Consider the following 72,089-nt stretch of genomic DNA (forward strand, 5'->3'; position numbering starts at 1 on the left):
AGAAGGTGAAGAACTACCTCAAACACCCCAAAATGCAAGGTTTAGAGCATCTCCAAGTATGTCTCCAAGTACTAGTGCATCAACATTACCACCATCGGCACCAAGGAAAGATGAATAGGTTGAGTGAAGTGTATGAAATATGTAGCTATTGTACGATTGAACCGGAAAATTTTGAAGAAGCATCAAAAGAACCGGTATGGATAAAAGCCATGGAAGAAGAAGTTGTTGTCATTAATGATAACGACACATGGGAGAAAGTAGCAAGGCCAAGTGACAAAGAAGTTATTGGTGTGAAGTGGATCTACAAGGTGAAGTACAATGCGGATGGAACAGTTCAAAGATACAAAGCAAGGTTGGTGGCAAAGGGCTACTCACATCAACCCGGTATCGACTACAATGAAACGTTTGCACCGGTTTCTCGTCTTGACACCATTAGAGCCGTGATTGCTATGGATTCCCAAAAAGGTTGGTTACTTTATAAACTTGATGTCAAATCGGCATTTTTGAATGGAGAACTCCATGAAGAGGTCTATGTAGAACAACCACAAGGTTTTTTGGTAGAAGGAGAAGAAGATAAGGTGTACAAGTTGAAGAAAGCTTTGTATGGCCTAAATCAAGCACCAAGAGCTTGGTATAGTGAGATAGATGGATACTTCAAAAGGCAAAACTTCAACAAAAGCAAGAGTGAGCCTACACTATATGTGAAGACAAAAGGTACGTCTATTCTCATTGTTGACTTTTATGTTGATGATCTTATCTTTACGGGTAATGATGCTCATATGATTGAGAAATTCAAGAGAGAAATGTTGATGAAATATGAGATGAGTGACATGGGTTTGCTCAAGTACTTCCTTGGTATTGAAGTTCACCAAAGTGAAGATGGAGTATTCAATTCTCAAAGAAAGTATGCCGAAAAGGTGTTGAAGAAATTTGGTATGCTTGGTTGTAACCCCACATATACACCACTTGTAGTGAATGAGAAACTCGAGAAAGATAATGGAGGAAGAAAAGTTGACGAGACTTACTATAGAGGTCTTATTGGAAACTTGTTGTATCTTGCACATACAAGACCCGACATCACGTTTGCTTCAAGTATGCCTTCTAGGTTCATGAGTTCACCTAGTCATTTACATCTTGGCGCGACAAAGAGGTTGTTGAGGTACATACAAGGAACAATGAATTTTGGAATCATGTATTCTAGAAATTTGGATGTCAAATTAGTTGGCTATTGTGATAGCGACTTGGGAGGGTGTATTGATGACATGAAGAGTACATCGAGGTATGCTTTTTCTCTTGGTTCAGGAATATTTACTTGGGCATCGAAGAAGCAAGAAACCGTAGCTCTATTCACAGCGGAAGCGGAGTACATTTCGCCATCAATAGCTACATCTCATGTTGTATGGCTAAGAAGAATCATGGAAGATATTCAAGAGAAGCAAGAAGGGTGCACCGAAATTTTTTGTGACAACAAATCCGCAATTGCTATGTCCAAAAATTTAGTTGAGCATTGTAGAGCAAGGCACATCAAACTCAAGTATCACTTCATTCGAGAAGCGGTTGAAGATGCTGAGATAGAACTCAAGTATTGCAAGATGGAAGACCAATTGGCGGACATATTCACCAAGGCGCTTCCCAAAGGAAAGTTCCAAAAGTTTAGGGAATTACTTGGAGTTGTAGAACATCACATTAAGGAGGAGATTGTTGAGTGCTAATGTAATGTTCAAATGTAATAGGAGTGTAAGAATATAAGTAGTAGTAGAATTGTATAGACAATAGATGTCCACATGTCATCTTATCTCTATGGTCTTATATTGACCATGTGTAGAGAGAAAAATCATGATGGAGAGAGTTTAATCAAAAAATAAAAAGAGAGTGAGTAGAAACTATTAGTTTCCCACTCCATTATCAATCAAAATCCTTCTAATCTTCATCATAAATTCAACCAAATATCTAACAGAATAAGTCATTTTTTTTCTTCCAAAATTGGTTGGATAATCACAGAGTAATCATCCTCAACTATTGTTAAGCGCCATAAAATTGATCATACTCGAATTGATTATCAGTTATTATGAAAATCATGAAAAACCGTGGTCTAATACAATTTGCAACAGTTTTTTTATTTAATTTCATTCAATTCGATCAAATTCAAAGTCGATCGAAATTGATCAGTTTTTACAACATATTGATTGGATAATCGAAAAATTGGGGTCCAATTATCTTTAAACTCCATAGAATATAATTAACTCGATCATTTCACCATCAATTGCTTGAAATGAAACCAAAATTGACACATTGTAGCAGAAAACAAAACCGCGGGATAATAGTTAGTAACAATTACGTTGCAAAAGTCTTTCAGTTGCAAAATATATAATCTTACTAACAGCTGAATTTCTTCGTTGGACGGCATAATTTTCGTCAAAAATCAAACAAATTATATGAATCCAACATGTCTCCATAGAAAAACTTAACCTGGGTAATTTTATTATGTGGTTTTATTGATTCAGGTAAAGCTAATCATGTTTCTATCTTTTGATCCAACAATTTCATTTCATTCTTTTAATTATCATATATATATATATATATATATATATATATATATATATATATATATATATATATATATATATATATTTATTATATAATACAAAACAACATAGGATTTTTAACTTTGGACGGACGGATAACATCTTGAGAGACAAACAAGTGATCTAACCATTCCAGTCAAAGACATCTAACGGCTGTGGTGTTTGTAACCTTCTTCCATTATGGAGATATTAATAACCCGTCTTAATAAACTGAAAACGTAAATGCGCCGTTAAGAAAATAAACCGAAAAAAATGTTACAACCATGTTTCAACCATTGAAATTAAAAAAAAAAAAAAACTTTGACACATATTTGTAAAAGAAAAAAAATTAATCATCTTTTAACAACCTGCAAAATATAAACAATTATTATTTTTAAAAATAATAAAAATAATTTTCATTGTATTCATTGTGTAAAGGGAAGAATCAAAAATACAACTAATGATTTTCATTATACTCATTGTACAAATGGAACAATGAGTAATGAATATATATATATATATATATATCCAAAAAATGACTCACAAAAGATTTAACCTTACGTCGTGGGCCTAATTTGATTCTAGCAATCAAATAAGATTATTTTCATCATCCTGCAAAAAAATAAAAATAATAATAATAATAAATTACGATGTAAAACCGAAGGCACAAAGAACTTAAAAATAATTTTCTAACATCCTTATAATTTATTTCGGAATGAAACATTTGGCCAATAGACAGATGAACTGTAATGATCTACACTACAATTGGTGCTCAGAAACAGGATAAATCTCTAAGGATAGAGATAATTGAAGAATTGGGAAGGAATTAGAGGGTTAGAAGAATAATTAGACGAATTAGGTAGGGGAAAGAGAGAACAGACGATATTTTGGAGAGAAGAACAATATTTCATTTCATTACTTGATTGCCTGGATTACAACATCCACTCGGCCTAAACAGCAAAAATGCTACTCATAACACAAGTACCCATCTTACCCTTACAATAATAATAAACTTCCCTAACCACCCCTTCCTCACAACCCAGGTCTATTACATGAACCCTGTATTCTTGATCATGATCACGGCTATCTTTGCATCAGATTTTAAAGCCATGAATAATTTGATCAAAATCTGCAGCACAAACAAAAAGAAACTAAACTCAAGAAAGAAAAAAAAGAAAAAAAAGCAAAAAATCCTGATCAAGCAATTGCAAAATAGAACATCAAAAACAAAAAGAAGCTAAACTCCAAAAAAAACAAAACAAAAAAAGAAGAAACAAAAAACAAAATCAATTGATCATGATTAGCCTCTTCCAAGTAATTGAAAATAGAGATAACATTATAAAAACTAAATGGTGAAATGAACTGTCACCATATCAATTGATTCCAAGAAAAAAGAAAAATGAAACTTATGAGCTTCCATGCCATTTACACACTTACTAGAGTAAAACTTACAGATGAATGAATCTCCAAACTCATGAATGTGAATTTTGATGGTGCATGCGTTTTTCTAAAACGTTTAATATCTTCTGATGGAATCAATAAATTTTTTCTTTTTTGGTGATCCACAACACAAACAAAGATGAAAGAATCTCAAAAATGAAACCTTTTTTATTAGACCGAAAACAAATCTCCTCCTCTTTTAATTCTAATTTTTTCAATTGCTTTGGATCCTCTATTTACTCCTCCCACCATTAAGAGAGTTGCTTACCCATAAATAAGATAAAACCGTCCATGCTCTAAGGTATGCATGCAACGAAAGGGCTGCTCCTTTATGACTTATCACGTAGTAACTAATAACCTATTCCCAAAGAAAAAACGTCCATAAAATTAAATGTGTCCCTAATTACAATTATCAATGAGCAGTGTATAAATAAAGGAGTGTATTTATTCAACCGCACACATTTACTCATTCACTCATTTCCAACTCATTCACTTATTCCAATTTATTTTTTTGGTGAAATTTTAGCTTAAGAGTATCAACATGTCAAACGTGATTAGCTGTAACCCCACAAAAACCGTTGCCCAAAACGTGTTTGCTTTCTTTTCGAGAATGCATGATTGCGATGAAAACAAACTTGCAATACTCAGGTTTCGTGTTGCAATAAAATGGGAAGAGATCGATTTCATGGCGACCAACGAAGTCACTACTTTGGATTTACTAATGATTGATGAAAACTTGAGTATATTGTTATTTCGATACGAATTTAACTATTTTTTTAAAAGAATAAAATATTAGTGACGTCTTCTAATCACTTTTTATATAATTGCGATGAAAATAAACCTGCAATACCCAAGTTTCGTGTTGCCAGAAAATTGGAAGATGTCGATTTCATGGCGACCAACTAAGTCACCGCTTTGAGTTTACTAATGATCGATCAAAACTTGACTATATTTTTATTTCGGTCCAAATAAAACTAATGTTTTTTTTGTCTAATAAAAATATTAGTCATGCATTCTAATTAATCTTGACGTCCAACACAGGAATATACCATGCACGTCGTCGTCCCTAAGAATTTGATATTGGAAGTTCGGAACATTGCTCCATTAGGGAGGACTCTATTCGCTCTCTAAGTTCAATACCAGGATGGAGAAATCCAGATTTCGTCCTTCAAACAATGATTAACGAGGAATTTTTATCAAAAACTATTATTTGAAGTCCAAAGAATATTCTGAGGAATTATTAAACTATTATTTAAGTGTAACCGAAGTTATAATTATTTGGATTGAGATTTAATGTTTACAAGTTCTCATGGGTCGAATTAAGCCTCATAGTGTGTGGTAATTATTTAAATCATTCTAACCAAAAATTATTTTGTCTCATGTCGTGCCGTTACGGCACGAGTTATTTCTAGTCTATAATACAAAACAGAATGGGTTTTTGAGCTTGGACGGTCCTATAACATTTTGAGAGACAAATGTCGCATCCGACCATCCCAGCGAAAGACATCCGACGGTCGTCGTTTCTGTAACCCTTCTCATTATGAATCCAAATTTATTAATCTTTAATTATTGCATCACTTCTTAACTCAATATATTCATAGAAACATTAAATGAAATCATAATATATCATATATGCATTAATTGGATTTAGTGGTGGCATGATCAATCTAATGAGAAATGAGATTTATTTATTTATTTATTTTTATTCATAACTCATAAGTGAGATATGCATACACACTATTACTTAAATGATTCTGTGTTCATTTTTGGATAATGTATATGAAAATTTTTATAATGTATTTATAGACATTATTTTCACTTAAAACAAAATAGAAAACTATCTTGCAAAGGAACGCGATTTAACGTCCGGAGAAAAAGAAAAATTACACCAATCAAATATCATATTAAAACAGCGCCGCTCGGCACGAGCTATCTCTAAATATTTATTAGAACTCTCTCTTAACCCATGCCGTGTCGTTACGCCACGGATTATTTCTAGTATATTACGAAAGAGATGGAAGGAAGACCAGACAATTGGAATAACCAACAGGCTGCTTAAGAATCTCCCAACAATGAAGTATCAAATGAGCTGGTCCTTGCCAACATTCTATGGTGGTGGCAACTGCCCAAATGTCAGGAACATAAACATATGGTAATTGCTTTGATTAATGAAACCAGTAACTTTATTTTTGGAAGAATTAAACTAATGATTAGAATTTTAATAAATTATTATAGAGAAAGGATAGAAGAACACTTTTTGTTTTTATATATCATAGATTCTGCGTATACTTGTATTACAAACATTCTCTTTGGATAAACAACACAATCTTTAGTTATAAGCAAACTATTGTCGGTGTGTTTTAGATAAAAACTTAAAGTTCAAAGTGGTCTTAGACAGCATCGCAGGATTCGAATTCTCTTGAACTTTAAAATGCAAAGTGGTCTTAGACGTACGGCAACATAAGTTATCTAATGGGATGAAACACGTTGATTAGATTGATTCTCAATCATATTTATATACTTACCGCATTTCCAGTGGAGTGTGAACTATCCAAGTCTTAATCGCCATGTCTAGGGAAGGTGGTGATGAGCCATCACAGGAAACAGTATTGCTCTGTAAGCTTATTGCTGAATCTCAGGGAGACATGCTGCGAAAACTTATTGAATCTCAAGAACGCAGCCAGCAGCAACTATTAGAGACGCTAAACACAAACTTCAATAAACTAGCGGAAATACTCGGTCGTCAAAATAAGGCCGGGGATGAAGAGAAAAACGAAGATGTGGCTGTTAAAATAAACCAAAAACTGATGCTGCTGGTACGCTAGTTTCATTCCTTACCTACCTTTGGATCACAAAAAAAAATTCAATGTCTTACCAGATACATATAAAGATCTTTGCAAAATTTAAAATTCCTTCTGATAATTCTTTTTCCTCGTATATGTTATATATATATAGAAAAAGATGATGACAATATCGTGGATGAGTATGAGGAACTATACAACGCAACATATGACGGCGACTGGAGAAAAGCTAGTCAATTTCTAAAGGATTGCCCAGAAGCGGTTGAAAAAACAATCACATATGATAATGAAACAGCATTGCATATAGCAATAATGAATAATCACTGGAGGTTTGTGCAAGAGCTTGTGAAACTCATGACCCCTGAAGCCCTGGAAATAAAAGATAAAGACGATTCTACAGCACTTTATGGGGCTGCCTTGTACGGAAATAAAGAAGTTGCTGAGGCAATAGTAAGAAAGAATTTAAAACTGACCCAGATGCGCGATAAATATGACAGGATACCACTCGAAACTGCTATTGTACATTTTACCGATGGACAAGAAGAGACTGTTAAGTATCTTTACTTTGTAACTAGGCATGAAAAACCAAGTCCATTCTCTGGTGCTCATGGTGCTGAGTTGTTGTGCAATACAATCGAATCCAGTTTCTACGGTGAGTAAGTGAATATAGAATTGGTTATGCGTCCATTTAACCTTAAGTATTGCTTGTTTAGTTACAGTTAAAAATGTTTAATTTGTAGATCTGGCATTATCTCTTGTCAAACGGTTCCCAAAACTTGTTACTGAGCATACAGAAGGACCCCGGGGACTTTGCGGACTTGAGAAGCTTATTTATAGGCCATTCGCATTTAAAAGCGGGGCAAGCCTATCTTGGTGGGAACGCTTCATCTATTCAGGTTAGTTATGGGCACTCTAGTTTTGATTTGTCATTTGATTCTCTGATTCGGTGTAATTATGTAATTGCAAATACTGGTGGTACACAGTAATTCATGTGGACATATCTTCCCCATATGATGATTATGACACTGAAGAAGTCGATGATAGCTCTTCGGAAAATTTCGAAGGCACATCTGGAGATGAAGAGAACCTTGTGGAGAGTTCAGATGCACCCGAAGGAGACATAGAGAATCCATCGCAAACATCAGAAGGCACGAAAGCGAACGAATTAGAGACTGCTTCAAAGATATCATATGCTCCCTCAATTAAAGAAAAAGGAGTGACGAGAATGGTGAAAAACTTCATTTCAGACTACATCTATGCACGAGGTTAACTTTACTAAGGCCGCCTTGAAGTTGGACTGTATATCGATTAAAAATCACGTGTTCTACTTCTATCTTATTAATTGTTCTGACTTCTTTTCTTATTCCAGCGCCGCTTATCAGACGCCTGTATAGCCAGAAGGTGATGCACCAACGAGCCTTTAAGTTGGTTTGTCATATGCTTGAGCAAATTGACGAAAGAACTGCTACTGCACAAGAAGTAACAGATTTTGTAGATAAAACTGCCATTGTGAAGACGGCAATACAATATGGTATCACTGAGTTCGTAACGGAGTGTCTGAAAATATTCCCTTTCTTATTTGGGATGATTTGAAGGGTGAAACAATGATACAAATGGCAATTGGAGAACGAAATGAAGAAATTTTGAATCTCATATTGGAAACTAGTGGAAATGATAAAGATGATCTAGTTTCTAGAGAAGATGACAATGGTAACAGCATCTTACATTATGCTGCAAAATTAGCTCCTGCTGCTAAATTAAATTTGGTATCCGGCACAGCTTTACAAATGCAACGGGAGGTACAGTGGTTTAAGGTATGTAATATCCACTCTACCACCTAAGAAGTAGAATTCTGGTTTATCACTGCCAAGCGTTATTTGATTTATAATTGGCCTCGTTATTATCAAGTAGTTTTTCTAAGTAATCTTGTAACTTCTTCAGGGAGAGTCGAAACTGTTGTACACTCACAGTATAAGTACACGAGAAATGAAGATGGAAATACAGCGAAGTTTGTATTCACAGAGCAACATAAGGACTTAGTGGAGAAAGGAGACAAGTGGATGAAAGACACATCCGGCTCTTGCATGGTAGTTGCCACCCTTATTGCTACAGTAGCGTTTGCAGCTGCATTCACTGTCCCAGGAGGGAACATTAGTGATACTAATAGCCCTCTAAACGGTGTCCCAATTTTCTTGAACGGGAAAGAATTTACAATATTTGCAGTAGCAGATTCTGTAGCATTATTCTCGTCCATTACATCGGTTCTCATGTTTTTAGCAATCATGACCTCTCGTTATGCTGAAGAGGATTTTTATAAATCTTTGCCACAAAAACTCATAATAGGGCTCGCAACTCTATTCATTTCTATGGCCAGCATATTTATATCCTTTGGTGCGGCATTTACCATTGTTCTCAAGAGTAAACATAAATGGGCTCCGATTCCGGTGGCATCGTTTGGTATAATTTCGATACTCTTGTTTGCTTTCTTAGAATTTCCTTTGTTTGCCAAAATGGTAATGTCTACTTATTATCCCAGTGTCTTCCGAAACAAGCAGCAGTATGTTATTAATAATAAGAAAAAAACTACAAAGGGGAAGGAAATTGAAGCCAAGAAAAAACTCTGATCAGGTTGTTTTGATTTATAACTTCGAAGATTTGTCATCTCTCATCGATGAATATCACCCATTGGTTGGTATCTGTTGCTGGTCCTTGTTTGGTGTCTTTGGTTATATCATGCATTTTTTCGGATCCTTTTGTTTGTTTATTCTTTCAGTTGTAAATTTTATTTCAAGTGGTTTTGGTTCTTTTTCTATTAATGAATGAATTTGCCTTTAAATATCATAATAATTATCGTTTTTGATCGGTAAAGAATCTGGTGTTGGTAAGTTTTGAACTCAGGTCGCTGTATCATCGTCCAATTAGTTACCAATTTATCAATAAATATCAAAATTATGGACAAACTGCTTTGCTCTTAACTCAACACTGTCTAGTTTAAGCTTGTAATTTGTCAGCTAAAAATTGTGCTGAAGTCGTTGGATACTCTGTCATGTTTTAGGAAAGAATACATGTTTGTGAGGGGTTGTTTTAAACTTGTTTCAGAGGGCGGTATGCCCAGAATTTTTGAAAAGAATACATGTTTGGCGTGTTAATTTAACATTTAAAAAGAAAAGTTATAGGTTCCAAGTAAAGCATAGTGTTTGCATAAAGCAAAAGAAAAAAGAATATTGTTTTTGTGTATATAAACTACTCTTTGTTTTCATCATTTTTAATTCACTCATTCTTCCCTGCTTTCATAATAATTAGTTTCTTCCATCAATCTTTGAGTACCATGTCTTCTTCTAGTGTTGATTTGGTGGATACCGTTGGGATTGAATGGAAGAAATTGAAGTTCTGTGTGTGTGATTCAATGTCAGGTCAATCGAAGAAGGAGAAGATACTGTTAATGTGGATTAAGAGGAATCTGATGCTGCTACTCATTGCAGTGTGACATGAACTGAAGTGTAGAGATTTGCAGGTGGTGATTTCAGTTGAGGTTAATGGTTTGGTTGCAGCTGCAGTTGAGTGCCAGATGGTTTGTTGGTGGTATATGAATTGCGAGAAAGGTGTCACTGTTGTTGGAAATGAGCAGAGCTGCTGGTGATGGATGCTGTTGTGGTCATGTGTTGAGTTGCAATGAAGCTGAGAAAAGAGCATTTGGGTTGTTGTGCTCCAAGGATTGGTGGTGCTGATGTTGCCAAGGGTGAACTCAGAGAAGGTTTAGGTGATACCTGAGGTTGCAGTTGAGCTAGGAGATGCAGGGATTTGAGTTTGGCAGCAAGGGGATAGTGTTGGTTGGCCTGGAGAGGAGCAGAAAAGCAGAATCGGAGCAGTAAGGTTTTTGTGTTTGGTACACAAGAAGGTGGTTGATATTTTTGGTGCTGTGATTTGCTCAAAAGAAGATGGGTTTGCAGTGCTCTTGAGGTGTTGATGCTTCTGGCAGTCGATTGAGCTGGTGGATTTGAAGATATGGTGGTGGCAGTCCTGGTGGTTATCAAGTTACTCAAGGGAGGTGAATTTGTGACAGTCCGTTAAGATGTCTGGAGTTGCAGTGAAGGTGTATGCTGAGCTTAATTAGAACCTGATAACAAGATGGAAGAAGTGAAGTGCAGGCAGTTGGAGTTGCTGCTACAGAAGGTTGTGTATGAACTGTTGCAAGTGGATGGAGCTAAGTAGATGCATTACAGAGAAGGATGGAGTTGTTATAAAGTATTGGTTGTGGCAGTGATGGTGGAAACTGTTACAAGAGGAGTTGTGATTGCAATCTGGTGGTGCTCAAGTGGATTGATAGTGGCTCGAGGTGAAGCTGAGTGCTTGGTGTGGTGTTGGCTGCCCTGGTGGTACAAGAAGAAGCTGTCTGAGCTACGACTGAAGTTACGGGTGCATATACAGTTGGAGTTAACTGGCACTGATGAATGGATTTGTGAATGCTTGTACTGCCTGGGAAGGTGATGAAATTGAAGTGCAGCTGAGAATTACAAGATCAGCAGGTGGAATAAGAGATGAAGCTACAAAATGGCAGTGGTAGCTGCAAGATAGAAGAAATGTTGAGCAGTATGGGTTCAAGAAGCTACTGCAATGAAAAGAAGGGATTAGTGGTGTTGTTGTGAATGAGGTGGCTTGAGCTAATAATAAAAAAGTCTTTCTCTATCCGAGCCCACGTAAGCAATCCACATGGCATATCCGAACCCACGTGTACAGTTTTCATGTTGATTTAACTGAGTTAAATCAATGATATATCATTAAATCAGTGATACAAAGCACTTTTAGGTCTTTTTAGTTACACCTAACGGTACTAACTTTCCATCCATCACTTTTGGTCAAAGCTTGCCTAGTCTAGCAATAAATAAAAAAAGTGACCTAGATTTGAAAAGCACCAAAAAAACAGGCCTATTTTTGTAAAAAGCCCTTAATTATTTCATATTGCATCTCTATAGTTTTATATTAATGAAACTGCTTATGTATGAGGGTGGTAAAGTAATTCCAGTGCATGCGGATGCCATAGAAGGGAATACGGAAAATAATCTGGCAAGCTCAAAAGGCACAACAAAAGACGAAGAGGACCCTCCAGAAACCTCAGCCTCTTCAAAACGTGAAGGCTCCTCGACTAGGACTGAAAAAAACATCATGACCAAGTATTTCATGCCGTATCTGTTGCGAGGTTATTCTCTTTGGAAACTTTTGCATTTTGGAATCTGTTGCTTGTGCATCAACTTTTGGTACTATGCTTGTTGCGCAAGGTATACAACCAAAGTCTTTGAGAACATTTCGTGACTAGAAGCATAAAGTCCTGATAGTTCTCATGGATTTCTGATTTCGCCATTTTGGAAATTAATTGTTCATATTTGTTCTGTTTCAGTGCCAAAAATCGCACAACTATACAACCAAAAACTGATGCACAAACAAGCGGTCGCTTTGGTTAAATATGTGCTACAGGTCTATGCTCAAAAAAAGGATGATGCACAAATCAGTCCCAGTATCTTGGAAACGGCTATAAAATACGGAACTACCGAATTTGTATTGGAGTGTCTTCATGTATTTCCTATGCTATGCGCCGGTGACTATGGAGAAAAACTGATAAGAATGGTTATTACGGAGAGAAATGAAAAGGTATTCAGTTACATATGCCACATCAAGAAAACACATTACCCACTTGACAGACTTCCGACGCTTGATGAAAGAGATAACAGTATCCTACACCACACTGCCAAGTTAGCACCTACTCGTCGAATCAATTCCGTTTCAGGTGCAGCGCTTCAGATGCAAAGAGAAATGCAATGGTTCAAGGTAAATGTTAGTATAAAAGTTCACTAGTGGCTAGAAAACCATATCAATGTAATCTTAGTCGATTATTATTTCGTTCAGGGGGTGGCAGATACTATGATACAGAAAGGTCGGTATATGCGGAACAAGGATGGGGATACAGCTCAGTTTCTAATTTTCTATTAACAGATCAACACAAAGACTTAATGGAGAAAGGAGAAAAGTGGATGAAAGATACGTCAGGGTCGTGCATGGTTGTCGCAACTCTGATAGCTACTGTAGCATTTGCAGCAGCATTTACCGTACCCGGTGGTAACATAAGTGACACAAGTAAAAGCAATAACGGTGTCCCGATTTTCTTGCAGAAGACATCATTTATGGTCTTTGTGGTGGCAGATGCGTTGGCTCTCTTATCTTCCATCACATCCGTACTTATGTTTCTAGCTATCTTGACTTCACGTTATTCAGAAGAGGAATTTCTGAAATCCTTACCCTAAAACTCATAATAGGTCTTGCAACTCTCTTTATATCAATGGCCACCATATTGATTTCTTTTGGAGCAGCGGTTTCTATTGTTCTTAGTGATCGATACTCTCGGGCTGCAATTCCAATAACGCTGTGCGGCTATATTCCTGTACTGTTATTTGCTTTTCTGCAGCTTCCACTGTTTGTCGAAATGGCACATTCTACTTATTGGCCTATCACCTTTGTAGAACAAAGCCAGCATGCTATTAAGAAGAAAACTAAGAAACCGAAACTGAATTAGATATGTGAAGCAGAAAAATGGGTGGTCTGGATGTTTTGGTTTACCTAATGACCTAACTCCGTATGTGGCAGCATTATCCGGTATGCACATGTGCAATAGTGGAAACAATTGCGTTAATTGACGCTCAAATGTATGTAAAGGATTAATGTATCTATCTGATTGTATATCCTAATTATAGCTTCAAATACAATGATTGGGTTTTTGTATATCGATGACTAATAAAACAAAAAAAAAATAAACAAACCAAATAAAATAGAAAATGTGTCATTTGATCAACGGTTAAAATTTGACCTGTTTTCTTTTCTTTTAATTCGGGTCCGCGAGTTATAACCTCGATGGTGTCACTATCCATCCACAAAAAACCCATCAAAACAAAAATAACACAAAAATCCCAAACCAATTTTGGTTTCATCATAAAATTTGATGAAACATTATAAAATTTGATGAAACCAATTTTAAAATTTGGAGTTTTTGTATCAATTTTGCTTAAGATGGAGTTTTAATAGATCCCAACATTTGAATGGAGTTTTTGTACCACAAGTTTAGTCACCTTGGGTTTTATAACTAGTCTTGTTTCTTTTAAGTCAAAACTTCTCTGGGTATTTGGGCCCGTTAGAGAAATCAGTTACAATTACGTTGAGAATCGGAGGACAAGGACCAAACATAAGTAGTTGCACATTGCCTCCTAGTTAAAGTTGCTTTTCGACTGCATAATTCGCCAAACCATCCGTAGCTTGATTTTGCTTCTTTATATACATGAGATATTTCTATTTGCTCCGGTTGTTCCAAGTTCCTATGGATTTCTTCTATTCTGTTGTGAATGATGTATGGTGCTTTGTTTGTGTTGTTGTTAATGAAATGAACCAAGATGTGTGAGTCTGTTTCAAACCACATCTTCTTTCATCCTTGAGCCGCTGCAATTCTTGTAGAGATTAGGAAAGCCCATGTGTCGCGATTAGTGTTGTTGTTATATCTTAACGGTGATTGTTTTTGTTTCTTCTAATCTGAAACGGTATAGTTTTAACAGTCGTTTCCTTTTACTTTCACTTTTTTCTCTCTCCAAATTTTTACTCCAACAAAGACCTCCTATAACTGAATATTTCTCTGCTCAGATCGGCTTTATAGGAGTTGATCTGAGCAGGTCAAGCACCATTATGCGCTCTCTTTCATCCTAAATCTACCGTCTGCTGTTAGAAACGTAATTTTTAGTTACAGTCTGGTTTTTCATCGGAATTGTTATATTATGCAATTTTTATAGTTTTTCTTCATCGATCTTTGGATGAATATGCAGGTATGGGATGTGATGTTTCACAGGGAAGAAAGCAATCCATGCAATCATTTTTCGTTTCTATCCCATGAAGAAGACAAAGCTAATCCAACACATCTTGATTCGGCTTCATCCCCACCCTTTTTTTCCACTGTGTATGGTGGTGGTTGGGTTTTATTTTGGCTTATGTTAGTTTTATGTGATCTTGATGCTATGGGTTTTTCTAGCAATCTGGTAGTTTATATATCTGTTTTTTTTTATTAGGATTAGTTTTAAGACTTACTGGTTTGCCCGTGTACTTTATATTTTTGGGGATGTGTTAGTTTCAGTGATGGTGTTCTTATGTTCGGATCGCTGTTATTTCGACATTTGCTCTAAGCTTGATCTTCTCCAACAAGTTCTGATGCTCCGAAGACTTCTCCGGCGATCTCTTTACTCAACAAAAACATCAACAACTAAGAAAACAAAGGCAAAAGCAGAAAAAATCAAGATCACCAACAAGTTCATCGATTATATCAATTGTTAGAAAATTTCCAATGACGAGTCGGTCTGATTCATCCCGATGCAGACTTCAAAAGACCGATTCAATAATTCCCTGTTACTTTAGCTCCTTCTACCGAAGACTCGGTTACTGTTTCTGTTACTCAAGAATTCCCTTGTTAGAAAATCTCCTATATGATTAAAGAATTCCGTTGTTAGAAAATCTCCAATACCGATTCAATAATTACCTGTTACTTTAGCTCCTGCTACCGAAGACTCAGTTACTATTTCTGTTACTCAAGACACTTCTCTTGTTACTCAAGACACTGCCAATGCTCCTGTTACTTTGAATTAGTGGTAAAACACTTTTACTGTAAAAACCTTAGTTCATGTAAGCCTAGCTTACATGTTTTTGAAATCACAGGGTTGGATATTATCCAACCACTGCTTTATGCAGTCAAACAAATTAGTTTTGATTCAAAACTAATTAGTCCCTATGATACAATTTGGTCCTTATAGATTTCTGAAAAGGTTTTTAAGTCTGCAAACTTAGGATGGTTAGTCAAGAATTGGTAGAGATACTATGAATATGATGATTCTGTAATGATCTTAAAAATTCATGTAATTGTTCCCGATTTTCAAAATCGGCTTTTGTATTATGTAATGTTCTGACGGTTCCCTCGTTTATGGAAAAAAAAAAAACTCCTGCAAGCCCTTTGGTAGCCCCATCTGAATTGATTTTTATCCAATCCAACTATGGTGGTATCCAACTTACGCGGATGATGTGTGAGGGTGAATTTTGTTTGGTAGGGGATTTGTTGTTGCTGATTTTGTGAATGGATGATTGTATGATTCGGGATTTTATATTGTGCCCATTGAAACTCTTGACTCAGTAAGAGAGCAATTTGCTATATTTGTTGTGGTGTTTCAATTTCTTTTATCTATGCCTTTGGGTTTCTTGCAAGGAAAATATTCCAAATGGTGAAACAACACAAGATGAAAATATTTTTGGGCGTAGGAATGTGGATGAATTCTTCCAAAGTTGAGGGGATTGGTAAAGGGTTGATGTTGTTGTTTTTGAGTTGGATTTCTTGGAAGCTGATTATTTGGACAAATAATGAGAGGTGGTGGATGTGAAAGCATATGAAGGTGTTGATATGGGTTGGTGTTGGTGTTTGAATCTCTTGCCAGGTGCAGAAAAACCAATTGTCATGTTTGTTGTGTTTGATTGCATTCAAACAACAGATATTGGGTTGATTTAGGGTATGAATTGCATATGGGGCATATGTTGTGGTTAATAATGTTTTTGTGATGAAGTAGTTTGAAGGTTGGGAGTCCTTGCTAACTGACTTTCCATATGAAAAGCCCGATTTTTGGGAGGAAGTTTGCTTGCTAAATTTTGTGGTGGTTGTTGCTGGTGGTGATTGTTTTGGATTTATTGATTGAGACGGGATTAAGGGTAGGCTTTACGAGAATAACATATCCTGTTTTGGCTGAGTAATGACCGAGTTTGGAATGAGTTCAAACCGGTTTATCTAGTGTTGGAGGTTTTGGGAGGTGGGCGCATTTTATTGCTTGGGCTATTGATGTAATGAAATGTTTCAACAACAGATTAACGTTCCAAGTAAATGAGTTTTTTTCAATCAAGAAACTTACCATGTTGTCTCCGATATTTCCATGTGGGTGATGTTGTGATGCATAGGAATCTAGTTTGAAGCAATTTTTGTGCAATATCCCGATATTTGACAGTGGTTGGCCGAATGGAATATAAGTAATGGTTTGTTTTTTCATAACACCGAGGCCTGATGAGTACACTTGACTGAGTTGTGGAAAAATAAATTATCAGTTAACAGTGCTTAGTGGGGAGTAGTCACAACATGGGTGACCTCTCGGGAAACTGTTGTCGGATAACCGTAGTAGAGCAGTTAAAAATACCATATTGATGGATAACCGCATTGGGTAAGTGTGGGAACAATATCGTTTTTAGTTGGGATACAACTAGGGACAGTTCGCTTGTGCTCGTTTGGAAGAGTATGCTAGGTCATTGAGCTAGATACTAGTCTCACAAGAGGCAATTAACGTCTACATTATACCGAGGCCTTTTCAGCACAATTGTTTACAGAGTTGAAAAAAAATTATATATTTAATCGTTCTCGGGCGGGAGTAATCTGAGGATGGGTGGCCTCCCGGGAAGTTTCTGCTAGATTACCGCAGCGATGCCCGTTGGAAACCCCACATTTTCGGATGACGGAGTGGCTAAGTGGGGACATTATTGACGGAGGAACAGGTTATTACAAATGGTTTCAGATTCGACGGCATGTCACCTTCCGAGGGTGAGAGAGTACACTAGAAGAGTTACTCCAAGTAGAATGATATTGCTAAAAGTTTGCTACAGATCCCATCTAGCAGCATACTGTGGAGGGCCTTAAATTGACACCCGTAAAAGACCAAGGTTTTTGAGGAGGTGGTGAGGAGATATACACATGAATTAAAATTTGATTAGCTACTAAAACAATGACATTGTGTCCAGATCAAGCAGAGGCCTCATCTATGCCCATTACAACGAAGGGAAAAACAACTTTGATGTCATAAAGAAACATGTAAGAAAAGTCATATAAGTAACAATACAAAAAAAATTCCGATAAAAACAATAATGATGGATAAAAATTCCGCGTGAACTCACGCTGCTTTGAAACTTTCAAGAGATTATGAGCCCCTTAACAGTTCTATGCTAAATAAGTAATTCTTCATGCGAAAGTTGGATGCTCCCAACATATCTCTCTTAGTATTTGATGTTGCTTTTGCTTCAGTATTGTCATCCAAAGAAAGTTTCCAAGAAAGTTTGGTTGTTTGGGGTTGCTACAAATTGCTGAAGCCGAAGGAGGATGCAAGAGATGCAATATGCCTGGGTGGGTGTGGTGGTTGTGTATTGATGAGTGATGCAGGTTTTTGAATTCTGGTACTCTTGGTTTTCTTTGCTCTATGTGTAGGAATCTCTAAAGTAGGGTGTTTTGTTTTGGGGGGTTTGCAGACAAGAAGACGAATATTATGGACTTTGAGGGAGGTGGTTGAGCAGCAAAATCAGGTATGCCGAAGTAGAAAGATGTGCTAATAGTTTTTTGGCAGCTAGTTTGTTCCTCTTGAAAACGCATGGGATACCAAATACACCACACTTTTTCTTTTGGCAACTTGTATAGACAAAACTTAACACAATTGCAAGAAGACCAATTTAATGATCCTTGAAATATGTATAGAGTTAATATCTCAACCTCTACTCAATCAGTATGTATATAGACACAAGGTCCATGAACCTAATTGTTAAGTAGAGTACTTGGACGATCTCAAAAATCAATACCGAAGATAGAACTAGTCGTATCTAAAGAATTCAATCGGAATTCTGCCAAGTTGTTAAACTTGTTATCTATCTTTAAAGATACGAATTCTACAAGAGACTAGTCTCATAATCGATTACAATGAAGCGGACTTATCTACTTAATTGAATACGTATAAACATGTGTAAATACAAATATAAAGATAAACAATATAATGTGGAAAAGGAAAAATACAAGACAGCGGAAATTTTGTTAATTAGGAAACCATAATAGAAGAAAAACTCCGGGACCACGTCCAAATTGAATTGCACATTGTATTAAGCCGCTACAAACATTAACCTATTATTAAACTTCGTACTGGAATGTAGTTGAGACCGAATCCACCTTCCAATCGATTTAGTTACAGTCGCGCTCCTTACATATCTTGAACCTCGCAAGGTTCTACGCAATTGATTCTCTTAGCTGACATCCTTTACAGCCTAAGAGTTGCTTCAACCGAAGTGAAGACTTTTGGTAACAATCCGCCTCTAACAGATAAGATTATTTTATATCTGTTTAGATCAAAGATCAAGGTGTGAAAATCTATTTTCAATAGAAATATAGCAAACCTCACTTATCCGGAACTTACGACTCATGAAGAGTATCTTAGATTCTTAACCACGTCTCAAGAACAATCGTCGAAAGATCAACTAAGAATCTTTAAGAATCACAAAGTCTGAGACGAAGAGATCCTTGTGATTGCTATCTATATTGCCTGAAAGAGAATACGAAAACCTCAATAACAGAAAGCAAGATAAAGATTCACGAACTATCAAGGTAAAGATAGTCAGATCTAGTTTCAAGAATCCCTAAGCGAAGTCTTTTTAGTCGTACACCTACAATGTCAATAGAGGCGACCCTAGAATCAACTAGGACACAAAGTTTTACGGATTAATTTTTCCAGTTGACAGAGATGCTCTATTTATAGTTTTCAAAGACTAGGGTTAGCTTAGAATTCAATCTAAGATAACTTGAGAATCAAGTAAACAAAATAGGTCTTCAAACTACAATAGAATAATATACACATAGGTTCGGTTACTGAACCGTGTACAATGACTGTTCGGTTTGGCAACTTAGCCAAAAAACTAGAAGCTACTTGATGTTCATTTAAACACCTAAGAAATTAATCATGATTCAAACACCTAAGTGTTTTAATAAATCAATGAAGTCTTGTAAGTGTTTAAGAGAGTTCTTGCAATGCTAAACATATTAAAATTTAAGTCTTTGAACATCTGCTAAACATTATCAGAACAGTTGGTACAACGGTTTTCCAACCGTAGTGCTTGTTAGCAAGTCAGGGTGCAACGGTTCATGAACCGATTTATCCAACACTACTAGACTCCAAAATTCAGTTGACCACTGGTAGCCAATTAATCCAACCTAAAAAATTTAGTTACCACGGTTCGCCAAGCAGGTTCGTGAACTGTTCGCAACTAAACTTGTGGTTTGCGAATTGGTTCACCAACCTTCCTGTATTTCTGAATCTCAGATATCTATGGGTTGTTGCTTGCAAACTGAGTTCGCCAACCTACCCTGAGCAAAAATTCAGTAAGTTCATATATATGTCTCTTTTGATGATTGAAACATTCCCAAGTGATATAATCATTTGCATGGGAAATTTTCAATTGATCCACAAATTAATTCATAGAACTAATATTATTAAGGACCTTTGAACATCCAATCGCTAAATCATATTTCGATATTTTTCACACAAGACAAGCTTGACTCGAAACATCTTCTTTGTTAATCTACTATAGGTCACATGACATAGTCTCAATAGATAAAATGATGGTATATTGAGTAAAATAGAATGGTCTAGTCTTCACATACCTGATACAGAAGTTCCCAAAATGTCTTCGTCGATTTTCAGTCTTCAAGGGTGATCTCTGATACTCTAACTAAAATTCTAACCTATCCGAGACTTGACTTAATAAACTAAAAATCAAGATATAGTTTTGATCACTTAACATTGACAACAAGATGGAGATAGCAAAACTTGTAGGTTCAACTGAGCAATGCTCTAACACTTCTTTTATAAGTGTGCAACAGCTTGACTAATTGAGCGTCTTTCCCAAGTTGAGCATTTGTAAGTAACAGTAATTTCTGGTTTGCCGTTCACATCGTGCACAATCAAGTTAACCTTACCTTCTTTGTTATGGAGGAAAACTGCTAGCACTCGAGTATATTGGGGAGTAAATAACTTTAATAACTTGTTGTTAACCATTTCCTTTCTTAATAAGCCCACATTCAGCTAGATAAATTTTTCGTTCAAATATAACCAATATATCCGCCCACCCATCTAAAATAATTGGGTAGGCCAGTCAAGTCTATAAAGAGTTATCAAGCGCCCACAAGTTTTGTTAGACCTAGGAGGAACATAGCAAGCCACACACCACATATCACCGAGCAATTATACAAAAATCTAATGATAATCTCCCAGCCAAGAGCATCTCTAATACAAAGGATCAAGATCATCCTAGGTAGAGGTCTTTTTACTTATGGGTCATTGCTAAATGACAAAAAATGATGAAGGTAAAATTTTTTAGCTAAAATTCATCTCCAATCGTCAAGGTCTCTTATTCAACACTTTTTATTTGAATTTAGAGACAAAATGATGATGTGGATCTATGACCCAAGGTCATAAACAAAGTCTAATCTAGACTTTCTCCTTCACCCCCACTTAGCCATGTCATCACTTTTTATGACCTTGACAGTTACACCGGAGATGAAATTTTGGTGTAAAAGATCTCAAATCATATGTGGCATGCTTTTTTTAAGACCTCCACCCCTTGCATATAAGGAAAATGCTAGGTGATGCCGCCTGCACGGTGAGTGGGACACATTCCTAAACTTGCTGGACCACGGGTTGGGAAGGTCTCATGCGCTGTGTGGGGGCAGACCCGCAACTATACGTAAATACATCACATTTGCAGGGGTAAAAACGTAACAGAAACTGACCTAGGAGAAGAGAGTTGAGCAGAACGGCGGCTTTCGAGAAAAAACTGAACTAAAACCCCTAAAATCTTCTCTTTGCTTCACTCTCTCTCCTCCTACCACCGCCTAGCGCCACCGTCTCTCTAATCCTCCTCCACCGCTTCTTCTAACAAAAGTACAATTTCTCGCTTCTTTTTTTCGTTTCTCTTTGTTATTTTGTTCGATAAAACTGATTGAAAGTTCCGTTTTTCAATCTTTTATCTCTCTTTCAGTATCATTCAAACCCTAGGAGCTTCGTCGAGCCGGTAATTTGGGATATTGGTTCCCTGTATTCCTAATTGAGACTCAAATGTAAGTGTTTGGATGTCGATGTTGAATAGTTAAATTTTTATCAGTATAATCTTAATTACAAGAATTTTAATTGAGTTGAATTAGTATTAATTTTAGTCAAATTATATACAAGTTTTTATTTTTAATTGAATAATTCATTTCCTTTTTTATAAGAGAGATGAATACATAGAGAGAATATTAGGAATTTAATCTCTAGGTTTGTTTATATATTTTAAGGGGTTTAGGCTTTGGAATGAAAATACGTGGGAGCAAAGAAAATCGAAAATTAGGGTTCGTTTCTGTTAGTATTACTAATTGCTTATACATGGATAGTGATTGAAAGATTTTGATGTAGTAATTGTTTGATTGTTTTCTTTTTCCTGTATTGTTGAGCTGAAGTAAAATGAATTTCGACTAAATTTTGTACAAGTTTTAATTTGATTGATCAACTACTTACCTTGTGAATAAATGACAAATTACATTTTCCTTTTACTCTACGTAACGTATTTGGTCGAAGATGTGTCTCTTTTTACGGCTGATGGTGGAAATTCTTGTTATTATTTGCTTGTTCATTTGATATTCTTAACGATTCATCTCAAATTCTCTTGTATCTAAAGTCCAACTGCCAAGGTTAAATCAGTTAGAATTCTAAGCATGCAGTGGTATTCTATTTTTGGTTTGAGATTTGTTAGAATTAAATTTACTGTAAGAATCCATGAATATCCAAATTTTATTTCTAACAAATATTCCACCAAAAATAGGATAATGTTGAACTCTTAGATCTCTAATTAATTTAATTTTGGCTGTTGGATTTTAGATATAAGAGAATTTGAGATAAGTCGTTAATAATATGAAAGACGAACGCGTAGAATAGAGTATCAGGAATCTAACCTCCAGGTTTTTTCTATGTCTTTTCATGGGTTTAGTTTTTGCAATGAAAATGCTAGGAAGCAAAGAAATCTCTGAAATTAGGCGCTGCTCGACAAGAAGCATCAATTAATTTGTGGTCTGCTTGTGGTAGTAGTATTAATAGTTATTTATAATCGATGGATCATTAAAAGCTTTGATGTTATATTGTTTACACCGCTGAATTCAAACATGCACTCTAAACGTTTGTTAGATAACTTAGATTGTTCCATTCTGTTTTGGTAACCTTGGTGTACACATAAACATGACTAATTATAGGGTTCTTCTATTGTGATACAGTTACAATCCTCTTTCCTGTCTCACTCGGTTTTTCCCCCGCTATGTTTAAACAGAAAATCGAACACTGGAGCAATCCACAATCTTTCTTTAAAGTCCAATGTAAGTGTGTTCTTATGACAATTGTTAACTCATTTGGTCTCTTTTGGATTTCTGTGTGGTTCTAATTTTATCATGGTTGATATTTAGGTCACGTGTATGTGTCAAGAATTTACCAAAATATGTTGCTGAAGATAATCTCAGAGATTTCTTCTCTCAGAAAGGGGAAGTAACTGATGCTAAACTCATGAGAACTAGGTAAAACATTAATATTGATTCTTCTTCTATCTTTCAAACGACTGAATGAACCATTTTGATTCTGTCAGTAACTTATTTTAATCTTTGTATTATTCTGTTTTTATCAGAGATGGTAAGAGTAGACAATTCGCATTTATTGGGTTTCGAACGGAGCAACAAGCTGAAGAAGCTCTCAAGTACTTCAACAATTCTTACATGGATACGTCTAGAATTACATGTGAGGTGTGTTAAGTACTGTTGCTATAAACATATAGTAGAGATTAAGTTTAATATGTTAGTTGTTGTCTTATAGAAATTGTCATGATTTTTTTAAGTAATTCGAGGATATTGTATCCAGATTGCTCATAAAGTTGGGGATGCAAATATTCCACGTCCATGGAGTCGGCATTCCGTTACAAAAAAAGATACAGTAGATGAGAGTAAGAAAACTGGTGGTGTTAAAAGCTCGAGCAATAAAGGGGAACTCAAGAAAAATAAAAAAGACTTGGAGGTTGATGACCCTCAACTTCGAGAGTTTCTTGAAGTTATGCAACCACGGAGTAAGACAAAGTTGTGGGGGAATGATACGTTAGGAAGCACTCTAGTTGACCAAAATGCCAAAGGTGTTGTTGAAAAAACTAGTTCTGACAAGGTAAATAAGAAACGGTCAGATCCATCTAAGGTGAAATTGGATAAGCATGATAAAAAAGAAATAGGGCCATCTAATGATTCTGCAAATAAAGAGATACTTGATCTACCTAAAACTGAAGATCTCTCTGACATGGATTATTTTAAGAGTAAAGTGAAAAAGCATTGGTCGGATTCTGATTCTGATTCAGGTTCAGAGAGTGAAGATGGTCCAAATAGTGAAGATGAAACTGGTAGGGTAGTGTACGCAGAAGAACCGTCTGATAACCATACTGGAGACGGCTCTCAAGAAAATATGGAAGAGGAGGAAGGTCCTCCTGGAGGATCTGATGGTGAAATGGATGAGCCTGATAACTCCTCTTCAATCTTAAATGATGCTAAAAAACAGATTCTTGAGACAGGGCGTCTCTTTGTTCGCAATCTTCCATACACTGCAAGGTATGTTCACCTTTAGTTCGGCATTCTTTAATTTTTTGCTTACCTATTTGGGTGTCCAATAAACTGATGCATCTGTTTCTTGCTTTTGAATTGTAATCTGTATCGGTGACGGAATAGTGAGGATGATCTGACGGAGACTTTTGGCAAATTTGGTGATATCTCGGAGGTCCATCTTGTTATTGATAAAGATACCAAGCGATCGAAAGGATTTGCTTATGTTCTCTATACACTTCCTGAATTTGCAGTTAGGTACTGTATTTTGGACTCAATTAAACAACTTTCACCTGTTCTTTTTAAATGCAAAATGTATAATCTGAGAACCTAGATACCAAATTTTCATATTGTGCCAATGTTCAAGTTTACGGAAAATTTTTAGTTCGACTGAGTTAGCTCTATCATAAAGGTCTAACCATACCATGTTTGGTAACCAAACCTGTGTACTTGGTGAATCATTTCTAATGATTTTTGCATGAAGATGCAGCCGCTTTGATCTTCCCTCATACTTGCGAGTCATACTACTACAGTGCCCATTAGTTTTTATAAATCTGACTTGTCATTTCAGGGCATTTGAAGAGTTAGACAATTCAATTTTCCAAGGCAGGTTATTGCATATTTTGCCAGCAAAACAGCAAAATGCTTCTATGAAACAAGAGTAAGCATCTGAACTACATTTGGTGTGTTATTTGTTTATTTGTTTTTTTTTTTTTTGGTCAGTCTGTCTATTTGTTTTTTGGTTTCTTTTTTCCTTTCTCCTTTTCCATTATCAAGTGAGTTTGTTATTCTTGGTTTTCAGCTCTAACGCTGGCGGCCAAGCTTCAAAAACTTTTAAGCAGCAAAAGGACGACCAAAGAAAAGCAACTGAAGCTGGTGGAGATACACGAGCATGGAACAGTTTATTCATGCGCCCTGATACAGTATGTAACCTAGCTGAACCATCCTTATCCTCTGTCAGATTCATTTACGTGATTGGAGGTGTTTTTCTGCACCAATCAGTTTGAAATAATAACATAATCACATGGCTGAACTGCTGTTGTTATTTTATTTCTGGTTGTAACTACCTTGCTTTAAAAAACTCGTCAGAAAAATCTGCTTGGTTCGATATGTATGAGACCCACCTCTTGCATTCAGTTGTTATTTTTCTCATTGTATTCCTACTTCGGCTTCTAGGCTACAGCTACTTATTGTGTATTGCTACTTCGGCTTCAGTTACTTATTGTGTATTGCTCTCTCCTACATCAAACAGGTTGTGGAGAACATTGCTAGGAAGTATGGAGTGAGTAAAAGTGATTTTCTTGACCGGGAAGCAGATGATTTAGCTGTTCGCATTGCTTTGGGAGAGACACACGTCATTGCTGATACCAAAAAAGGTTTGGCAAATGCTGGTATTAACGTTGCTGCTTTAGAGGAGTTTGCCTCGGGAAAGACTGATGGTAGTAAAAGAAGCAATCATGTTTTACTCGTGAAGAATTTGCCATATGGATCTTCTGAGGGAGATCTAACAAAGATGTTTGGAAAATTTGGAAGCTTGGATAAAATTATTCTTCCTCAAACCAAAACATTGGCCTTGGTATGCCCTCATCATGTATGCGTATTATTTATATTTTTTTGGTATTTGATCTACTGATGATGTTCTTGGCTTAAAGAGGATAGTAGTTGATACGTGCTAAAATATGTATGTTCTTATGAGGGGTTTCAATATCTGCATCATGGTCTGTAACTTTGACCCCCAAGCAAAATTGCTAAGTTAGATGTGAAATCAAATAGTATAAGATGCGTATCCTATCGTGATTTTAATCCTGAGTTCAAGTAACTTAATATCAACAGATGCAGTGCAATACTTTATTAATGTTCTTCGCATGATTTTGTAGGTTGTTTTCCTCGAAGCAAACGAAGCACGTGCAGCTTTCAAAGGCCTGGCGTACAAGCGTTACAAGTAAGCTAACTTCTGACGCTTTTGACGCTAATAATCATGTATCTACTATCTAGAAATTATATAATTCTCCATTTTTTTCAATAATGATTTAGTTAGAATTTGACTTTTCACATTCTTGTAGTTACTTTTTGCATCTTGTAAATGTAATTACTGTTCACTACCGAACTTTATTATGACCATTTATTAAGAAAATATTCTCTAGTTACAGTTTTTGCTGATGTATGGACTTTTCTGTCAATATATACAATGTTAGAGATGCTCCATTGTATTTGGAATGGGCTCCTGGCAATATCCTCTCTCCAAGTTCAACATCGGATGCTGATGCACAGAAGTATGGCGTTGTCGGTGAAAAGGATGTGAAGAGAGCAATTATTGAACAAGGGGTGGAAGCAGTATCTGAAGTTGATGTTGATCCTGATAGAGTGGAGGTTTGTTATTTCTTATCATTTTTGAATTTCTACACTTTCGAGTTGTAGTGTTGCACTGTTGTGAGGACTGCTTTCCTAGAGCTCATGTTATATTTCGTAGATTGTACCATTCTAGCAGTGAAAAGGACAGACTCTCACGATAGATTTCAAAAAAATTTATGCAATCTTTAGGAGGCAATTTCTCATAAAATCCTATCTAGCAATCTAATGACCCCCCAAAATTGACATTTTAGTACTAATGTTAAAATGCATTTTATGTGGTTCTAGTGGCTCATACGGTAACTGCCACAAAATCTCTACAGAACAAAAATGGATTCAAACAACAACTTCTGGATTGTCAGTTTTCCAATTTCTGCTTTACATTGGACTTCTGCTTACATTTCATTAGTTCCTATTAGTCGCCTAGTATTTCTATTTTTTTGACGATGAATGGTTTTTGAATTAACTAATGAACTTACTTGACCTGTTTCACTCCCTGATATATTCAATTGGTGAGTGGTAACATATTTTTGTTTGTTTTGTGCAGTCACGGTCTCTATTTGTTAAAAATTTGAACTTCAGAACATCTGATGAGAATTTGAAAAAGCATTTTACTGATAAGATAAAGGAGGGAAGAATCCAAAGTGCCAAGGTAAAGTTTACTTCTCTAAGCAACTAATTATCTATTTATGTGCTTTTGTTGTCTATTTTCTCACTTGCTTGCTATGTCCCATGTGCAGGTCAAGAAGCACTTGAAAAATGGGAAGAATGTCTCGATGGGTTTTGGTTTCATCGAATTGGACTCTGTGGAAATGGCAACAAAAGTGTGCAAGGATTTACAGGTAAGAAAACTGTCACAAACAGATAGTAATCCAGATTCAGACTTCTAAGAAAATATATGTAGCTTGTTATTACAGTTCGTCTGTAAGTAATATACAAATGTTTCTGTCTGCATTCCAGGGAACAATTTTGGATGGCCATGCACTTATTTTGCAACATTGCCATGCCAAATCTGATGAGCAAGTTCCAAGAAGAGTTGATAAAGACAAGAGTTCTACCAAGCTAATTGTACGAAATGTTGCATTTGAGGCAACAGAGAAAGATCTAAGACAACTTTTCAGTCCATTTGGCCAGGTGATTAAATTTTTATCAGCATACATAATGTTACGAATGATTTACTGAACGGATTAATACATAATTAAGTTGATCTAAATATCATGTATTTGTTGCTTATAAGATTATTTTCTTTATTTATGTTAAGATGAAAAAGTAGAGACTGGGCTGAGATATTACATATAGCAACATCTCCCTTGGGTCTCTACTTTCTGTTGGACACAAACATCATTTTGGCAGACCTCCAAATCGCTCTGAATTGCAAAGACAAGGCCTAGTTGGTCAAATACATGCTTCCGTCTAAATTTGTTTGTACAGGAAACTTCACTTTGATGGCACTCCTTCATGTTTCAGATTATAGGTCATCTAGTGGGAGCTTTTACTGCTCATTTTTCTGGTTGTCTACAAGCTGCATCATGAGAGTTCTGCTAAACGTTAAGTTACCGATTGCTTCCTCAAATGTATGACTATTTTGCAGGTAAAAAGTTTAAGGTTACCGATGAAGTTAGGCAACCACAGAGGTTTTGCATTTGTCGAGTTTGTAACGAAGCAGGAAGCTCAGAATGCTCTCCAACAGCTTTCAAGTGTCCATTTGTATGGCCGGCATCTGGTAAGAATATTTCTCCAGAACCTAAAAATATTTCTATCTGGTTTTCTGTATAAGACTTTATCTTATAACAATTTTCTGTCAACTCGTCTTTGTTTGTCAAGTTTTTGGAACTCCCAAGGGTGTGGTTCTTTTGTTGATTCACTAGGATTGGGTCATGCTCTGTTTTCTTAAGTTGTCCGGATAAAAGCAAATGTGGAAAGTAGTATGATATCCATAGCATACCTCAATATTCTTAAGGATGATCCTGTTTACCGATGCTGAGTGCACAGCTGAAACTGGTTATAATGTTGGTTTTGTGTTTACATATCAACACTCTATTGACTTTCAGGTATTGGAACGAGCAAAGGAAGGAGAAACCTTGGAAGACTTGCGAGCTAGAACTGCTGCTCAGTTCACTGACGAGCAAAATGGATGCCAAAACTCTACAAAGCTAGCAAAGAAGAGAAAACATATGGACATTCTCGACAAATCTGATGTTATGTTTGAAAAGATCGCCCGCTAATGCTAAGTTAAAAACCAATGTATCTCAATGTCCAAGAGTAAAAGGTAAGATGTATTTCCCCTTGTTATCTAATTTTTATAGTTAGTTCTAACATCTTAGCGGCCCTAAATTTTCTTGGCTGGGGTATTGTAAGTATTAAGTTCATTTATATTGATGAAAGTTTGTTTTTTTTTGTCCGACTTTTCAATGTCTTATCTATCAGAATAAAAACAAAAGAAAAACGATTTGTTTTGGGTACTTCGCCTCATTTCTGGCCTGAGATGTATCATATGACATTCCCCAGTCTCGCAACAAATTTGTGAACTCTTTTCAGTCTGAGCGCAGAGAATTGCGTGGAAGATCACTCTTTTCTTGGATAATGACTCTTTGTTATGCAGTACCATTGAAATGATTTAAGTGTGGTGCTTAAATTGCGTGGAAGATGTTTTCGCCTAAGATAATTTATATGGCAGCTGAAAAACGGGCATGAAAAGATCAACTAAAAATGAGAACTTAACCCTGGTTTAGCTCCCTGTTTGCTGACTTCATAAGCAACAAAATAATTGGCCAGGGTGCTGCGCTAGAGCAAATTTTTCCCGAGATTCAACACTAAAACAGAAATGGGCTAGTCATATAATTCTTGCATTACACCTCCAAATTCAACTAACAACCAACGGAGTATACATATAATCCATAATAGTTATAATTCCTTGTTTAGTATACTCTTTCTTTTAATTATAAAAGGGTTGTAAAACCAATAATCACTTTTTCTTTCGATTATTCCACGAATTCTTAGATAATGTCTTATTTAGATCTTGGGAATGACCTTCATGTCATCTTTTTAACTATTTTTTTAATTATTATAATTAAGTAAATTTTTGTAAACCAATAAGATAAATAAAAGGAATCATTTTTATCTTTATCCAAAAAAAACAAATCCTAAAACTTACACCCCACACTATTAGAGATGGTTCATGAGAAAACTGTTACTCTGTTTGCTACATATATATAACCCCATAAATAAGGACCTAAATAAAAACTCCACATAAGATTAATAGCACCCACTGTTCGAGATGCTATTATTATTGACAATGCGGATATAACGCAAATATATTCGATAATAGTTACTGATGCATGCAAAAGACCATCCTAGCATGATATACCAACACCCGTTACAGAAAATTTACTTCACAGAACCGCAAACAAGTTATAAATACTACTCACTCCGTTTCAAAATAATAGGCTGGTTTCATGTGCAATTATTTTGAAACGGAGTGAGTAGTTCAGTTTGTTTACCTATACCATAGAAGCCAGCATCAATTGCGTAGCATAGTAACTTAGCACCATCGCTACCCAAGAACGGACTAGGTTCCACATCTTTTATCTCTGAATAAAGGTACTTGACCATTGCCTTCTGTCCAGGTGAATCGTAAAGAAGAGCAATTTCGAGTGGTGTATGTCCATCATCATTACGTATCAGAGCCAACTTACAATTCTTACTTACCATAGTTACAACAGCTTCAGTGTATCCACGAAAGGCGGCAATATGAACTGCATTGTCACCACCATAATCAGAAGTTGTTTTATATTCAAGTATGTCGGGCGTTATGGATTTCACAATTTCCTCTATGAACGTCATCTTGATGTTCCAATCTACGGCCTTATGCAATATCGTACATAAGTCTTCCGAGATCGCTTCTTTGATAGCCTCAGGATTGTTCATAAGATACTCAGTAGCCGTCTCCAAGTCATCTTCCCTTCGTGCTTCCAACAGGAGGTTGTGTTTTCCAAATACAAATTTTGCCTGGTAACCATCTTTCAGTTCTTAACATGACATGTAGCAGAAGCATGAGATGATTAATAAATATCAAAATTTTAAGGAACTGATCGACAATATTATACAGTGTATAACTTACTAGGTTCACATGGCTGCTCATCATCATCGTTACCATCAAGATCATGTGTGGTCTCTACTTCAGTATTGTTGGAAGCCTAGTTAGCAATTCGGGATTCGGCAAACGTACGGAACGGCAAACGTACGAGTATTATACGGTTTTGTAAAATCCAGATTCGGTCCAAAATTCGGTCAACGGGACGTGATTCGTCAGTAATTCGGAACGGCATACGTACGTGTATAATTCGATTTATAAATGTGAGTTCGGCTCTGAAAATTCGGTATCTATATATAACAAATAATTTGTATTTATAAGGTCATAGACCAATTTTTATGCATATATGTGAGTTATTTAAAGAAAAAATAAACTTAATATGATGATATCAATAATATATACAACATTAGTTATCCAAGAGGACATCGTATGGTGGTTTAGATGCTTGGTTAGTGAGTTTGAGATCTCTCTCACCTTCACCTTCAAATCTCTTCAGTCGTTTTTGTTTCATAAAAATTACAACACGTCTAATATTCGGTCGTGTATGCTCGGAAGGCAGTAAAGCCCAAAAAGTGGAGTCGTTGAAAAGTAAAAGCTAAAGAATTTATGGCGAATTAAGCGGACGTATCATTCGGAATACGTAAAATTCGTGAACGGTTCGCGAATAATCCGGGAATGCCACATAATACGCGACTTGGGTTCGGAGTTGCAAACGTACGCGAATAAGACGATAAAATTCGTGATACGGAAAAATTCGCGAATGATTCGCGAATCATTCGCGAACTTACTAACTAGGGTTGGAAGTATGTTCTTCTGATAACGGTAGGACAAATTATTAACATGACCGGTAAAAACACTAGTGTCATGATAGATCACATTTATTCTCCTAAGTTCTCAACATTTATTCTCCTAAGTTCTCCAAAAGAAAAAAAAGAAAAGAAGCCCCAGGGACAAAGAAATAATAGCATTTCTTATCTATTATTTTTATTTCTGAAAAAGAATTACTATTATTCTTTTATTAATTCTTTTGCAAAAGGAAAAAGAATATTATATATTTTTGACGCAAACAAAGTATAATTTTTACGGATAAAAAGTAAAAACTTCTACCCGTTGGGTCGAGTGCTCGGTGCTAAAAAGTATTTGACATGAATATTTTGGGTAAATATTAAACGGAAGTGTTATTACTCTGCATGACAACAAATAATTTATGCAGTTTTTCTTTTCTTTAACAAGATCCAGCGGTGGATCCAGGATGTCTATTTACGCTCAGCTGGCTGCAAAGTCTAATAACTTTTTTTTTTATTATATATAAACCCAATTTTGTTCATTTGCCCCATGTAAAGAATTCGTAACTCAAAATAAATTTTTGCACCCCGTTTCCAAAATCTGGCTCCATGCCTTTAAGTCTCTGACAAGATCTTTTTTTAAGGCTCTGACAAGATCATTAACTCTGCTTAATAATGGATTCTATTTGCCTAGTATATATACGCCGTTCTTTTATCTATTCTTCTTTTTGATAAAATAAGAAGAGATAATTAAAAAAAATGAGAAATAAGAAGAGATAATTAAAAAAAATGAGTAATTGAAGGCTTATATTACCTTGCTGTTTATGATATAATCTTGCTATAGGGCGGCAAGTTCCATTAGAAGGACGGCAAGTGTGATAGCAATGTCCCTTTTATTGGTTAGGGGGTGTCCTATAGAGGTTGTAAATTGACTAGATTACCCTTTTTACCTTGAATGGACTAATTTACCCTTGCTTTTTTGGTTGAAATACTGAATTGTCTTCCCCTATTTTTAACCTAATAGAAACTGAAAATCAAAACCGTTTTTTTTTCAACTTCAACTTCATCTTCTCTTTTCCTCCTCTCCACCACTAAAACTGATTTTTCATCGTCCTCTTCGATTACTCGGTGATTTGAAAAATTGATAATCGTTGATTGAAAACTATATTAGAGATGCCGAAGAAGAAGGTTGACGAAGATTGTAGCCGTTCTATGAACCAAATCCTCCATTAGGACAAGAACATCAATTTGAAACTCCTCAACCATCAAAATCAAGCATAATGACTTATTTGAGGTAGGTTTCGAAAAACCCAGTTAGGGTTTAGTCTATTGTGTTTTATTTAAGTTAGTTTTGCATCAAAAATTAGGGTTTTGGATCGAAATTGAAACTGGAATTTTGTGATGCATGTGAGGTACGGTTGGTAATAACCCAGATACCAACCGTAACTGTATATTTTGATGAACTTACGGTTGGTAACAACCCAAATACGAACCGTAACTTCTAAGTTTTGAGAATTAGGTTAATGCACGGTTGGTATCGAAACCTTAGTTAGTAACCGTAATTCCTTCTGTATGTTTCAAACATGTTTTACAGTTTATATTTTCATCTCACTTACGAACCGTAATTGTGTTACGGTTTGTAACTCAATTAAAGTTACCAACCGTACATCATCCTGTATGTTAAGAATTTTTGAAGTAGTGATGTACGGTTCGAAACTATAGTTGACTTACCAACCGTAGTTCAGTTACGGTTGGTCTCGATTCATTACTTAGTAACCGTAATTGGTTACGGTTTGTAATTGATGTCATATTACAAACCGTAAATTAACCTACTCACCAATTTTTTTGTGTTTTATTTTCTATATTATTTGTTCTACACTTAGTTAATAAATCAATTGTAATGCTTGTGTAGGAATTCTGATAGGGTGAAGAAAAAGAAAGGAAATGACTTAACCCCGATTGATCATACGCCCACCCCTCGCGGTGACAAGAATTTAGGTGTAGATAATAGAGGTATCCACAAGAATGAGAAGAAGAAGAATAAGTTTGAAATTAAGTTGAGGGAACAACTTGTGGATGAATCTGGAGTTGAGTTAAAAGGAGTGGAACATAATGATCAAGAAGAGGTCGGAGTCGAAACTAACCGTGAAGGAAACGAAAATGAAATTGTAGAGGAAGAAAATAATTATGATGAAGATGAAGAAGAATCTAAAGAAACTGATGATGATGGAGAGGAGGAAGAGGAATCAAATGATGAAGAGGAGGAAGAGGAAGCAAATGATGAAGAGGAGGAAGATGAAGAAAATGATAAAGAAAAAGAAGAGGAAGAAAATAATGAAGAGGGAGAAAATACCAAGGAAAAAGAGGTAGTTGTATCTGCACCTCCAAGGAAAAAGAAAGAAAATAAGCCGAGAAAGGAGCCCGCACCGAAATGGATGCATATTCCTAAAGGCAAAGAATTGTTGTTGCCACCGAAGAAGAATATAATACCTTGGGGCGAGGCCCCAGATAAGTCTTCAATCTTATTTGGTTATACCGGTTCCTGGTCCGCAAAAGTCTGTCAGACAAGGGTATGCTTTTTGTTACTTTTCTTAAAACATTCATTATTTTGATACATTTTGTTTGTTTATTTCAGTTCACCATAATATGCTTATATTTTTGTATATTTGTTTTCTTAGGACCTCGCAAGATGCATAAAGTTGTTGAAGCGTCAAAGGGGTAAACATTGGCCATTAAGTAAAGAATGTGCTTCGGTTCGCAATCTAGTGGTTAGTACAGGACTAGGGCCTGGAATTCTTCATTTGCAATCGGAGTATGATAGTGTTGTGGTCTCTTCCTTCAGGGAACGATATTGGCTTGAAACCGATACGTTTCATCTTCTATTTGGAGAGATGACAATAACACCGGACGATGTGAAGAAAATTACTGACCTTGAAGTTGAAGGACAATCTGTGTTTGAAGGTTTCGACAAAAACATGTCTTGGACTGACCTTTACATCCTTGTTCAAGAAACACTTGGGTGGGAGAAAGATGAAACTGAGATGGAGTTTCAGTTGGCTGGTGGTTATGACCCTGCTGAACCACATAAACCAAAAATCATCAAAAAGCTATTATTGAAGAATTTGAGGACCAAGTTTGAAGGAACAATAGCAAAGGAAAGGGCATGTGAGGTGATTGATGAAACAAGAGTTAGGCGTACATCCACAACGTATTTGTTGTATTCTCTTGGGACCGTATTCTTTCTCGATAACTCAGGAAATAGGGTGAAGGTTCATTACCTACAACTGTTGAAGAATTTGGACAACATCAAAAACTATTCGTGGGCCACTGCAACCCTTGCATTTTTACTTGACAACCTAAGAAAGGCCTCTTGCTAGGGTTGGAGCTACTGAGATTGCCGGGAATGTTGCACTTCTAATGGTATGTTTGGTTACATTTTTCTTAGTTTGTTATATTTTTTAGTCATGTGCCAATTGTTTATACTTAATTTATTTTTTAGGCATGGGTTTATGACCACTTTCCGATCCTGAGACCTCCTACTGAATGGAAAGAATATGATTATGGACCTACCTGAAAGAGGTTCAAGTTCACTGACAGACAACTAAGGAAAAAAGAGGAGAAGCTCATTATAATAAGGGAGAAAATAGATGCTTTCACTGATGAAGATGTTATCTTTGACCCTTATTTGAGGATTGAAAATGGAGTTGATGTTCATAGGTTCACAGAGACCGCATGCTACAACGAACCATTGTATCATCCCACAGGTTATGTTATGACCAATCCTCGTCGAACTCTACGCCAAATTGGTCAGATTCAAGAAAGTGTTATCAAGGAAAACTTCAAATTATCCAAGAAAGGATCGTAGACAAAAGGCCCCACCATTGTACTCAACTATAGCCCAACTCCAACGGTTGATTTTTGGAACGACCTCCATCAAGAAATATATCAACTCGCAGCGGGAGAGGCAATTCCTTGTAACAACACGAAAGAAGCCGCTGATGATTACATGTCTTGATATTCTCATTTTGGTCATCCATATGTGATCAATAATGATCCGGAGACCCGGCCATATATTCAAAAGTCTATAGCTCAAAGGACGGCGGTCGACGAGACTAAAGAGAAAAAAGGTCTATTTGGTTTGACTTGGAAGAAGCTATATTTCATGTCGGTACGTAATTTTGTTATCCTCATTACTTTGGATTTGAAGATTAATGTATATTATCAAATAATCTCTTAACACTCTTTTTGATATGTGAATAGAAAGAGCGAGGACAAGCTTTGGCAAATAGCATGACTTCATGCATCCGTAGTAATGGTGTGATTAAAGATCCTCAACAAAAGATCTTACAAGAGAAAATAAGGAACATGCATAATCCAAACATGGCAGAATTGTATGAGTGGTTGGTCACGGAAGAAAGAGGCTTAAAGAGGAGTAGAAACTCTCTTGGAGGTGCGAGTAGTAGCCGTCGTCAACCTTCACCTGGCAGCGAAGAGACAAATGATGAAGAGGAGGTGCACGGTGTGCTTACTAGCCAAAGAGGTGGTCGTGGTCGCGGTAGTCGCGGTGGTCGTCGTGATGGTCCTGAAACTCGTGGTGGTGGTGGCACCAACAAAAGGGGTCGTGGTGGCCTCCATGCTTAGTTATGGATTTATCTTAGTTGTGTGTGGTTAGTTATGAATTTCGACTTATGGATATTATGACAAACTAATAGTTGTGTGTTAGTTATAGATATTAGCTTATGGAATTTAGCTTATGAACTTATTTGTGTTAGGTATGGATTTGGACTTATGGATATTATCTATGAATTTGAAGTTACAGATATGTGTTTGTTTGTGACAGTTTTTGCTTGAAAATTTTAAGTTACAGAGCCAATTACAGTTGGTAACTAATTTTTGTTACAAACCGTAAATAACACTGAAACCAATATTTTTCACAAACTTTAGTTACGGCTCGTAACTAATTATCGAGACCAACCGTATCTTAAGTTAAGGTTCGTAACTCTTTCACCTTAACCAACCGTAAAAAAACCTTGAACTTATAGTTTTGGGATCTCACCAATTACGGTTCGTAAGTATTTATGTAACCAACCGTAACTTTGTATTTATTTTTTTTGGCAGAGTTACGGTTTGTAACCTACGCGGGTAATCAACCGTAACTCTGGAATTCAGTTTTCTTCAGAGTTACGGTTTGTAACTTCTAAACAGTTTCCAACTGTAACTCTGGAATTCAAAATTCTTCAGAGTTACGGTTCATTTGTTTATTATAGTTACCAGCCGTAACTCTACTTTTCCCACAAAAGAAATAATTGTTTGCACTGACATGTCCTTGTGCAATTTGAAAATATATCCGTTAAAACCTTCAACAACTTCATTTTCAAAAAATAGATCCGTTATTGAAGATTTTATATATATATATATGCTTATCCTCCTTGCTGGAAGTTACACCTCCACATGAATCATCTCTTACCTTAAACTAGATTGTGGCTCCAAACCCTGAATTCACTTTGGAAGAAGATTTATGTATTTGCCGCAACTTTGTTCTATGCTATCCAAAAAGAGGAGAAGAACGACGTCGATGTGGTTTTGTGAGTACAAGTTATTTGAGAACTCTTTTTGAAAACTTTTGTTCCGAAACAGGTAACCCTAATCAACGCGATAAAATTATGTTGTATGTTCGATATGGAACTATTCGGGATAATGATGTGATTTGTAGATAGTGGTAAAAAGAGTGTCTTTTCTCAGACTTGTGAAGGATTATTTTTAGACTTAAATTCAAAACTAAAATAGAAAACACAATAAAAATTATAGCAAACTCAAACAAAGATGATATCAATATTAAAAGAAACACTGAGACTAAGATTCCACTATTTTCCAAGTTCAAAGTGATTAAACCAATACTTATATTTATGCAATTTTCTCGTTTAATTTGATTCTAAAATATTGCAACAAGTAGATTTTCAAAAGTAGTAATTGTAAATACCAAGTATGAAGCATCAAAAGTCTTAAAACTAAGCATACTCCATCACAATAGATCACAATCACTCAAATAAAAATCATATTCAATAATAGTTCAAGGCAAATAATCATATAATTATTGCAAATAAAAAGATAAAATAGAATATACCACTTTTTGTTGGAAAAATAGCTTCCTCTATCGCCTCAGCAATGGGGTTTACCTCCTCATATTAATCATGATCTCAAAATATTTGTTTATGGCTCAAAAGATGATTAAAAAGATGAAAAGTGATAATACAAACGAATCGCAACAGTTTGTTGGTGTTGCAGAATCACTGTTACAGGGCGAAATAGTATCTAAAGACCTAATGCAATCGCTGTGATGAACAACACATAGGTTCTGCTGTGAAACAACGATAGTTTTCTGCGACAGTTGCTTGTGCATCAATGTTCTTCGTGTTCTTCCTCTGCAGCATCAGCAGCAGAATAAGGTATTTTCCTGCAACTCGATCTCTGGAGCTCTGTGGTGTTCTAAACTTCTCTGAAAGGATTCGTAACCCTTATATGACTTATCCCCTCTCCTTTTATAGTCCACAGCTCGATTAAATCTCCCCAAAATCTTGGTTTATCTCCACAGCAAGTTTCGGAGTTTCTTTTCTGCCAAACTCTCTTCACGCGCATTTAACCTCTCCCAATACTTCCAAACTCTTTATTAGATAACTATGAATGTTGGGGAAGCTTTTCTAGCCTTTAATCTCCCTGAATTGTCAAAAAAATATTCCAACAGCAACCCGTGACCACAACACCTATGTTTCCTTCTTCCGGTCGATCTAACCCAATTCATTCGATCCAATCACATATACCAACCTTGTTATGCTCTAGGGAGTCCATCCCAACAAAAATCAGCCATTGAATCTCGTTATTTCACGTCCAACAGCAGCAGCCAAATTCACACAGGTAATAACAAAGTTTCCCGCCAAAATTGTTTTTGAACGATGAAGAAAAAGGGGCGCCCCCTATCCAGAGTAGGGGTGCCTTTAGCAGCTGCCTTAAGGGGTGTCCTGGGAGTGCCCCTTATCCAAAACGGGGGTCCGGATAGCAAGTGTCCTCCGGGTGCTTTCCGACAACTTTTCGAGCCAATTTTTCCAAAAATGTTTATTGGCCAAAAATACCTACAAATAAATAAAACACCATAATAAGTACAAAAATGAACCCTAACAATATATAGAATCGAGACAAATCGGACACAAAAATGTGTCTATCAGATAATGTTCAAGAATTTATGGCATTAGTTCGTATTATGGGTCAAATACGATTAAGGGGTGAAACTGACGCTGAATTTTGAGAGAGCTCTATTGAAGAATGGAGACGTTGGAAAAGGTCGGATTTTCAATACTTATCTCATTTCAACATCCTTAAAGACTTCTATCGCACTTGTAGACCCGGTTATTAGTATCCTTTCAAGTCGCATGAATGAATGAGTTGTAATGTCATTTATATTTTTCATGGTTTAATGGTTGTAGTGTTGGTTTAGTGATGAACATGGTTTAATGGTTTTAAATTACTTATAATTGCTTTGTATTTGGTGTCAGGGTCAGTTACGGTTGGTAATGGTATTATCGAGACCAGCCGTAAATGACAATGACAGTTAAAATTTGTTTCTGAAGCTAGTTACGGTTGGTAATTGAATCTAGTTACCAACCGTACATAACCCTGAAACCTTGCCTCATATGGATACTAGCTCAACATACTTGGACTTTATATATATTAATTGAACAAAATACTTCATTCATAACGTGAATCAACTAGATATGATATTGTCACTTTTAATCATATCACATTTAGTCAAAATACAAAAATACAAAATATAAAATATATTTCACCAAGACTTGAAAATATTTAAGCATCCTCTTCATCGTCGGTCATAACTATGAACTGCTTCGGTATAGACAACATTATGGCCTTCCATAATTCAATCCTTTTCTCAAATCGATTGCACCAAGTCTTGGGGAGTTCACCGTCACAACCAAATTCCCTCCACAATGGAGGTAATGGGCTTCCTTCATGCAATCGGAGGCCGATGTAATGATTTCCTTCTACGTGCCCCATGACAACTGTTTTTGTTATTGACAAATCTTCGTCAAACAGTATTCTTGTTGGTGAAAATGTATGGCTCATGTCTCTGGAGATTAAATGAATGACGCAATTGAATGAGTTGGCGAGTAGTTGGCCACATAGAGGCATGCGTGTGAACACACAAATCACGAAGGCATCCGAATGCTCACAACCAATCATCGTAATCTAGAGTGATTTGTGATGATGATATCCTAGTGTTGATTCCTTGGCTCAAAACCTTCGGGTTTATCATAGCCTCATCTAACAACTCCATGCGAGGCGTTTGCGCACGGGATATAGGTAAAAACAAAGAAAGCAAAACGTATAAGTAAAGATCCATGGGGTTAGACAAATATAAAGTGCTGAAATGTAAACAAGACCGAGGTTTACGTGGTTCAGCACTAAGGCCTACGTCCACGGGGTTTGTTGTTTCACTATATTCTTCATGGTTACAAGAGTAGTCGAATGACTTTTGGGTTTACATGTTTTTCTCTTCTAAAGGATTAACTTACACTTGCAATCTCTCTCTCCTTCCTTTCCTGATTTTTCCGATCCCCTTTCCTCTTGGTGGAGAGGGGGTATTTATAGGGTTAGAGTGTGGGACCCATCTCTGAAGGCCGTTGGAACCTTATCTTCTAGTGTCTTGTGTCCATCACGCAGAGGTCTGCGTTTGCCACTTGATCACGCAGAGACATCCTCGCTCGTTCCACGGGTTGATCGACACGTATACTGCTCAGAGTGTTTAATGAAGGTGGTTGAGATGCCTGCTCGTGTCAGACAAGTGTCTTCTTCCCCAGTCACGTTCGTGTCAGCTAACTTTCTCTCCACCGTTGATCTTAGCTTCTTTTGGGATGAGATAAAGTAACTCCTTGGGGTTTATTTGGTGTTCCGTAGTGCATCGTATTTTGATGTCCTGGCCTGCATGCTTTCCACGTATTTTTCTATATACACGTGTCTGATGGTGAGATATATGTATACACAAAACCTTATAGTTGAAACAACAAGGATAATAAAATCAATCTTACTGCATCAAGCTCACCCAATGGCCTTGGAGGACCACTGACCTGTACAATAGACAAAAAAAATCATAACCAAACTACAGTTTAGGGATAATTCATATAGAGCAGAAGATATAAGATAACTAAGTTTGCTGTTTGTTTCGTTTGTTATATAGCTCTTTCCTCGCAATCCTTAAGCCTGCAAATTCAATTTATAATCCAAACCAATAATCCAAATTTCTCACAAACTCTAAACACTCCTTAATTAACCAACACCCAATGCTTAAAACTTCATGTTCAACAAAATCAAAACATACCCAATACTTCAAATCTAACAAAAAAAAAACAACAAAATCAAAAACCCCAACTCTTTCAAATACTTGTTAGGTCAAAATCAAACACCCTAACTCTTTCAGATTCCATTTAGGTCAAAATGAAAAACCCTAACTCTTTGAGATACTATTTAGGTCAAAATCAAAAACCTTATTAACTCTATCAAATGAAAAACTAGTTTTTACCTGATGATAATCCAAAAAACTGCTACTGAATCAGAAGTTGAATGATTTGAGTTCGGATTTCAGGAAACAATTCGGTTTAGGAAACTGCTGTTGTATATCGGGATTTCTTGAAAATGAGTTTTGATGGGATTAGGTTTAAGAAACTAAGAAGAAAGATAGATGGGTTTTTGTTGAGATTATTAGTCCCACATTGTATGGGAAATCTAAGATCCTGCGGTTTATAATCTCTTGGGGCCTCTCCACTCATTGCCAATTGGTTTTGAGTTGGATGCCCATATTCTAACATGGTATCAGAGCTAAATACTTATCTGTGGGATTTTGCATGAATTGGAAAAATTTATTGACTGAAAAAGCTATCTCTGGACGTGTGATTAGGAAGTATTGTAACCTGTTGGAGTCTTGCAACAATACAAGAAACGTCAGATGTATCAAACAATAAATATAAAGAACCGTATCAAACAACTCTACCACGAACAAATTGATGAGGGCAGAATCACAGGTTCAACAAGCTGTCCTTAACACATTAGTTCGCGGGTATACTCTGAAGTAATGTTAATCCCAACGTGCGAAGATGTGTCCAGGATAAGACTGCCCGATATAACTTGAGTTAGCACAACGCAAGTTACCCACTCTTGAACTCAGCAACATGGATGGAAGTAAAACGACGCACAAAAACACAAGAAGAAGAAGAAAAGTAGACCTAGAGATAGTCGCTGCTTATGTATTTTAAAAACAAAATTTCGAGTCATATTTATAGGATGAGATACTTGCAAATCAAGTTAGGTTTTGGTTTTCTTCAAAAACAAGTAAAACTCGTAAAAGGAATTTCCCACAAATAAAACTCTTAAGAAAATATTTTTGGAATTAATTTCCTAAAGCACTTGGTATACGCGCATGGGCATCGGTTGAAACATGTATTTTTCTCCCCACCCGTTCCACCCACATTGTTTTACAACATATCCATGAGCACATGGTTATATAGTGGAGCACCTCTTTAGTTTTCCACAATGTGGAACTAAAGGTTCCATTTCATTCACTAAAAAATGAGTGAGTATCCTTAGACCCTTAGGTCATGAGATCAAACCACACCAAGACCAAAAAATCATTTATTAAATAACTCAATTTCTCAAACAACTAGACTTCGATAAACAGTAGGATTTGATAAAGGAATACCACCTACTGGATTTAATTAAGTCGAAGTAGTAAATGGAGTACTTACAGGATTCGCACCATGCATATTAGCACGCTCTAACAAGTCTTCAATGTAGCGTCGTTGGGAGAGAAATAATCCATCAGCAGTCCGTGTTGCTTCAACACCAAGGAAGAAGGAAAGCTCACCAAAATCTTTTAAAGCGAATTCCTTATGAAGAGTATTAATCAAATCTTGCAAGCAACTTGGATTGGAGCCCGTTAAGATGATATCGTCAACATACACTAGCAAATACACCATTAGATGAACGACGGATGAATAAAGAAGAGTCAGCTCGAGAAGCAACAAAACCAAGTTTTTGAAGAAAAACCTTCAAACGGGTAATACCAAGCCCTCGATGCTTGTTTTAATCCATATAATTATTTATGTAATCGATAAACATGATCGGGAAATTAGGGATCAGTATAGCTTGGGGGATGTGTCATATAAACTTCTTCCATAAGAAAGCCATTGAGAAAAGTATCCTGAATATCTAGCCGACGAATTGGCCAAGAATGGGACAATGCCAATGTTAGAACAACTCGTATGGTACACGGCTTTATAACCGGACTAAAGGTTTCCCCATAGTCAATGCCTTCTCGCTGATTAAATCCCTTAGCCACGAGACGTGCTTTACGACGTTCGATAGTTCCTTCTGCACGTCGTTTGATCTGAAAAACCCACTTACAACCTACTATATTCATACTAGAATTTTTAGGAACCAAAGAACAAGTTCCATTTTTGAGAAGAGAGTAGTATAGGTCATCCATGGGCTTGCGTTGGATCATTCTTCGCCTGTGAGTAAGAAAGAGTCAGTAATCTTTGTATGTTTAGATGCTAACAATACCTTTTTCTGGATAATACCGTCCTTTTCCCTTGTAATCATAGGATGATCATTTTTGATTACAGGATTAGTAAAAGAGATATTGGAAGGATGGGGATTAGGTACAGTTGGAAAATCAGATCTGGGTGCCGTAGGGATGGTGGGGAGAAGTGAGCTTAAAGGGGCGGGTGAAGTTATACTAAAACGAACTGGAGAATTATCTAGGGAATGAGATTCAGTAGATTCAGATAAGGACAAAGGAGTAGGTGACGTGGTTTCTACTGGGATGCTAGAAAGTGGGGTGGAAGGTGTTGTTTGTGTGTCAGGAGGGGAACTGGTACGTGAGATTGCTGGGGATGAATGTAGGTTGGGTTCGTGGTCTCCAAAAGAGGGAAAAGAAGATAAAGCACCGGAATTAAGAGATGTGGATGGTATAGGCAAAGAAAATGGATAAGAAATTTACCTGTGGTGGAGTCGACGGAGAGGGTAGTACGGTGGGTGGAGCTGCAGAAGGAAAATTAGACTCATCGAAAACAACATGACGTGACTGGTAAACCCGTCCAATATCCCAAAAATACACATGGAGAGAAACAAGACTCTAATTTATTTGCTCGATAGTCACGAAGATGGGAAAAACATAAACACCCAAAGGTTTGAAGAGACAAATAATCTCGAGTTGGATGTCCATATTCTAACATTTTTGGTGAAGAAAAGTTTTAATTTCAAGAGAACAGTTTTCTCTTCTCTCTGAAAACTAAGCAGATTAGAGATATGTGAAGAAGAGAAAAGTCTTCTCTCTGAAATTTGGATGAAAAATAGAGAGATGTGGGAAACAAAATATCAGAAAATTAATGACAAAAGAAAATAAAATAAAACTACTAAAGCCCATAAAAAACCGTATAGTACAAAAAAAAACATACGGTGTACAACGGTTATACATGTTGACATACGTTGTACCACTAATTAATATTAATAAATAAAGTATTAACAATTTGTGCAACGGATATAGACGTTGTTAACTGTGCAACGTCTATATCCGTTGCGCACCTCCGAAAATGAAGGGTTGCTAAAACCAGGATATGGTGTAGTTATCCTTGTATAAATATTGTGCGGCTCCGTAAGTTCTCTTATGGGAGCATTTCCGATTAAATTAATCATGGTTCTCTTGTGGTTAATTTAATTGATTATTTTGGGTACGAATTCATATTTCATGTGACTTGTTAATGTCCAAAGAAATCCTTCTTTCTTGTGAAAGTACGGTCACTTTTGTTGTCCTTTCAGGAATGACATTTGATGGGTGAGAGTTCTTAATTGAACTTGTGCTTAAGTGTGATTACTTGATAATAGGTTCAGACTTAACCAAACTCTATATGATCACTATCAAGTAACGCAGAGTTAACGTTTGTGTAATTTACTTTCAATTATAATAATAACAATTATAATTGCGGAAAGAAAAAGTAAATGACACAGCAAGATTTTGTTAACGAGGAAACTGCAAAAACTGAAAAACCCCGGGACCTAGTCCAGAATTGAATACTCTCATAATTAAGCCGTTATACAAAAGTTATTCAATTACTTTTATGGAAGTTATATAAGTGGTGCAGAATATGGTTGATTGTTGGATTGAATCATATGGTATGGGTAGCTGCAGGATAAATAGATTGTGGGGGGTGGATTTTTTGACTAGTAGACCAGGTCAACAAAGACCTACTTTCTTTCTTTTCTTTCTATTGCAAAAAATTAGCAACAACTAGAATTTGTTGCTACATCCGTACCAGAAAATGGAAGTCAGCCTACTTTGACTTGGTCAAATATTTTCGCAACAGCTTAAATATGTTACTAAACTTTTAACGCGACTTTCGGGGTCAATTTACGTTGACTTGGTCAAGAATTCACAATTAATGGTAAAAAATCCGCAAATGCGTCTGTCGCTAATATTTTGGGTCGCAACAGCTAAAAAATGTTACGAGTCGAAATTCGTAACAGATACCTTTCCGTTGCGAAAATTCGCGTCGCCCCCTGTAGCAACAACTCATTGCAGTTGCGAACCTGATTTGCAGCAGCGGGAGCCTGTTGCAAAACTCCATTTTTGGTGTAGTGAAAACAAGTTTTCCTGTATCTAATTTTATTGTTGGTCGTCATGGTTTTATAAAAATAACATGACTACTGATGAACAGTCGTCAATGTGCTGCATTTTCGACCATGACGACTATAAATGCGAAAAACTAATGTTTGGTCGGCATACTTTGTTTCTTATCGCGGGTGCGGATTAAGTTTTGTCGACATGCAGACTGTTCATGAACTGTGTTCTGAAGATACTTAGTCGGCATGCTTTTTTACAGTCGAGCATGCCGACTTTTCATACTGTGATTTTTTTTTTAAATTTGGAGAATGAAATCATTAAACAATTGTGAAAATCCCCTTATTAGAAGTGTTTGGTTAGTGCGGTGTCATTTGAGAAAAATTTCCTTCGATTCTTTTCCACTAGATCACTGAGTCAATGCCGATTTAGTATCTTTCTACGATCCGTACCAAACCTTGGAATCCTTAAAATTCTCAAAGAAAAAAATACGAACACATACAGAAACATAAAAGAAATAAAAGTCAACTAAACATTGTCTGTCTTATTGATCCGAATGGAAAAAAGAAACCAATGCAGTGTCAGCTCCACCTCTGGATGATCATAGTTATTTCGAGGGTACTGTGGTTACTGCTTACGTTAAGGGTTGCATATCAAAGATAAGATATGTTTCAGGTTGTCAAAGACTTCCAATAATCTAAATGAGGTTACATTTCAACTAAACTCTCACAATTATGTATTTGATTAGGTGTGTACATATGGTATTATAATGATCACGATTTGGGCATGATAGCCTTAATTAATCTACTCCAGGATAGTTTGAAGATATCTTTAGCCGGATAGAAACAAACTTCTTGTATTCATGTGTTCCCACGAGTGACGCCCTCTCAAGATGGTTAATTAGCGTTTCCTTCTCAAATAGATTGAAATTAGTGTTTTCTCCCATCGTTAGCTTTTTCATCTATTATTCGGTTAGCTAAATCAGCACCTGCGCACACGTGGCAAATATAATGTTATTATTTAAAATCTACCCAAAATACCCTTTTAGATTTGTGACAAATATGTGTGTCAGTAATATTTTCATTTTTAGAATACAACTATAGAGTAACACAGTCACTTGGGCCTTCTCTCGAACAATAGATAGGCATTTCACATATGGTAATGAAGAGGACTCTACTGGATTTCGTCACTTCTATGGTAAATTTCATTCCCTGCAAAATCAAATTTATACACAACCCATTGATATCTAACAAACCAGGACTCTTAAGCATTCATCAATTTCATCCGCAATCAACAATCAATCACCAAATACCTACCCCTTAGTCCAGTCTATAAATTGAATTTGAGTCTTCATTCTAAAGCGTGTTTGATATATGGAACAACAGCAAATTAATGATTCAACTTTGGGGTTACGGTATACATGTAGAAATCAAACTAATCTCTTCTCCACTAGTTCTAGGTGGTTACTGGGTTGCCTCTTGTTGGAATATTTTCAACGCCGCTAACCAAAGGGGGGTCCTGGGGGGCATCGCCTCCCAGGCTGTGGTCGACCTGACAGGTCAGGTCGTGGGGGTCCAGGGGAGACCGCCCTAAGAGAAGAAGACCGTTCTCTAAAGAAGACTCATGAACAAGGATATAAGCACATGGACATTAACGTGCTTGGCTACAGAACACATGATTTTATGAAATCAATATGTGTGGAGAAATTTATCTATAATGTCTCTAATAAGACTTATAATGGAAAGTCTAGACATGCAAGTCTTAGACACTACATGGTTAGGCAACTACTCAACAGGGGAGTAGTTACGGTTAACTTTATTGAATCAAAGAGGAATTTGGCAGACCCATTTACGAAAAGTCTACCAAGTTCAGTGGTTTCAATAAAAAGGAAAGAAATGGGACTAAGGTCTGTGAAGGAAGTTTGATCTCCCATAGCAGAAACCCAACCTATGTTTTGAAAAGGATAAACAAGGTTCAATGTGGTACCAACAAGTTATGGATGTGGATTATGGAGCACTAATATAAAAACTTCCCATTTCTTATTAGTGCTGGTTTCTGCAAGAAAATAGGATGGATGTAAATCCTTAATGAGTCTATGATTAGTAAAAGGTGTATCGCAGAAACACCTTCGAGACTTACCTATATGAGTATGGAAATAAGGCCGTTTCCTAAGAGAAGAAGACCGTTCTCTAAAGAAGACTCATGAACAAGGATATAAGCACATGGCCATTAACGTGCTTGGCTACAAAACACATGATTTTATGAAATCAATATGTGTGGAGACTCCGGTTTTATCATAAGGGGTACTTGGTTCAAGACTGGTTTCACCATAGAACCTCGATAAGGCTTTGAGTTTCTTACACTAAGTGAAGGTTCAAATCCAAAAAATACCTATCATTTATGTGTTGATTTCAACGATGATGCTTAGTCTCAATTGTGCTTGAACTACGTTGGCTTGATCCCACTCGGGTACGTAGGCAGTCACTCTGATTTAAAAGTTTTAACTTTGTTTTATGGTTTTTGAAAATAGGGGGAGAATGTTGGAATATTTTCAACGCCGCTAACCAAAGGGGGGTCCTGGGGGGCATCGCCCCCCAGGCTGTGGTCGACAGGTGCAAATTTCGAATCCAAAAGAATTTTTTGAACTGAAGGTTTTATTTGGCCGATAAAAGCCTGTTCGAAAATTTCGAATCCAAAAGACACCATTGATGTCTGTTGATGAAGGAACCTGACGTTTCGTGAATAGAAACCTGTTGGCGAATAAAAACCTATTCCCAACAGGTGCAAAACCCTTTATAAATAGCTTCTCCCAGTTTCGTTTAAAATATAAGAAAAATCAATCTGTTTTCTCTATTTCAAAAAGCATCATCAGAAATCAGAAATCTCTTTGTGTGTTCTTGATTGAATCAAGGGGTACAAACCTTGAATTCAGTTTTCGTTGCAGGGCTTTCATTGTATCCTGAAGGCAATATTTCGCATACCTGTTGTAATCGCCAATTGTTATTGGGAGGGTAGAAATATTTGTCTAAAAGAAATTTATACAAGCCTTGAAAGTTTTTGAGTGCAACACTTTCTTCTCTGTGTCATTCATCCTTCGTGAAACCCATTTTTTTTCCAACACCTCTTTTTTCTGTTATACATATAAAACGATTGGGGCTAAATGAAATTTTCAAAAACGATTTAACATAAACAGAAGCAGATCGAAGAACATCTGAAATTGATCGCAAGTATTACCAAACTCTTTTTTATCATTTGAATTTTGGTTTCTGATATCAAAATTTTGGTTTGCCGTGGTTGAATGGGTTTGCGATTTGTTCTAATTTTTGTTGATTTAGGTTTGTTTATCTGGAATTTTAGGTAATTGGGCGTTTATGCAATTGGGTCATGCTGAAATCGAAACCAATACCCAATTTTAGGTAATTGGGCGTTCATCATTTGATTGTTTGTACTCATAGCCAATTGCATGTTGGATGAGATCTTTAAAATTCACGGTCGGCACTTCCCATAACCTAAATTAAAGGTTAGGGTGATCGTTATTTTGCGGTTGATTGTAAATCAGTTCTGCTGCCCACAGGGAAGGGAGATGATTAAGATCTGGGTTAGATAGGAAACAACGAAGATGACTAAACGTCACCGTTGATATCGATCTTTTGGTTCGTGAGCGTCCACGTGGATAACCGTTTTTTAGGTGTGAGGGTATTTTCGGTAGTCTACTGAAAATGTTCTTTTTCTTGCCACGTGTGTTGCAGGTGACTCAGGTAACCGAACAATGAATGGAAAAGCTAAGGATTGGAGGAAATAATAATCTCAATCTATTTGGGGAGGAAATGCTAATTAGCGATCTTGGGAGGGGAAAAAACAAAAAATAATCTTTTTTTTTATTATTTATTTTAAGAGATATTTTGTAAAAGGATCGTATGTTTTTGGCCATATTAGAGTCTGGATCGTAGAACATGTCGTTGATGCGATAGGGTCGTAGACCGACAGAAGCCCGTTAAAAAATCGTTAGTTGACTTTTGCATTTATCCAAATACCCTGACCATCAGCTGACTAGCGTTGACCGTTAGAATATAGTCAAACTCCTTCCATCCGGTGAAAGATCTCATTTTTCCCACCATTTATTTTGCGGTTCAGGCATTTCACGAACACCTGATGGTATTAAGAAGTCATCTCCTCAGATTCTCTAACTGTCTAATTCCTGCAAACTGAGTTCATAAATAACCCAACTACTAATAGTCCATCAGGAACTCAAAAACATTCACAATCTCCTCCATTTAGCCCCATTACCACGGACAATAACAACGTTAGAAACCATATGTTCCTTGTATCTCTCGAGTTCATATCCGGACTGGATATGATCAGAACCCATTTGTTCGTCGTCCTCCACTTTAGGACCAGATACCTCGATCTTCAATGCATAATGATTATAAAAAAACACAAGTTATCAAGCGTATCTGCGTACGAATCTTCCATGAAAGAAATGGAACCTATTTCTGTTTATAAATGATAAATTAGGATATACTATTACAGTAAAACTTCGATAAATTAATCCGCCATAAATTAATAAGTTTTCTAAAATAATATTTTTTGCTAGTCCCGATTTGGACCAGTGTAATAAATTTTTTAAGTATCCAATAGGGCCCAACTAAAATATAAATTAATAATCATTATAATAGCATTACATTACTGGTGCGTCACTAAAATAAGATTCCAAAGTTATTTGTTTCTTGTTCACATTACTTCATCTCTGATTATATTATAGTCCCTTGAGGAGTTTAGGAGTGTCTTTTTAAAATTGTATAAGGAAATCATTTGGCTTTATTATTGATAAGATTGCTTCTTTACGAGAAACTGGATTCACTTGAGATGTATTCTGATGCACGCTTAATTGTATTTAATATCGATCCTTGACACACTTCTATGTTAAATTTTCAAGAAGCCATTTTTGTATTTCTATTTGAGGCAAATTTGGATTGGAATGACTATACTCACACAATGCTTTTCGAATCTCGTTTGTCATCGTGGATTTTTTGACACCTTTAAGATGAGAAATATGAGCTATTGTTAAACTCTTCTTTTGTGTTGTTGTTTTTGGTTTCTTTTAACATCAAAAGATATATAAATTTATGCACATAATATGCAATTTACTATTATATTATATTATGCCAAAAATTGATTACACATCAATTTGAATTGAAAATAATACCTCAGGATATTTGTTATTATGGGAAACCATTAAGTTTAACTTAAATATTTTCTTTTCTTTTCTTTTATTTTTTGAAACTTAAAGTTAGAGTGCTTCGATAATTAATATCTTATTAATTTATCGATAAATTTCGCTAAATTGATAGAATTTGTCAGTCCCAACATTATTAATTTAGTGAAGTTTTACTGTAGTATTTTTATGGCTTATACATTCTTGCCATTCAAACTGGGCTACTTTAATTTCAACAGAAAAGCAAAATTAGTTGGATTACTAAGGGAAATTAATAAGAAAACGGAAAATGGGTCATTTGTCCAAATATTTTTAAAACATGGTTCTAATGGACGAGTAAAAATTATTACGGGTGGATTGGACAAAAAAAAAGATAGCAATGATGAAACTGGATTCATCCTGGCTTAAACTTAAAAAATAGCGAGGATAAAACTGGATGCATCCTGATGTAAATTAAAAATAAGAAAAAGTATTTGAAAATGGGTAGGATGAAACTGTTTACATCCTGACTATTTTAACATTTTTGTCTATTTAAACAGTATCAAAACCTAGATATTTTTTTCACCCATAAATTGTTAATTTTGGTCTTTTTAACCAATTTTGTGATAATAAAACAGGTTATTAGTGGTTAATCGATGGGATTTAGTAAACATTTGTTATGGAAACCGGGGTTGAATGTTTCAGATAAAATGACTAAGTTAATACATGAACATCCTAGCATCATCCAACTACCAAGAACCAACGGCAACATCAACTGCACCCTCAAATTAGAACTCCCGGAATCACAAAATTTAGCCGTAAGCTTAGTTTAGTTAATTGGGTTACGATAATAGGTCATTCAACTATTTCATATTGGTGTTCAAGTAAAAATATCAAACGGTCAAAATCAGTCTATAACCCTATCACATCAACGGCATGTTATATGTTATACGACCCAGATCCTAGTATGGCTAACATAGGACACTTTTGCAACAACTGAATTATCCTTTGGTTATCAACAGCTGAAATTAACCTTTGGCTAAAAACCAGTAGACGATGTAATACAACCAAAAAAAAATTGTTAGATTCCAAAAAAGAAAAATGGTTGAACAAAATAAAGAATTATCCCTCGGTTGCTTTAGGATATCCGGAGTGAGAAAGAAAAATGATAAATTGACCGATACTTTTTGTCCCGAGAAATCTCACCTCTCACAGATACACTGGCCCCACTTTACCCCTTTTATGATCTCGACGTATAGAACGCTACCATAACCTTCCATTTCCCTCGGGAGAGATTTTGCGGGAGAAGTTGTCGGTAGGTGTAGAGAAACAAAATATATATATATTTAACAATTATTAATTAATTCAGCCCTTCTAAACAGATCGAGATTTCGGACAGCACCAAAACAGCTAGACTCAGTTTTTTGTGTGGGTTCTGATGGGCCCCGCGGAGGACAGCAGAGGGCTCCGGTAGTTCTGTGAAGATTTGGGGCGGTTTTCTTTTCTCGGTTTATTTCGTGGTTCATTAAGACTTTCTGTAATTAATTATGTTGGCTTGTTTTACTAAATCTCAGAGCAATTCTAATGGACTTTTCTAAATTCCTAAATTTTAAGCCACCTTGGGTTTATACATTTTTTTGCAGAAAAAACTTCTTCAGTGGGGATGTAAGTAAATTGTTAGGATGATGTGGAGGGTTAGTTATCTAGACATCCTCTAGTTTTAGAGGTTTTTGCAGAGGATGTCAATCAAAATGTTTAACCAATCAAATTATTGTTATATTAACTGAAATTAAGATACATATAAAAAAGAAAGTAGTTCAACCAATTAGATTAATACAAATAGATTGCAATGCTAATCTAAATATCTGCCAGTTGGAAATAACCTCCCGCAAATTTCTAAAGTGTAGGAAACTATATGTCTTCCTACACCGATAACAATGTAGAAAACACACCGCAATCCATTGGAAATGCTCTTAGCACGACATGGCTATTATTAGAGGAAGGAACACGAGAAGAAAACTTTCTAAATTGTTCAGTTTGATTGTTATACGCTTCTGTTTCTAACTATTTTATCCCAAACGTAACTAATCCAGTATCTAACACACTTTTATTTGCCGAATCCAAATCCATAAAATGCCGGTTTTTTAGTTTCTTTTTCCAAAAATCTTTCCTCCGGTAAGAATTTTAGTTCTCCGTATAGCAATAGTTGCACCACATAGTAAATACGGGAACCGATATTGCTAGGATGGATATCAAAAGATCAAGTAGTGATGATTGTTTTATTTTATATAAATTGATGCACTCTCGGCCTCTAGAAGTTGTGTAACAATTGGTGTGTCAAATATCATTTTGGTTTTCATATTTGTACTTCCGATTCAATATAACTATCAAATATTGGGGGTACAGTAATTCATGTGGACAGATCATCTTCTCTAGAAGATTATAAAATCGACGATCCCTCTTCCAAAAGTTCCGAACAGAACCGAGGAGGGAGTTCAGGTGGACCGAAAGGAGATGTAGAGAATCAACTGGAAGCATCCAAAGCCAAAAAAGCTCCATCACTTGAAGATAAAAAAGCGACAGGAGTGGTGAAAAAATTCATTTTGAACTATATCATGCCTTACTATGCACGAGGTGATCACTTTACTATGGCCGTGCATTTAGGCTGCTTAGTGCTTAGGATTTTACTTCTATATATTATTGTTTTGACTTCTTATTTTGTTAATCCAGCACCTCTTGTCAGACGTCTATATGGTCAGAAGCTGATCCACCAACAAGCCTTGGAATTGGTTAATCATATGGTAAGAAATATCAAACAAGAGCACCATAGTGGGCAAGAAGTAACAATTTATCTAAATAAAAATGATGTTATGAAGACGGCAATAGAATATGGGATCACTGAGTTTGTAACGGTGTATCTGGATGAATACCCTCACCTGATTTGGGAAAAATTTAAGGATTTCACAATGATACAAATGGCAGTTCAAGAACGAGATGAAAATATTTTGAAGCTCATAATGAAAACTAGTGGAAATGATAAAGATTATCTACTTTCTAGGGAAGATGATGAAGGTAACAACCTCTTACATTACGCTGCAAGACTAGCGCCTTCTGCTAAACTAGATTTGGTATCCGGCGCAGCTTTACAATTAGAACGAGAGGTACAGTGTTATAAGGTACGTAACATGCATTCTACCACCTAAGAAGTTTCAGTCTGATTTCCCAATACTGCTAAGCGTTATTTTGATTTATACTAATTATTAGCATCTTTATTATCAAGTAGTTTTTCTAAAAGTAATCTCCTAAATTCGTCAGGGTGTTGAAAAGATTATACCTTCAGATTGTAAGAACCAGAGAAATATAAAAGACGAAACAGCTAAGTCTATATTCACAGCGCAACATACGGACTTAGTGGAGAAAGGAGAGCAGTGGATAAAAGATACATGCGGCTCGTGCATGGTTGTTGCCACCCTTATTGCTACAGTTGCGTTTGCAGCCGTGTTCACCGTCCCAGGTGGTAACATTGGTGATACTGATAACCCTAAAAATGGTCTCCCAGTTTTCTTGAACAAGTGGATGTTTCTATTCTTCGCAATAGGTGATTGTGGTTCGCTTTTCGCGTCAGTTACATCGGTTCTCATGTTTTTAGCAATCTTGACCTCTCGTTATGCTGAAGATGATTTCTTTAAATCTTTGCCACAAAAACTCATAATTGGGCTGCTAACTCTGTTCTTTTCTTTGAGCGGCATATTGTTAGCCTTTGCTGCAGCATTTACCCTTGCTTGCGGGGATAAATATTGGTGGGCTCCAATTCCATTGACAACATTTGGTCTGGTTATGATAGTCTTATTTGCGTTGTTGGAATTTCCGTTATTTGCCGAAATGGTACTGTCTACTTATTATCCTTGCGTTCTCGGAGTCAAGGAGGAACATCATAATACAATGAGATCAAACAAGCCAATTGATCCCAAGAAAGAACGGTGATCAGGTTTATAACTTGGAGGATTTGTTAGCTCTCATCAACGAAGATTGTCCAAGTTGATCAGTATTTGTTGCTGGTGATCATTAGTTGGGTGTCCTGGGTTTTATCATGTATTTTTCCAAGTCTGTGTTTGATAACTCTTTTGTTGGACGTTTTGTTTCAAGTAGTTTTTTTTTTTTTTTTTTTTATTTTTTATATCAGTGAATGAGTTTGCCCTTTGCTGCCTTTAATTATCTGATGTACATTCAAACTTCAATAAATTAATAATGTTGGGACTACCAAATTCTATCGATTTAGTGAAGTACTTTAATTTATCGATAAATTAATAAGTTATTAAATTATCGAAACATTGTAAGTTTAAGTTTCAAAAATAAAAGAAAACGAAATATTTAAGTTAATTTAAAGACTTTTCATAACAACAAATATATTGAAGGTTATGAAACGAAAAAATTAAGTCCAGAAAAAATTAATGTCCTTGTGAATTCAATTGCAAATTGTTTCCTATATTATAGATAAAGTCTAATGTTGCATAAATGTGAACAAGAAACAAACAACTTTGGAATTTTATTTTAGTAAGGTATCATAATATAATGATATTATAATGATTATTAATTTATATTTCAGTTAAGCCCTATTGAACACTTAAAACTTTTATTATCTTATAAATTTAGTGAGGTTATTGATTTAATACAGTGGCCCAATTCGGGACCGGTGAAAAATATTATTTTAGCGAAGTTGTTAATTTATCGCGGATTAATTTATCAAAGTTCTACTTATATCAGAACTATTAATAAATGTTTGACTGTTTTTCGATATAGACTTTCGTTTGATCCATCTTAAAAACCATCTATCTTACGGTTGTAATTTGTGTCAATGTGCTTTGTTTTAAGTTGTTTGCCAAATACAGACTTAAAAAGTCTTCCTAGTTCGAGTCCTACCCCTTTTATTCGAGGCTCGTTTTCTTCACAGACCTACACTAAAGGAATAAGGGGTGTCTAAACTTTATATAGATAAAAGTACTAAGTTACCTTTATCTTTCCTTATTTTCTTTATCCTTCTAGATTTTAAACCTATCAAATCCTTTCAAAACTAAAACCTATCCAAATCATTTCCCTCACGAACTGAAATTAAAGCCTAACATCATCAATCGATTTTAACTATATTGATCGATTTAAAGGAAATTTCATCAACCTTTTTTCTAAAATAAAAATTCAAAATAAATATAGTTGATTGCAACTCATTACTCTTAATTATATTTGTGATTGATTTATCCATACAACAAAAAGTAGATTTACGTAATTATCCGAATTTCTCTTTCATGGCGATTTTTTTCCCAATTTCAAACTCAGCCTCTCAATCAGATCAATCTTGATTGATTCAGTTTGACAGTGTGCTAACTGAACTTCTCCGCTGTCTAAGGACGGGTCTTCGATCCTTCCCTTTAGGGCCGGGATTTATTGGTTAGTGGAGTTTGAATAACCGCTTTTCTGTGTTTTTTTTCAAATCTTTTTTTTAGGGTTTATGATTTGTTTTTTCTTTCCTTATGATTACGGGTAGAACTAAGGCTAGAACACTGAGAATGTTAATGCATAAGCAACATACAGAAGACATAGGAAGATATGTTGGCTCAAAGGATCCGGAGAAAAGACTGTTTCAGCTGGAAAGAAAGACTTTCTCGATAGAAGTAGAATACTATGGAAAGACCAGAATTGTGAAGATCACGGAAAGAGGAAGAAACGGATACCAAGATTGGCTAGCACTCCATCCATAAATGATCGAGTGGCTGAAGAAGATAGTTGACAGCATATTGGAAGAAGACACGGAGAAGGATAAATGGAAGGAGAGGGTGGGAGATGACGTTTATTTAGATCAGATTCAAAACAATACTTAGGGTTTGTACTTACGTCTCAAGGTTCAGGAGCAATGCAGAAGGTAAAACTTTTAGCCTTTGCTTTCCTTGCGGTGAAGACTACCAGTGCTGGCATGTTTTGTCACTAGCTTTGAAGAATTTTGTACCTCAAAACCCACTGAGACAAGGGAGCTTAACTGGTACTTTGAGGTCTCAGGCGGATTTTCCAAATCTTACGCGGCAGCAGGAGTTGCAAGGTGTGGTTAAGGTGTCGAAGAATATAGGCTAGGGAAGAATAGCTGTAATGATCAAAATGAGACTTGGATGGAACATATTTTTACAGATGGATGAAGCAAATACACTCACTGCTCTTGTTAATTTGGAGGGACCTGAATGGAACAGCTTATGGAAGCCGAGCATCTGGGAGCAAAATGGTGTTATGATCAAGGTTTATAAATGGCAAGGTGAAGAAATACCTAAGTTTCCAAGCAACTCTCAGGACAATGCTAGGGAGAAGGTGAAAACTATGGTGTTGGTTAAGCAACAGGTGATAACTCAAAATATTATTCCTATGGAGATGATTAGTGATTCTGAGAAATGGCTTAAGATACGTGGTCTGCCACTGAAATTCTGGGGGGAGGAAAACTTCAATCTCATTGCAGAATCGTTTGGAGGAATGATTAGAATTTCAGATGAAACTTTAAGCATTAAAAAGAATACCAAAATCCATTTCTTTAGAATATCTGTAGGGGGTAAAATTGATAAGATCCCGGCGGCAGTAGTGGAGGAGATAGGAGGAATGCAGTTGGTATTAACAATACAGTAGGATGTGCACTACAAACCACTGCAAGAAATTTCACAGCAAGAGTACTTAAAGAAAGTAGCGGAATTTGGGGAAAAAATAACGAACTTCACAAACTCTGAGTTTACTGCTGCTGACAAGACAGTTTCACTTCAGGGTAATGTAGGGGAAGTTAATATAGGAAGAAGAAAAGAACGGTGCAGGAGTATGGAGGGTCAAGTAAACCTGGAAGCTACAGAAGAGAACTGGGAGTTTATACCAAGGCGACACAATGACGGTATTCATGAGAGTACCAGTAGAAGCACAGGTTCAAGCTCAGCATCCGGTTCTAGATTTAATCCACTAATTCATGATGAGGATCCGGGAAATGAGATTTCGGAAAACAATTCCTCAACAAGAAACTCTCACAGAAATTTGCTGGAAGATACGGTGGTGCAGAAGTTGGAAGAGGTTAAGCAACACAATGAGGGCGAAGATGAAAACCTAATACAGACTACAGTACAGTCTTTAGTGCAAGTGGCGTGTAGTTATGGTAATATAAACAGAGCTCGGCAAGATACTTTGAGAAATAACATGACTGCTTTGGTTCTTCGCTACAGGCAGAGAGTTAAAAGAGCAGAGAGGGTTGAAGGAGTGGAAGATGGAGGCAAAAATAATAATGACGATGTTTCTGAGGGGCTAGAAAATATTAATGAGCAGGGAGAGGAGAATATGATTACAAATGGGGGAGATGGAGAAACAAATAGTGTGGAAGAAATTCGTGCTTCCAGGGAAGAAATATTAACTAATAGATTTTAGAATCTTATGTTGGAATATTAGAGGCATGAACGACTTCGATAAACAAGTTTCGATGAAGATTTTGATTCTTTCGCAGAGTTTTGCAGTCTGTTTAATATAGGAGACGAAAATGCAAAGCATGACTGATTGGTTTATTCGTCAGCTTTGGTATGATGATAACTTCGGTTGGACTTACATTCCGTCAAATGGAAACAGCGGAGGAATTCTAACGATCTGGGACAGTAGCAGATTTGACAAGCTGGATGAGAGGCTTGGCTTTAATAACATCACTGTCTCTCTCTCGAATAGAATCAATGGGTTCCAATGGGAACTTTCTAATGTGTATAGCCCTTGTGAACATGAGCGAAGGACAGAATTCTGGCAGGATATGTATGAAGTGAGGAATTGGCGGACAGGGCCTATTTGCATAACTGGTGACATGAATGCAGTCCGTGCAAGTGAGGAAAGAAATCGCGGTGTTGGAGATAGTCGTAATACAGCAATGTTAAACAATTTTATCTTGGAGTTTGAGTTGATTGACCAACCTTTGATAGGGGGTTCATTCACGTGGTCTATCAATCAGGTTGATCCACTGTTGTGTAGACTCGACCGATTTATTTTCAGCCACGACTTTGAGGAGGCGTTTCTGAATGCCTTATAAGTAGTTTTGACAAGAACAATTTCAGATCACAATCCTCTTTTGGTTATTTCTGATGCGGTTATGTATTCCAAGCCATACTTTAAGTTTGACAGGGTGTGGATTGAGCACAAGGATTTTGCTCAGAATGTGAAGCTGTGGTGGGAGACTTTGACTTATTCCGGCAGTGCAAGCACACGTTTCTTTTTGAAGTTCCGAAATTTGAAGCATTTAATTAAGCCTTGGAAAAAACAGGAGTACGGTCATATTTGTCGAGATAAAAATGAACTTACAACGAGAATTCATGAGCTCAATATTTTGGAGGAAACATTTACGCTCCTTCATAATGAAATGGAGGAAAGAACTTCATGTAAGCTGAAGTTGAGAAACATTGAAGCAGTGGAAGCTAAAAAACGGCATTTGAGATCGAAACAAAATGATTTTAGATGGGGAGATTCAAATACTAGATACTTTCATAGTATGGCCAGTGCAGGAAAGAAGCGAAACACAATTGCAAAAATTCAGGTTGGTGGAGTAGATTGTTTTGATCAACAAATAATCAAGGAAGAAATTCAAAGTTACTACATCAATCTGTGTACTCAGAGGGATGAGGTGAACTCGAGTATGGAGAATTTAAAATTTTCCAAAAATCACAGAGGAAGAAAGATTGTGGATTGAACGTGACTTCACGGAGGAGGAAGTTTGGGAAGTGATTAATAGAATGGGGAGCAACAAAGCACCGGTGCCAGACGGTTTCACCACTGAATTCTTTAAGAGTTGCTGGAGCACTCTAAAGGAAGACTTCATGAGATTAGTCAAAGATTTCCACATGTTTGGTTCAATTGATTGGCGTTTTAATTGTTCTTTTATCACTCTTATTCCAAAAAAGGAGGATTCCTACACTCTTAAAAACTATAGGCCTCTGAGTCTGATTGGTATGGTGTATAAGATCATTTCAAAGCTTCTTGCAGTTCGATTGAAGACGGTGATGCCAAAGCTGATTTCAGATTTTCAGGGTGTTTTTATTCATGGAAAAAAAAATTCTAGATGGTGTTTTAATTGCAAATGAATGTGTTAATAGCAGGATGAAGGCTAGGAAACCTGGTATTCTGTGTAAGATCGATATGGAGAAAGCTTTTCATAATGTAAATTAAAATACTTTGTTCACAATTTTGCAAAAGCATGACTTTGGTGGTAAATGGATTTCTTGGATTAAATGGTGTGTAACAAATACCCATCTCTCGGTTCTCGTAAACGGTGGCTCTACAGAAAAATTTAAACCGAGTAAGGGTTTAAGGCAGGGTGAGTCCTTATCTCCTTATCTTTTTCTTCTGGTGGTGGAAATTCTCTCAAAATTAATAAATGATGCGGTGGAGAGAGGTCAACTAAATGGTTTTCAAGTGGTGAAACATGGCTCTATTATTTCTCATCTTCAGTTTGCGGATGATACTTTGATTTTCATTGATGCGACAGTGGAGGAAGTTAGACGTATTTTCATCATATTGGCTGTTTTTGAAACCATTACGGGATTGAAGTTGAATCTAGACAAGAGCACCATGATTAGTGTGGGAGCCGGAGGAGTGATTGAAGATCTTTCCAGATAATTAGGATGTAAGACAGAGCAGCTTCCTTTTACTTATCTTGACATGCCAATTGGAGCCCATTGGCGTAGCATTTCAGTGTGGGATCATGTTTTGCTTAGAATGGAACAAAAGCTGTCTTCGTGGAAGAAAAGGCAACTAAATAAAGCAGGTAGGTTAATTCTTATCAAGAGTTGTCTTGCGAGTTTACCTATATATTATGTTTCTCTTTTTCATCTTCCAGTAAGTGTGGAAAATAGAATGGTTAAGATGCGAAACTTCTTGTAGGGTGCGCTGGAAGGTAGAAGGAAAATGGCTTGGGTTTATTGGAAGAAACATTATATTCCAAAGGTGAATGGGGGTCTAGGTGTGAAGAACCTTAGGAAAACAAACCAATATTTGCTAATCAAGTGGATTTGGAGGTTTTCAAAGACAAAAATAGACTTTGGAGGAAAATAGTGAATGAAAAATTCTCTTCTAACACTCCCTCTGTCTTTTTTTATCTGTCCTAATTTCTATTTTGGTCGGTCTTTTTTTATCTGTCAGCTCCGTTTATAGACATATTTTTCCCTTACACTATCAAATATACCATTTATTTTTTAAAATCATAAAATCATTTTTAATATAAACTTAATTCAAAATCTTAAATATTTTCACCATATATATCTATTCAATATCTTTGTATTAATCGCAATTCCTATTTTATATAAAAACAGTAATGGATATAATTTTACTTATTCTTATATAATTTTAATTTTGGTAATAATGTAACATTAAATAGGGCTCGTCAAGGGTTAGTCATGACATTTTATAGGATTTCCTTAATATTTTGACAAAGTCAATTAGGACTGTTAATTTAAGACGGAGGGAGTAATATTCTTCTAATTCCTGATGTGGATAATAATCATCAAGGAAGGAGCCTTTGGAAGAATGTTAGTAATATGGTTCCTTTAGTCCAAAACATGGCAACTTTCACGGTAAGGAATGGGAAGGGCATTCGGTTTTGGAAGGACCATTGGATTGATAGAGGAATTCTTCAGGACCTTTTCCCAATTGTTATCAAGGAAACAAGGATGAAGAATGCTACAATATCGGACATGATTCTGAATGGATAGTGGGTTTGCAATTTTAAGAGTCCTTTAAATATGAATGAGCAACTAGAATGGGATTTACTAAAAGGTGGTTTACATCATGTTCCGGTTTTAGTGGAAGAGGATGATAAAATGGAGATTATGGAAAATGTCAGCACTTCAAATTGTTATGAGAAACTCTTATGTGATTTGGATGAATGCGGCTTCAATTCTTTTCTATGGAAATCTCATATCCCCAACAAGGTAAGTTTTATTTTGTGGGTTACTTTTCATGATTCTCTCCCAACTAGAGATAATGTTGCGCCACCGTGGTGTTGACATTGAAAGTGAACAATGCGTCTTATGCAATGATGTTAACGAATCCGTGAACCATATGTTTCTTCATTGCACGTATTCATTTGAGATTTGGAAGTACTTCATTACAGCTTTTATAATTGCATGGCCTTTACCAAGCACGTTGCTTCATTTATTTGAAGCTTAGGAAACCAATGTTTTGTGTGGCAAGGGAAGACTTGTCTGGAAAATTTTGTACTATGCGATTTGTTGGGTTTTGTGGAAGGAAAGGAATGGCAGGGTATTTGGAGGTCGTCATTAATGTGTGCAAGAAAGTATTGACTTGGTTAAGAAGTTGGTATTTTTATGGTCTTGCGATAAAGATACATTCAAGTATGTTGATCCTAGTCTAATTTGGAGTAATCGGGAAACTCTAATGTGTATGTAATTCTTTAAACCTAGGATTTTTCCTTGGTCCTCTTTTTCTTTTTAATATAAACTTCTATTTCAAAAAAAAAATTGATTTATCCTTTCAAAATTGAAAATTACAAATAATCTTGGGTTTCTGTGTTTAACCATAATTGGTCAACGTCCATGTCCATATTGACCGATTCCTACGATAATTGGTCGATGTTCATGTCCACATCGCCCAATTCCGGTATGAAAAGAGATGCCCGGTTTTATAATTTTTTTTTTTTTGCTAGAATCGGATTATCTGAGTGTTTACATAAATCGATTATATAACTTTTTATATCTTAACTGCTAAGCCCATAACCGGTTCATGTAAACTCCCACATAAACCGATTCATAGTAGAAAAATGCGCAAATTTTCTACATAAATTTTAACTTAAAATCGGTTTTTTATGAGAACTTTTATGGACCGATTTTTTTAGTGTATTTTTAGAAATCAGTCTATGTGTGTGTATCGTGCTTACCAATTCTTACAATCGGGATATGCAGTAAGTAATGTACTGGTTATAGGTAGGATAATTAAAATATCAACCAAGAATTGGTCTAGGAGTGCATGAACATCCACCACTTTTGGGTTACTTTTTTTCAAAAAAAATCAATTTTTTTTCATGCTTTGACGATGAATTAAGATTGGTTGATTTCTAGCTTAACAAAACCAAATATCTCTTAATCAACTGAATTAACACTAATTAATCATGGGAATATTAGACGTCAAGTAAACTATTTGGCTAAGGGGTTCTCAATTTACTTCCTAACTACCCGTTTTTATCTTTTAGTAATAAGCCTCAAACTAGGGAGGTTAAAAAATGGTGAAATTCCAACATTTATTAATCTTATCAAAAATTATAAAAGGGATATTTTTGACTTTCGAAAATGCTTTAAGATTTATTTTTCCTATACGACGGCTCTTGGTAACAATTTTTGTCAATAGAGTTCTTAGGGTGTTGTTGACTGGTCAAGGACGGGAAGAAAATCAATGACTACTCAAGGACAGGGTGCACTTCTGCGGCACTTATACCAGAGTCCTACAACACGGTTAAACACTACACCAAATCAGGAACGTTGTCGCAGTGTAAGCTGTCAGTGATTCATTTTCAGTCACTGATACACCTGTAATGATTTCTGTAACATGTATACCTGTTGATAGTTTTTGTAATCGTGATAGTATGATAAGTTTAAATAAGTAACGATAATATCTCTGAAGGATCATTTGTATACCAACACTTATAATCCAAATTGATACTTTCTGTTAGAGCATTGCTCGGTCGAACTCGCATGCGTTGCTATATCAAGCATGTTTGTCAATGTTAGTGATCAAAACTATAAGTCTTCATTTCTAGTCTATTATATCTAAGTATCGGACTAGAATAGAAAGTGTATTTGAGCTCAAGGACTTCATGGAGACTCATCATACAAGTAGAAGAACAACTCAAGGAACCGATAGAACTTCTCAACAAAAAGGTATGTGAATACTTGAACTTATCTGTCACTCAAAAGTCTATCTATTCTATCTCCTACTCTTTGAGACAAAAAGTTGTATGCTATATATATAGACTTGGATTATACACATTTAGTATTTTGAGCCGAGTATACCTCGCATATCTATATCTCAAAATATGTGTTGGTAAGATTTTCGCTTCGATCAAGTTTATCTTTTCCTAGTGAGGAAAGTCATGATATGTTTCAATCACTTTGAAAATTGCTTTGAAGAGAAATGGTGTAACAACTTTATAACATCCTCTAAGAATGTTTCAATGATTGAAATGAGAGTTTAAATTACATAATCAATGGTGGACATAAGAATTGTTGTGGAAACATATTTATGTATAAGTGCTTTTCCTTGAACCAAAGTTTGCGTACTTTTTTGATCAAGAGAACCGGAAGAATGGCGTGAGCCAAGTCCGGGAACTCAATCTGCAAACTGCCGAAGTTATCAAACCCGAGAATTTCTGCTGGAGTTGACAAACTACTTGCGTGAAGGTGAGTCCGTGAACTCAGTCCGCGAACCGGCGAAATTCTCATACCCGAGAATTTCTGCTGGAGTTTGTAAACTCTGCCCGGTAACTTAAGTCCGCGAACCTAGTATGCTAACTTGAGAAGGTTATATATCTGAAGATGATTTCTGAACTTAAACTTAAAAAGACTAAGGAATGCAGTTTTCAAACCGTGGCTATAAAAGTTCATGAACCGATTCAAGTCAATCAAATCATCTTTGCTTCAATTGTGTATTGTGTAGTACATGAGATTTCCTTGCAATTGAACAACTCTCTAACTAGTTCATTTGAAGTCATTTGAACTAGTTATAGTGAAGAAGAACATGGTTGATATGAAATGCTCATATGGCTAACCTTTTGGTTAATTATTGTTGAACCAACAAGTGCATACGTTTGGGTACGGTTAACAAACCTACAAGCGTGCATTGTCAAGTGTGTATAACAAGCTAAGTTTTCGATCTAACGATTGATAAATATTAGCTTGAATCTAAATCAGGTTTTCATCTAACGGTAAATATTGAGTGCTTTGTTACTAAGCTACCATTGATTGCAAACCCTGATTTGAAAGACTATATAAAGGAGACATCTAGTATTGTGCAAAACTAATCCCCACACTTTACGTGTGACACTAGTTTGCGTGGTAAAGTCTATTATCCTTTAACCTTTGGTTTTCTTCTTTTAAAACCAGGTTAACGGCTTAAAGACTTCATTGGGATTGTGAAGCCAGACCGATACTACTTTTATCGTAGTTGTGTGATCTGATCTTGCATCTTCTATCGTACGAGTACAATCAGATTGATTGGATGGAGATTGATATCTCCGATAGGAAAGATATAAAAATTAATCACAAACATCTTCGTCTCATTATTTGTGATTCCGCAGCATCTTGTTTCGCTACCATACGATTAAGATTGTTGTGAGGTGATTGATAACTCTAGGCTGTTCTTCGGGAATATAATCAAAAAATGGAACAAAACCTTTAGGGTTTATCTGTGGGATACAGATTGATCCTTTTATAGACTTGTCTGTGGGAGACAGATTTGTTTATTGTCAAAGCCTGCGATTTTTGGTCGTAGCAACCCTTAGTTGTGGGTGAGATCATCTAAGGGAATCAAGTGCGCAGTATCCTGCTGGGATCAGAGGCATATGAGCATAATTGTACCTTGGATCAGTGGGAGATTGATTGGGGTTCAACTAAAGTCCAGTCCGAAGTTAGATTGGAGTAGGCTAGTGTTTGTAGCGGCTTAATACAGTGTGTGTTCAATCTGGACTAGGTCCCGGGGTTTTTCTGCATTTGCGGTTTCTTCGTTAATAAAATTTCTGGTGTCTGTGTTATTTCAATTTCCGCATTATATTGTTTTATCTTTATAATTGAAATAATACAGGTTGTGCGTTAGATCATCAATTAGAGTAATCCAACCTTTGGTTGTTGATTGTTATTGATTGATCCTTGGATATTGGCCTTTGGTATTGATAGACACATTTTTGTGTCTGAATTGTCCTCAGTGTCTCTATTGTTAGTGCTTGATTTTGTACTTATTATGGTGTTTTTATGTTTGTGTAGGTGTTTTTGGAGAAATACACTTGTGTGGAAAAAGTTGCTCGAATAGTGATGCTTCCATCTCTCTGAGAAAATTAATAAAGGAACCTGCACTTTGGATAGGGGCACCACCTTCTTCTTCATTTTCAAACAGAATATTGGCGAGAAATTTGGGTTTCAATAGTAAAGGATTTACAATTTTTAAGACAAGAATATCTTCTTCCTTATAAACAGGAAATCCATGAGTATTAATTACCGGAGTTTTGAAAAAAAGGAAGTTATCTTCTATTAAACATGAAAGATATCTTAGAGGATTTTCTCTTGGATTTGATTCTGCGAATTAAAGAAGATTTGGGTATAATAAAGAAATTTAGAGAATATAAAGAAGAAGAAAAATTCTTGAAGAAGATTTTGGAGTTATGGAAGAATATATTTGATTAATGGGTTTGTGTGTATAAATAGAGAGCAAGAGAGCACAATCAAGGGAGAGCCGGTGAGCCGGTAGCCAGTTTCACAATTTTCTTTTATTTCTTCTGTTTAGTTTTCTTTGTAATAATGAGGAGATAAACCCAATCCTTGGGGATATGGAGGAAGCCGTTACAACAACTCTATTATGATTACAACAACTCTATTATGATATATTTCGGTACAACAACTCTTTTGTTTCGGTAAAAGTGATATATTTCTATTAATTAATTACAACAACTCTATTATGATTTTTGCATTGAACTAAAAACTGTTTATATGATTTTGATTAGTTAGGTGTATTTTCTCTTGATAGAATATGCTTGCTTCAGGGTTTTGATATTCTATGCTTGGATTAACATCTATTCTTTTGGAAATCTACATGTCTAGGCAATACTATTAGAATCAATTTGAATGTTGAGTTGCATAATTATTGTTTTATTAAATCACTAATATCAACCAATGGTGGAATCCTAGCTCTATTCTCTCCATATTATTCACAACATCTTTTTAAATTATTTCGCTATTTTTATTTATTAAAAAAAATCCTAAAATCCGCTTTCACAAGTCTTGAACGAATCATACTACTACAACAACTTTGAAAACACATCAGGTACCATCCAAGTTATTCCTTGTATTTGATTAGGACTCCCAGTTCTTGCTTGAATAAATCAAATAAAGAAGAGAGATATTAACTCGTTGATATATTTTTAATTGATTGAGTCTTGTTTATTCTCTTAAAAGTATATTCGAGTTTGTCCATACATATTGCTAAGCGAAATATTGGGTGGTGTTGTTAGACCCCCGCTTTTTAAATTGGTATGAGAGAAGGCAAACACGTTTAAGACCTTACAAGTATGTGTTTGTAGCGATCTGACTCTATGGACAAGAGTACTATCTATGATAAACGCTTTACCAGATATAAAACTTTTATCTCGTCTAACTCTACTAAAGAGAAGGTTTCTATAATCTCGAATATAGATAAACCTTTTGTACTGACGAAACAGACTAACATTGACATGTGTACTTCCGATTACCCTTCAAATGTGAGCCTCTCCATTAATGAAAGGGATTCATCTGAACAGAGTGAATTGATTCTAAATCTTGTTAGAATCCAAGCTGATAGATTCAATTGATTGAAACACCTTTTCAATGTTCTACTTGGTGCAATAAGAGATTGCAAACCCAAAGGCAATTTTGAAGTTCATTATTCGTGTGCATCTCTTGAAGCTAGTTTCAGAAGAGATGCCTTGAAAATTGACCATCTCTTGAGTAAGATCTCTTTCAAGGATGCTCAAAGCAATCTAATATGCCAAGTACTTATGACACAACTAAAGATGGTTCATGCTCAGAAGTAGAAACGGAAGACCCTTCTAGTAAAACGGATGTGCCTAAAGTCACCAACACTCAACGATGTTGCACATCAAATGAAGGGAAGAAATCTTCTAACGATGATATTAAGACTGTACTAGATAATCATTCTGATGATCAGAAAGTATGTCTTGTCTGTGAGACAAAGAGTTCTGTTAAATGAAAGGGGACCTCTAGGTTGAAGAAAAACTCCTTGGTTCAACTTCAATACACCTTAGATTTAATTCTTAAAAGTATAACTGACATTCGTATGACTAAACCAATTGGTTTTTCTACCTACCCTGTGTATGTTACCAGGAAAGTAAGTTCAATGAGTTCCTCGAACACTCAAGAACAAAACAGACGTCTTAATAAATATCGTCTAAAGGAAGATCGTGTCGTGGTCTCTGGAAATAACGCTTCTCCTGTCTAGAAAAGAAGTTCAGAAGAAAGACGAAAATTTGATGAAATGAGAGATAATCTGAAAAAGATAATTGAAGGGTATAAAGAATTCGTCAACAGGTAGTCTTCCTCCTCAAACCAAAATTCTTCTGGTAAAAACTCAAACTATGTCTCGTATTTTGATGACAGTAAGTTTTATGACAATTTCTCACATAAAAAGAAGTCCCTCTCTAGATTCAGGAGGAAAAAGAGACTTGACCTTAAACACAAATCTCTTGATGAGCGTGTGGCTCATAATTGTGCTAATTAATCACAAGGTTTGAATAGCTTACTCATAAAAACCCTGTTGAGTAAGATGTGTTAATAATCAGGTATACTTTTGGCATCTGCGTCTGTTGAGTTGAGCTATCTTCTTATCGTCCATAACTAAACTATTTGTTGTGCTTAAGGTATTGTTGTGTCTAAATTTGCTTCTATTTTCTTTAGGAAGTTCCATTTGAGTCTTGTTTCTTGCTACAACTATGCTCAAAATTGCTTTCCTGAGGATGGAATTTTTCGAGTCTTTTGTTGCAAAAAGTCCCTTTTGAGCTTTATTTTTTTGGGGATCATGTTGTACTCGAACGGATACCCGTGTTCTGGGACGATTCAACTTTTTAAGAAGACCCTAGAATCCATTCCCTAAGAAAACCTTTTATACTTACCTATTGAGTTGTAAAAGTCACGTACGAATACTCTTGATTTCTGGGTTGTCAAGAATGTCTTATTCTTCATCTTGCTATGGTGGTTTTGCAAGAGGATTCCTTGACAAAGGTGTTGTTGAGTCCAAGAAGAAAAGAACCCTTTCAGATGAATATCATCCTAATGATTCATGTTATTTTGCCTATGTTCATGAGGATGATGAAAAGGATGATATGATTTCTGCTGAAGTTGTTCATGACTTTCTTAAGTACTTTGGGGAAGCAAAACAAGAGCTCATTGTGACTCTAAAAAATCTTGATGCATTGAAAACTGAGTTGAAAAAGGTTAATGTTGACCTTGGTCTCATAAAGTCTTACATCAATGATCTTCGCAAAGAGAATCACCTCTCTGATGTTGCAATGAATGTTGTTGATCACAAGTTCAAAGACCCTTTGTCTCGTTAGGATTCTGAACCGTCCATATGATCTTAGTTCGTGTTCAGGATAACACTGGAGTCTGTTTTTCTTTAGCTTTTTTTATTTATGTTGCCTAGTATATCTTCTTTTTGGTTTAGTTAGAAGAATAACTAATGATTTGAATAGCAATGATTGTGACTACACATAGCTATTATTTTCATCTTCTTGTTCTTTTTTAGGTTTAATGGTTTAAATTCTAAAAATATTTGGAGGATGATGTCTTGCAATATTAATCTTTATGATTTGATATATTGAAATTTTTTATGGGATTGGTGTTTACGTCCATGAACTATATTTGTCCCATACTTTGTCAAAAGTAAAGTCGTTCGTGTTCGGTATTCACGTACTGGTAAAAGAATGAATGGACTTTTGTAAAATACAAAAGTTAAGCCTATATTGTCAATTATTTGATGGAAGATAGGTTAAAATCTTTTGTTTTCAAGGATTATGTCTATTATTTTCGTTATGCAAATAGTGATTGAAGATAGAATGAATCCTTGTGTATTCCGCAGCATTGATCATCCCTGATCCATATTTTATGTATTACTGTGAGGCTCCGTAATGTATCTTATGTTGAGAATTATACAACCAAGTTGATTTTCTTAGCTTCGTTTTTGTTGCGTGAGATATGTTATGTCGAGCATATTGAACTAAATTAATCATCTTGATTGGTTATTTAGTTATTGCTTCGTAAGTATTCTTATGTCGAGCAAAACAAATGACAATTAAATTGATTACTTTTGTAATTAGTTTGGTTGTGTATTCCAATTAGATTAATTATGGGTTCTCTTATAATTAATCTAGTTGAGTATTTTCGTGTATCCATAAGTTCTCTTATGTTGAGAACAATCAATTGAATTGATCACTTCTTGTGTTTAATTTGATTGTGTATTCCGATTAAATTAATCATGGGTTTACTTGTGATTAATTTGATTGAGTTTTTGGATATAGAAAATCATTCTCATAGATTTTGGTGTCCAATAAAAATCCTTCTTTTCGTTTGAAATTAAGGTCGCTCGTTGTTGTTCTTTCGGGAATGACATCAAATGGGGGGGAGTTATTTTGAACTTGTGCTTAATGGTCATATCTTGAGGAGTGTGCGGCTGTGGAATTTTAGAGGGGTTATCTTGTATCTTTAAACTCCTTGATGAATGCATTTAGCTTCGGCTTTATGATTGCATCCAAATTAGTTTGTATGTATTTTTTTCTTTTAGTCATGAAATGTCTCTTTCGGAAATTTCATTATGATCCCGTTCTTGTAACTTTGCCAATTTTATTGACAAAAAGGGGGAGAATTAATATGTAGTTCACACTAAAAATACATATGGTTATTGGATCATTGTGTAAGGGGGAGTGGTTTCCATGTGAGATGGAGTATTGACTAAGAGGGAGTGATACATATCACCATAGTATTATTGTTGAAGTTGTGATACAATTGGACGACACTGCATAACAATACTATGACACTGTATAACAATGATCGAGGCCGATGCTTTCTCATTGTTATATCTACGGATCTTCAACAACGGTGATGCTAAACTTACAACCTTAGGGATCATTGGAGTACTTGGAAGTGACGAAGATTTCGAGGAACGTTGAAGATTAAACATGTGGAATAGGAGCTACTAAAGTTTCTTTATATTTTTTGTATTCCATATGTATTGATAGTTTTGTCACTAAAATTGACAAAGGGGGAGATTGTTAGAGCATTGCTCGGTCGAACTCACATGCATTGCTATCACAAGCATGTTTGTCAATGTTAGTGATCAAAACTATAAGTCTTGATTTCTAGTCTATTTTAGCTAAGTCTGGGACTAGGATAGAAAGTGTAGTTGAGCTCAAAGACTTCATGGCGATTCATCATACAAGTAGAAGAACTACTCAAGAAACCGGTGGAACTTCTCGACAAAAAGGTATGTAAAGACTTGAACTTATCTGTCACTCAAAAGTCTATCTACTCTATCTCCTACTCTTTGAGACAAGAAATCGTATGCAATATATATATGGACTTGGATTATACACATTTGGTATTTCGGGCCGAGTATACCTCGCCTATCTATATCTCGAAATATGTGTTGGTAAGATTTTCGCTTTGATCAAGTTTATCTTTACCTAGTGACGAAAGTCATGATATGTTTCAATAACTTTGAAAATTGTTTTGACGAGAAATTGTGTAACAACTGTATAACGTCCTCTAAGAATGTTTCAATGATTGAAATGAGAGTTTAGATTACATAACCAATTGTGGACATAAGAATTGTTGTGGAAACACATTTATGTATAAGTCCTATTCCTTGAACCAAAGTTTGCGAACTTTTTTGATCAAGAGAACCGGAAGAATAATGTGAGCCAATTCCGCGAACTCAGTCCACGAACTGCCGAATTTCTCAAACCCGAGAATTTCTAAGATAAAACTTGAATGTAATAACAGACTTTAATCAACTGAATCTGATAAACTCAATATTGAATTGAAGAATATTTTAATATAAGAGAAAAAATAGATCTCAAAGTAATTGTTGAGAATACAAAGAAAATAAAGTTATATTTGTTCATAGCAGACCAACCTGAGAGAGAGTATATAAACCAAACAGAAAAGAGAGATGCACGTGCGACTCACATACTAACAACACATGAGACTCACACGCATACAGTTATACATAAAGCTAACTGGATTAACCAAATACATTTCACTACCCCCTCAACATCACGAGGAGTAAGGAATCTGAGCTTGTGACGCAGCTGATTGAACCGAGGACTATGTAAAGCTTTAGTAAAGACATCACCTACTTGATACAATGTTGAAATATAAAACACTCTAAGATGATCAGATTGGACCATCTCCATGATGAAGTGAAAATCAATTGGAACATGTTTCCTTTTACTGTGCATGACTGGATTACTATCCAAAGATAGAAAAGAGATGTTATCATAACCAATGGAAGGGACAAAAGGCAAGAAAATATGAAGATCTCTGAGCAGTTGACAAACCCATACCAATTCAGCAGCAGTTTGAGCCAAGCAACTGTATTCTGCCTTTGTGCTGGACCTGGCAACAGTAGATTGTTTGCGAGAAGACCAAATAATAGGATTGGGACCAATGAACAGAAAAAATCCACTAGTGGACCTCCTGTCAGTTAGGTTTCCTTCCCAATCAACATCACTGAAACCTTGTAGAGAAACTATCCACTTAGTAAACAAGATGCCATGATCCAATGTACCCTTAACATAGTGAAAAATACGTTTAACAGCAGTCATATGAGCAGTGGTGGGTCTCTGCATATGTTGACTTACCTGGTTTACAGCAAAACTAATTTC

General features: G+C 35.9%; 4 protein-coding genes and 1 long non-coding RNA gene across 8 annotated transcripts; 4 read left to right on the forward strand and 1 right to left on the reverse strand.

Moving 5' to 3' along the window:
- Positions 1–3,449: 3,449 nt before the first annotated feature.
- On the reverse strand, positions 3,450–4,238 carry LOC113326556. The gene is made up of 2 exons (XR_003348396.1): positions 4,017–4,238; positions 3,450–3,693 (listed from the first exon to the last, which is right to left on the reverse strand). It is a non-coding gene; the product is annotated as an uncharacterized LOC113326556 (long non-coding RNA).
- A 2,333-nt stretch (positions 4,239–6,571) lies between these two features.
- Positions 6,572–10,576, forward strand: LOC113326385. The gene is made up of 9 exons (XM_026574122.1): positions 6,572–6,743; positions 6,960–7,457; positions 7,546–7,701; positions 7,789–8,070; positions 8,175–8,323; positions 8,401–8,619; positions 8,776–9,318; positions 10,320–10,376; positions 10,484–10,576. The coding sequence occupies exons 1-9, from the start codon at positions 6,572–6,574 to the stop codon at positions 10,574–10,576; spliced, it is 2,169 nt and encodes a 722-aa protein (XP_026429907.1).
- A 10,879-nt stretch (positions 10,577–21,455) lies between these two features.
- Positions 21,456–29,177, forward strand: LOC113326812 (multiple RNA-binding domain-containing protein 1-like). 4 transcript variants are annotated; one of them, XM_026574479.1, is made up of 18 exons: positions 21,456–21,597; positions 21,695–21,773; positions 23,012–23,057; positions 23,145–23,252; positions 23,360–23,474; positions 23,590–24,317; positions 24,435–24,566; positions 24,880–24,969; positions 25,111–25,231; positions 25,561–25,884; positions 26,186–26,250; positions 26,504–26,678; positions 27,205–27,309; positions 27,398–27,499; positions 27,618–27,791; positions 28,249–28,380; positions 28,709–28,926; positions 29,085–29,177. In XM_026574479.1, coding segments are annotated over exons 3-17 (2,547 nt in total). In that variant the 5' UTR covers positions 21,456–21,597; positions 21,695–21,773; positions 23,012–23,055; the 3' UTR covers positions 28,883–28,926; positions 29,085–29,177. The 4 variants fall into 4 exon arrangements, with proteins under 4 accessions (XP_026430264.1, XP_026430266.1, XP_026430263.1 ...); XM_026574481.1 differs by having other exon boundaries at positions 22,959–23,057; positions 28,709–29,119; XM_026574478.1 differs by having other exon boundaries at positions 28,709–29,119.
- A 14,242-nt stretch (positions 29,178–43,419) lies between these two features.
- Positions 43,420–54,391, forward strand: LOC113326386 (ankyrin repeat-containing protein ITN1-like). Its single transcript, XM_026574123.1, has 4 exons — positions 43,420–43,564; positions 52,814–53,041; positions 53,138–53,583; positions 53,723–54,391. Exons 1-4 carry the CDS (start codon positions 43,420–43,422, stop codon positions 54,389–54,391), a joined length of 1,488 nt encoding a protein of 495 aa, XP_026429908.1.
- Positions 54,392–57,956: 3,565 nt separating this feature from the next.
- On the forward strand, positions 57,957–60,058 carry LOC113326387. Its single transcript, XM_026574125.1, has 3 exons — positions 57,957–58,400; positions 58,551–58,979; positions 59,891–60,058. The coding sequence occupies exons 1-3, from the start codon at positions 57,957–57,959 to the stop codon at positions 60,056–60,058; spliced, it is 1,041 nt and encodes a 346-aa protein (XP_026429910.1).
- Positions 60,059–72,089: the final 12,031 nt, after the last annotated feature.

Source organism: Papaver somniferum, unplaced genomic scaffold, assembly GCF_003573695.1.
Source record: "Papaver somniferum cultivar HN1 unplaced genomic scaffold, ASM357369v1 unplaced-scaffold_10, whole genome shotgun sequence".
NCBI lineage: Eukaryota > Viridiplantae > Streptophyta > Magnoliopsida > Ranunculales > Papaveraceae > Papaver > Papaver somniferum.

Coding starts and splice junctions, on each gene's coding strand:
- LOC113326385 (XM_026574122.1), top strand. CDS start 6,572: ATGTCTAGGGAAGGTGGTGATGAGCCATCACAGGAAACAGTATTGCTC. Junction 7,458..7,545: donor AATCGAATCCAGTTTCTACG/GTGAGTAAGTGA, acceptor TTTAATTTGTAG/ATCTGGCATTATCTCTTGTC. Junction 8,071..8,174: donor AGACTACATCTATGCACGAG/GTTAACTTTACT, acceptor TTCTTATTCCAG/CGCCGCTTATCAGACGCCTG.
- LOC113326812 (XM_026574479.1), top strand. Junction 24,970..25,110: donor AATGCTTCTATGAAACAAGA/GTAAGCATCTGA, acceptor CTTGGTTTTCAG/CTCTAACGCTGGCGGCCAAG. Junction 27,792..28,248: donor TTTTCAGTCCATTTGGCCAG/GTGATTAAATTT, acceptor ACTATTTTGCAG/GTAAAAAGTTTAAGGTTACC.
- LOC113326386 (XM_026574123.1), top strand. CDS start 43,420: ATGCTAGAAAGTGGGGTGGAAGGTGTTGTTTGTGTGTCAGGAGGGGAA. Junction 53,042..53,137: donor CATGCCTTACTATGCACGAG/GTGATCACTTTA, acceptor TTGTTAATCCAG/CACCTCTTGTCAGACGTCTA. Junction 53,584..53,722: donor GAGAGGTACAGTGTTATAAG/GTACGTAACATG, acceptor TAAATTCGTCAG/GGTGTTGAAAAGATTATACC.
- LOC113326387 (XM_026574125.1), top strand. CDS start 57,957: ATGACTGATTGGTTTATTCGTCAGCTTTGGTATGATGATAACTTCGGT. Junction 58,401..58,550: donor TCACGTGGTCTATCAATCAG/GTTGATCCACTG, acceptor ATGTATTCCAAG/CCATACTTTAAGTTTGACAG. Junction 58,980..59,890: donor ACACAATTGCAAAAATTCAG/GTTGGTGGAGTA, acceptor TCTCATCTTCAG/TTTGCGGATGATACTTTGAT.